The following is a 72,089-nucleotide window of genomic DNA, read 5'->3' as shown; positions in this document are numbered from 1 at the left end:
AAAACGCATGTCATCTGCAATTGTATCAAAAATTTTTTTTTATTATTATACTTTAAGTTCTAGGGTACATGTGCACAACGTGCAGGTTTGTTACATATGTATACATGTGCCATGTTGGTGTGCTGCACCCATCAACTCGTCAGCACCCATCAACTCGTCATTTACATCAGGTATAACTCCCAATGCCATCCCTCCCCGCTCCCCTCTCCCCACAACAGGCCCCGGTGTGTGATGTTCCCCTTCCTGTGTCCAAGTGATCTCATTGTTCAATTCCCACCCATGAGTGAGAACATGCGGTGTTTGGTTTTCTGTTCTTGCAATAGTTTGCTGAGAATGATGGTTTCCAGCTGCATCCATGTCCCTACAAAGGACATGAACTCATCCTTTTTTATGGCTGCATAGTATTCCATGGTGTATATGTGCCACATTTTCTTAATCCAGTCTGTCACTGATGGACATTTGGGTTGATTCCAAGTCTTTGCTATTGTGAATAGTGCATTTTTACTCTTAGATTAATTACTTGAAAGTTCCATTTTGCATTGAACAATCCTGTCAACATTTTATGTATTTCATTTTCCTACTAATCTTTTCTGTTGTTTTTGATGGTTTGTTTTGTTTAATGTTTCATTAATGTATTCTTTCATGTTTCTTCTTTCTATTTTTCTTGGAATTAGTCAAATTTTCTAAACTATAGAAGTAACATTTTTAAGAAATACTTTTTACTTCCTAAAATAGACACTTAAGACTATACGTTTCATTTTAAGAACTTTAGCACTGCTTTTACTACAATTCATTTGAAACATGTTATCAATTCTCATATGATTTCTGTACTGACCCATGAATTACTTTAAAATATTTTAAAATAATACAAATACACAGAGTGAAGGTGAGAATGTAGTTGTCTACCTTTATTGGATTTGTTAGCTTTATTGTCTTATGATCTGAAAAAAATCTAAGCTTAAGGTTAAACATATTTTGTTGCATAGTTTTCTTAAATCTTATCAATTATTTGGTTGATTTAATCTGTCAATTACCAGTATAATTTTTTTCACTGTCTTCTTACCTCCCTTCTTTCTGATGAGAAGTTAATAGTTATTTGATCATCATTTTCTTCTTGTATGCAATGTGTTGTTTTTCTCTGACTGCTTTCAAAATATTGGTTTGTAGCACTTTGTGTGTGATATGTTGAGGTATGATCATCTTCATGTTTAGCTCCTTTGGGTGGCTGAATTTCTTCATTCTTTAAATTTCTGAATTGCTTCAAATTTGTAAACTTCAGTTGTTAATTCTTTGAAAACTATTTTTTTGCCATTCTGTATCCTCATTGTCTGAGATTTCAAATAATCATATTTTAGAACATTTAATATTGTCCCACAGGTCTCCGATACTTCCCCCGCTATTCTTTTCCTCTGGGTTCTTCAGATTGGATACTTTCTATTGATTCATCTTGATGTTCTTACGTTATTTTCATTACTTAGTTCAAACCACCTCATAATTTTTTAGAATTTTTGGTATTGTATTTTTTATTTTTATAAATTTAAGGGGTACAAATGTAATTTTGTTCCATAGGTTTGTTGCGAAGTGATGAACTCAGACCTTTTTTTTTTTTTTTGAGACGAAGTCTTGCCCTGTCTCCCAGGCTGGAGTGCAGTGGCACCATCTCAGCTCACTGCAAGCTCCGCCTCCTGGGTTTACGCCATTCTCCTGCCTTACCCCCCCGAGTAGCTGGGACTACAGGCGCCCGCCACCACGCCTGGCTAATGTTTTGTATTTTTAGTAGAGATGGGGTTTCACCATGTTAGCCAGGATGGTCTTGATCTCCTGACCTCGTGATCCGCCCGCCTCGGCCTCCCACAGTGCTGGGATTACAGGCTTGAGCCACCGCACCCAGCCTGGAACTTTTAATGTATCTATCACCCAACTAACATACATTGTACCCATTAATTAATTTCTTTCATCCACCCTCCTCCAACCCCTCCACCTTTCCTAGCGTCTGTTGTCTGTTATTGCACATTCTGTTCATGTGTACACATTAGTTAGCTCCCACTTACAAGTGAAAACATGCAGTATTTGTCTTTCTGTTTCTAGTTGTTTTACTTAAGATAATGGCCTCTTGTTCCATCCATATTGCCACAAAAGACATAGTTTCATTCTTTTTTATGGCTAAATAGTAGTCCGCTGTGTATATGTATCACATTTTCTTTACCCAATTATCCATTGATGGACACTTAGGTTGATTCCATATCTTGGCTATTGTGAATGGTGCTGTAAGAAACATGCCTAGTGATGATGATACAAGTATTTCTTTTCCTTCGGGTAGATACCCAGTAGTGGGATTGCTGGATTGAAGGGTAGTCCTATTTTTAGATATTTGAGAAATGTCCACAGTGTTTTCCATAGAGGTTGAAACAATTTACATATCCACCAATAGTTACACATGCTCCCTTTTCTCTGCATCTTTGCCAACATCTGTTATTTTTGTCTCTTTAATAACAATCATTCTGAGTTAGGATGATATCTCATTGTGGTTTTGATTTGCATTTTGCTGATGATTAGCAATGTTGAACATTTTTCATATATCTGTTGGACATTTGTATGTCTTCTTTTTAAAAATATCTATTCGTGTCCTTTGCCCACTTTTTAATAAAATTGTTTCTGGTTTTTGTTTGTTTCTTTTTGAGTTGTTTGAGTTCCTTGTAAATTCTGGATATTAGTCCCCGGTCAGATGCATAGTTTACAAATAGTTTATTTTATTGTGTAGGTTGCCTATTCACCTTGCTAATTATTACTTTTGCTATGCAGAAGCTTTTTAGTTAATTAAGCCCTATTTGTTTATTTTTGTTTCTGTTACTTGTGTGTTTGAAGTCCTAGTCATGAATTCTTTGCCGAGACCAAACTTGTTCAACCTGTAGCCCATGAGCCACATGCAGCCCAGGTCGGCTTTGAATGTGACCCAATACAAATTCTTAAACTTTCTTAAAACATTATGTTTCATTAGTATCTTTTATGAGGTCATCAGCTATTGTTAGTGTTATTATATTTTATGTGTGGCCCAAGACAATTCTTCTTTTCCCAGTGTGACCCAGGAAAGCCAAACGATTGTACACCCCTGGCCTACAACAATGTCTAGAACATTTTTTTCTAGGCTTTCTTTTAGTATTATTGTAGTTTCAGGTCTTACATTTAAGTATGTCATCCATCTTGAATTGATTATTGTATATAGTGAGAGATAGGGGTCCAGTTTCATTCTTCTGTATATAGATATCCAATTTTCCAATTTTCCCAGAATTATTTGTTGAGAAGTGTATCCTCTCCCCAGTGTATGTTCTTGTCTACTTTGTCAAAGATCAGTTGGCTATAGAGATATGGCTTAATTTCTGGTTTCTCTGTTTGGTTTCATTGATTTATGTGTCCAGTTTTACACCAGTACCATACTGTTTTGGTTACCATAGCCTTGTATTATAATTTGAAGTCAGGTAATGTGACACCTTCAGCTTTGTTCTTTTGCTTAGGATTTTATTGGCTATTTAGGCTCTTTTTTGGTTTCATATGAGTTTTAGGATGTTTTTCTAATTCTGTAAAAAAGTAACGTTGATAGTTTGATAAGGATTGCATTGAATCTATAGATTGCTTTGAGCAGTATGGTCATTTGAATGATTTATGAACATGGAATGCTTTCTATTTTCTGTGCCATGTACAATTTCTTTCATCACTGTTTTGTAGTTTTGCTTGTAACGGTCTTTCACTTCCTTAATTAAATACGTTCCTAGGTATTTAATTTTATTTTGTTTTATTTTTATAGCTATTGTAAATGATATTGCCTTCTAGATTTCCTTCTCAGCTTGATCATTTTTGGTGTGCAGAAACGCTACTAATTTTTGTCAGTTTATTTTGTATCCTGTGAATTCAATACATTCATTTATCGAATCTAAGAGGTGTGTGTGTGTGTGTGTGTGTGTGTGTGAAGTCTTTCCAGGGAAGAGCAAGTACAAAAGCTCTCAGGTGGGAACACAGGTGGAAGACCAGAGGAACAGCGAGGAGTCAAGAGCAGCTGAAGCAATCACAAAGAGAAGAGTAGGACAGGAGGCACTGAGCAAGTTTTGGGGCCAGTCCTCTGGGGAGGCAGGAAGCATGAGGGATTTGAACAGAGACAGTTTAATATATAGAAATAGGGGATTAACAGGAGACTGGAGTGACAAGGGATGGACTAGTACAGGGAAAAGAGGGGCTAAAGAACACAGAAATAGTAGCTCCAGGGAGAAGTTACTGCCTGTAGGACTGAGACAGTGTACCTGTATTCGTTCATTTTCACATTGCTGATAAAGACATACGCAAGACTGGGCAATTTACAAAAGAAAGAGGTTTAATAGACTTGCCCCAAGTGGTTGGGGAGGCCTCACAATCATGGCAGAAGGTGACAGGCACATCACATGCGGCAGCAGATAAGAGAAGAGGGCTTGTGTGGGGAAACTCCTCTTTAAAAATCCATCGGATCTTGTGAAACTTATTCACTATCATGAGAACAGCATGGTAAAGTCCTGCCCGCATGATTCAGTTAATTCCTACCGGGTACCTCCCACAAGTGGGAATTATGGGAGCTACAATTCAAGATGAGATTTGGGTGGGGACACAGTCAAACCATAGCAATACCCAAGGGAGGAGCAAACCTGGAGATGGGCCTTCGTCCTAGGGCTGAGAGCTAGACTTCGTGGGTTTGCAGGATTTCCAGTGTTTCATGATGCTCCTCTGTCTAATACATTTCTATGGTCAAGGTAAAAATGCAGTGTTCTACAGCAGGGTCTAAATAGCAGGCCCTGACCTGATGTGCCTGCATTCCAAATTGCAGCTTCATAGTTTACTCCTCTCATTTCTTAAGTGTCTTGCACAAGACAGTTAACCTCTCTGTACTTCGGTTACCTTATCTGTAAATAGGGATAATAATATTAAATCACATAGAATAACTGCTGTGAGAATTTATAAATTAATCTCTACAAAGCACTCAGAAGGATGTCGGGTGCCTAATCAGCATTCGTTCAGTGTAACTCTTATTAACATTATTGGACAGATTTCACATAATTTCTATGCCTCACAAAAATGAACAGATTTTTATGGTCATGATGATTAATTAGTTACGATAAATCTTTTGAGAAAAAATATCCTCCCCATTATGTTTTGATGCAGGGACAAGTTCAAGTTAATACAGAGTTGATTGAAAACAGTCACTCCCTCCTCCAACCAATTAGTGGGAGTGAGTACAAGAGAGTCACATGTGACTATTCACCCACATGTGAATATTCCCCTAAATTTTTTGTGGGCATGGGCTGCTGGTTTCTGCTTGTACCCACTGGGTTAAAAAGAGGGGAAATGGAGTGAGATGGTATGGCTTGGTATCACTGGAGAAAAACTGGGGAATAATATCTATTTTAGAAAGAAGATAACTGCACAGTCATGAACCCTGGATACAGCCCCTTAGAAGGAGTAAACACTGAACCCAAGTGCATTAGCCCTTCTCCATGCACTCCCAATCAGTGCTGCAAAAATAAACAGTTTATACATTCAACGTAACCCTAGAAGACCCCCCTCACCAATTATTTTATAAGTATTCCTCAGAAGATAAACACATTTCTCTTGCATTTCTGTCCCTGGCAGGCATTCTTCTGCTTTCAGCTATGGAAGTGGGATGGTAGCCTGCTTACCCCGGCACCCCAAGGCCCAGAGCTATTTTGGGAAATAGGGTATCTATATATTTGCCACCCACTGGTGAAGCGTTTTATCTTCTTAAATTTCCATCTCTCTAAAGCTCTCCTACCTCTCCGCCTGACTGAGTTTTTCCATCCTGGAGTATTTGAGCATGTTTGGTTGTCCATGGAGAGCACTGAGGTGGGGCCTAATGAAGCAGTGTCTGAAGTAATACTGGAACTTCTCTTCTGTTCTGCCCCATGGAAGTGATAAAATATCCGCCCTCTGTTGAATACATACTATGAGCCAGAGACTGGTGTCATTTGATTCAATTTGTATTAATGTCATGCCTGGTGAGTATTATTAACCCCTCTTTAAAAAGAGACAACTGAGTCCAAGATTACACAGCAGGTCAATGAATAGCATGTCTCCGAAACTCCACCCACCTAATTCCAGTGCTGTCCTCTTTCTACTGTGACATGTTGATTTCCTATGAGGACAGGTAGCATGCATTTCATAATTCTCATGTGCTGGGTATGGTTCACAGAGATTAATGAGACCGATTGCCAACCATTGCAAGGAGCCAAACAGGTGGCATGGAATCAACAGGGAAGCTAAAGTTCATTTTATTAGGCAAATGACTCGAGGTCACATAGTTAGTAAAAGATAGATCTGAGGTTTGAACTCAGGTCTCTTTTCCAAAACACACTTGTTACATTGCTGCTTTGCTTTTTGAGTCAACGATCTTTTAACCCTGTCTGATCTCATCTTCTTCAAACTTACCATGATCAATAGCTGTAGATCTGAGCACATTACTTTTTCCCCTATGAACCTAATTTTCCTACCTCACTGGGCAAATTTAATATGGTCTTGTTTCCCAACGTTTTTTCCTTTCATTATCTGGGAGGCTTTATTTTTTATTTTTTAACTTTGCTTCTTCTTAATTAAAAAAAGAGATTATATGGAAGTTTTTTCCTTTGAAGAACTCATTAAGCAACTATTTCTTCAAGGACATTTTGTCCTTTGTTAAGAGATTCTTTTAAAATATATGGAGTTTCAAAGTTCTTTAGACTTTGTGGTGAAGAACTAGATTCATTTTTATTAAGTCTTGGTTAAATATGAGTTCTGGGATAAGATACCAGAAGCTAAAACAGGTCCTGGGACTGAAAAAATATTTTGTTTTTCATCTGTACACCTTTGTACCCTTTACCCTCTGGATCATTTATAGGTTAAAGTGAGCAGGGTCTAAGAAGGGGATTGAGATTATTAATAGGTGAAATTATATCAGAAATTATACCTGAGCTAGCTGGGAAATTGAGTGAATGAAAATAAAATGATATTATTTATAGAAACCTGACATAAGCTTTTTATTAGAGAGAAAGAGGCTTTCTTGAATTCAACTGAAGTTCCAACTGAAGGCTGAATTAAGGTTGTGAGGAGTCTCCTGAATAAAATATTGAGGCTTCAAATTTAATACCAACCTAAAATTAGGTTAAAACCTTTAGAGTTGACACTATGTAAAATTCTTTTTGTAGCAGCTTTACATGTAGGGTTTGTTGTGGAAGTAGTAAATCTAGTGGGTGATACTTTAAATGCCCAAATCCTTCTTCTCTCAAAACCTACTAACTTTGGGTGAGAATCAAGCCAATTACATTCTAGATCGATGTAAAACCAAATAAAAAATAGAGAAAGTTGATAATAATATTGGTTCTTGATGTCAACTCAGGGGGTGACTCTACTTCTCAGTAAATAGGAACCCTTTCTTGAACTCTCTTGTAAAAGAGTCTGGGGCTGGAAAGAAAGCTCCTCATCTCCTTCCTCCATGAGTGGCACCTACTACTTGACCACTTGTTTCACTTTCTTCACCCCCATTTTAGTGCTTGTCTCCCTCCCTCACTAGACCATAACTCTAGCATTGCCCAGATGGAGCACATAACTTTTAATGTTGATCAAACTCTAACCACATGCTAGAGTTCTCTAAAGAATTTTTGGGGGATTAACTTATTAAAATCTCTTACGACCCCTTTTGGGTAGCTAATATCATTATGTCTATTTCACACATGAGGAAATCATGACCCAGCTAGGTGAAGTAACTTGCCAAGGTCACACAATAATTAAGTGGATTTGAACAAGATTTGAACTTGAAAAATCAGATACCAGAGCCCAAATTCTAAACTACCAAGCTACAGTGCCTTAAATCGCTGTTGAATGAATGTCAGTAGTCTATATGAATCTATTACATATTGATTATTCTATACATTCTAGAATATAATTTTACATTAATTTTATATGCATCATTTTAACATGTTTGCATATATTTACATCATTCATACAATATCTACATACTATATATAGTTTATTATACATTAGGGTTACTAATATATACTGTCTCAATATTTATTGAATAAATGTGTATACATACATATATAACCTATAAGACATATGAATGTATAATTATTCCACAAATATTTGTCAGGGTGGAATATTACATATTGTTATATATAAGGTACATAATAAATGAAAGTTGCATTATTGATGTGGAATATATGAATATTAAATTAACATGAATACTTTTTGAGTGAATAATTTTCTCCTACTTGTACCTGTGACTCGTGTGTTCATCAAAAGATTCAGGGGCATACAACATTCAGGTTTTTTTTGGAGAAGGGATGAAATAAAAGCATTTATATTCTCCATAATGACAAATAAACAACCTTTAGTTCCCCAGTTCCTGAAAGAACAAATTCTTTTTATTATAGTAACTTCCTATCACTAGGGCTTTTTTTTTATGATGACACAGCTTGTTTTTCCAGGATCTTCTGGACTCTGAAGCTTTTTAAATTAATTCTTTCCACAACTTAGCAGTGACCTGTAAGATATAGGTAATGGCTTCATAACTATGATCAAATAGACTTCTCTCAAGAAGAAGCAGGATATTTAGCTGAGGATGTACCATTGCCTCTCTGTAGAAGGTCATCTGTATGCTCTGCTTGAAGGCTGAGCATACCACTAGTCTTCTCTACTAAAAGAAACCCACTGTGTATTATTCATCTTTTATTCTGACAATAAACTGAGAGACAAATAATGAAAATAAAATCCCCTACATTATTTTTCCAATAAGAAAAAAAAAATCTACTGTTATGATTAGACAATAAGCTGAAGCCAAAGACAGGAGTCTGGGAACGTCTACTCTGTTAATTCAGATTGTGGATGGAATTCAGGCAACATTCCCACATTGGAAATTGGGCAAGAGATGACCATCGGAACCAAGAATTAAGGAATTTAGAGTCCATAATTATATATTACCTCACTCAGGAACCAGTGTAGACAGAGAGATCCTCCATGAAAAGGCTCCAGCTTGCATATGGAAGGAGATATATATATATGTGTGTGTGTGTGTTCCTTTGTTTGTCCAATGAAGTTGTTTGCATTCATGCTGTTGCTTTAAGACCCTAGCCTTTAGTGAGAGCCTCCATTTTCCCAGAACAGTTCAAATGAACATGGAATTGAAAACAGATGTGGGCTCCAGCATGTTATTGCACAAGGGCAAATGGGGCATAGGGAGGGAAAGGAGGGGGAGGTGGCAGGGACTGCGTGAAGGGACCTTCAGCAGCCCCAGGACTCTCATCACTCGAGGGGGTCTGAACTCTGAATTCCACCAGCCTGCACTCTGAAAATGAACTCTTAACAGAAAACAGATGGGAGTGGACCTGGAGTTGGGGGAGGGGAAATGGAGGGAGGCCTGAGGAGAAGAGTGTGGTGAGGAAGGCTACAGAGCAAGCAGAGTGGAGCAGTGTAGAGTGTGGGCTTGTTAACATTCTTGGTGTAAGGACTCTAAAGTGCTTGAGGAGGTGATGCGCATTGGGGGCCACACATGCCTGGGACACCTACAGTCTCCTGCAGATAAAAATGCCTCTTGTTTTTGCTCTGCTGAAAAGCATCAATGACATTCAGAAGTTCCAAGAGCAGTGAGAATCCAGCCAGATTTTTTTCTTCGTTTTGCCTGGGAAACATCTCATCCAAACAGACCACTTGCTTTTGCAAATGCCAGTAGTCCTGATAAATCAAACTCACTGGAGTCAGCACAATCCTCATGTTACTTTCCATAAGGGCTCTGTCTGAGCCAAGGCATGCCAAGGTCCTCGGCAGCGGGGGAGGGAGGAGGGAGCAGGGCTGGAGCATCGTCTAGACAATAATACCTCCTAGGGCTTCCCATCCTGGGAGCAAGAGCTAATTCACTTCTGTCTCTTTGGACTGGCTTATCAGAGGTTTGACAGTTCCCAGACTTGAATGAACCTTTCCACTTTTTTTTTTTTTTTAAACAGCTTGAATCTCCCTGCTCAGTAAGTGAGAAGAAAAGGCAGATTGCTATAGGGCTGCGGTGAACCTAAGAAGAATGTCATTTTGGGGTTCTGCTATGTTAGAGTTTGAGAGTGCTGCTTGCGAGTGGGGGTGGTATTTGGCCCTTGATGTACTTGTTTGGCAAGACAGCTTAAATGTTCTTGGACAGATGCACACTATGTAATGACAAAGCAGTGGTTCTCAATGGGAAAGTGGGATTGGAGAGGAGGATTTTGCCCCCTGGAGTTTGGCAATGTCCAAAGACATTTTTCGTTGTCATAACTGGAGAGAGGGTACTACTATCTTTTCATGGATAGAGGTCAGACGTGCTGCCAAATATTTTATAATCTACAAGATAACACCCCACAACAATGAACTAATTATCTGGCCAGAAATGTCAATCATGCTAATGTAGAGAAACTATATTATAAAATAATTTTTAAACCTTGTGATAGTTTGAGGACAAGGATGGTATAGATATATAAAATTCAAGGATTATTCTTGAATACTGTTTTAAGGACACAACTCTAAGATCATACCCCACTAAAAAAATTCTTTATGATGATGATCATACAATAACAATAATAGCTATTAATTGTATTGTGCCAGGCACTATTTCGAGCACTTTATACATTAGTAAACTTGCTTTCACAACAAACTTATAAGATAGGATAGGTAAGATCATTTTCCTTTTCCTAAATTACAGAAGAAGAAACTGAGATACAGAGAGGTTTATAAATATACCTGAGCTCCCACAATTAGTAAGCGCAGGGCCGACTTTATGGGTGTTTAGCCCGTCCAATCACACGAGGCCCCATTCTCAGAAGGATTGCATGTTTGGTCTAATGCTCCGCTGTTACTGTCTTGGAAGTTGTAATAATTTTATCTTTGAATTTGTGTTTTGTAATTGAAGCTCAATGTGACAGGAATGTGCGTGTGAGCAGAGGAAGTACGTGCAATATAGATGTCCACTGTTTTTTATGGCTCCAACCACACGTAGTGTTGATGATTTCCTTGAACACAGAACTCCAGTGGATCCCTAATGCATGTGAGTGCAGAGAGACTCAAAGCAAGTACAAAGTAAGCATGGTGGATCTGGGACTAAGCATGGGCACTGCAGCCCTATGAGGCCGCACTTTCTGTTCAAACCAGAACTTGCGCTGAACACAAAAAGAAGGCAGTGGCGTGTCTCTAAGGAATGCCCACACATTTTATCACACCCCTGCTTACTCACGTTATTTCCCTGTATTAGCCAACTACTTATGCTTGTAATGATGACATAGAAGGAAAGGGAAAGATAGGACGAGCCATAATTCCTTTTTCTTTCCGTCCTTCCTTACTTATCAGTAAGCCAAAGGTAGAGAGTGTTGGTAGAATGTGCACATATCGAGAAGTACAGTTGAGTTAGTTAAGTGCAGTTTCCACTGTTCTGAAAAGAAACAAAACACATGAATATCTGAATTGTGGAAGACAAATTGTGTAATTTAAGTAATTCTGCGCACAAGTTAAATGGTCTTAGATTTGCATTTAAACTGGTATGCACAATGTAAAGATGAATGGTAGCATTTGTGCTAATAATTTACAATTTTAATTTTTTCTCGTAATGACACTTTACCCCTGATTTTTGGACAAGAGACCCTGCATTTTCATTTGGAATTGGGCCCTATAAATTATATAGCTGGATCTGAGGAAGGGAGCCATGATTTGAATTTTGGCAGTGCAGACCTAGAATCAATGCTCTTATCCACAAGAATATCCATTTCCATTCTGGGATCCAATGTGATAAAAATGAGCTAGACTTTAAGAGAAATTTCTCCGTCTGTGACCAGACACCTTCCAGAGTACAACCATCACCCTTCTGTTGGAGGGCTGAGAGTAGGGTCAATTTTCTCCCAATTGGAATTGTTGGTTTTTATGTGTGATGATTCTGCTGCAAGGACAACCTCCTGAGCAGCATGCTAAAAACTGTCGAAAGCAGCAGCTGAACTGTTATGCGCTACCCTCCAATTTGTATGTTTCAGTATCACACTTTCTATTGGTCTAGAACTCTAGTTGGTCATAGTAGTACATTTAATTTACACATCCGTGTGATCCATGTGCCAGGCATTTTACATATCTTATCTCAATTTAATCTTCTATACATTCTTAAAAGTTGACTTCAGAGTCGATAATGAGCAGAGGTCTCATAGAAGGCGATTGTGCAGCCATGATTGGAACCCACATTTGAATGATTTTCATGGCTCATTTAGTCCTGACTAGCCCTGCCTCATCTCCCCTCTGCTGTAAAGCTGTCCATGCTTAGCTATTTTCCATCAGGTTTTAGTTGAACATCTTTTGCAAGTTGAAATATTATTTAGAACATTTCCTTTGATTTTTAACATACCCAGTAAAATGTGACATCTTTAGAAAGTTGAATTTTTAAAAGGCTTCTTAATTTACAGCATCTTTATTTAAAATCAAATCTACTGAAACAACTTAAAGAGCCCATCAGTTTTACTCAGTCACGTTTGCTGAAATAAGTATAAACAAAATGTTTTCCTCTGAAATACATGAGGGTTAAAAGTTTCTGGTAAAAGAATTCTCAAAGGGAACATTGCTTGGGGCCATTTTGATTGTGTTGGTGATACTACTGGTCTTATCTTAGATGAGAACTCATCTAAAATTGTTTAACTTTTGCTTTGAACTCTTTTTAAACTCCAAGCATAGATTTTAAACGAGAAAGAGCTAAAGAAAGACAACTCTAAGCAAATTTGATCTTCGTCCACATTCGTACATGTCAGCATTGCTAAGATGATCACATTCATCTCATCAACGTTTACAGCCTTTGATCTAGCATGTAAAAGAATGGATACGTTGGCGCACAGCCTCCCTAGGATCTATGATATGAATGTGTGTTTTACCTACAGACTCTGCTACTCAGAGGTCTGGTTCAGCATACTTGCCTCAAAACACAAGACACTAGAGCAATGGGAGGGAGGAGAATGGTAAAGATTGGTGGCACATTATACCCTTCAAAGGATACATTTCCGTCAACTCTTCAGGAAAAATCCCTGGAAACATATGAACATATGGCCTTTTAGTGTATGATGATTCCTTAAGCATAGATGTCTATGTGCACATCTTGTGTGCATGAGATCTCTTGGTTTTAGTTTTGCTCCTTGCATTGGTTTATTTTTTTGCCAGCTTGTGCAAGTGAGACTAGCAGAGATGTTAGCATAGTCTAAGGAGTCATATGCTGCTGGGTTTAATTCTCAGCACCTCTACTTACTGTACTTACTACCTTTTTTCTTCTTTTTAAACTTGCGTACGGTTACCTTACCTCTCTAAAACGCACTTTCATCTATAAATGTAAATAAAAGCAATCTGTCTACACCATAAGGATGTTAAAAGACTACGTGGCAGCAGTGTCAATCGACTGGCACACAGTAAGTGCTCAATAAGAGAATTCATGGTACTTATTATACTGAGGCCTTTCCATGCTGATAGCAAGAAAAATGGCATTTTCAGTTAATTTTTTCTTAAATGTGATGAACTATAATAAAATGTAACTTAACGTGCTGAAATCTACCCAATCTCTTCTGATACCAACACATTACAATACTGAAACACAATTGCCAAGATAGTATAACTTTTTTTTTCAACACTGTATTTTATTTTAAAATGACAAACATGCTTGGCCAGCTAAAACACATAATTGTGAGTTACTGGATTTATTTTTTCAGTGTAGGATTTCAGTTTATTGGGAAACTAGAAGTTGTTACATTAAAAGTAAATTCTACACAAACATATATGCAGTAATGTAGTTCTGTGATTTTTTTTCTTTTTCTTTTTTTGTGAGGGGGAAGGGGACAGGGTCTTGCCCTGTTACATGTGCTGGAGTGCAGTGGCATATTCACGGCTTGCTATAACTTCCACCTTCTGGACTCAAGCCATCCTCCCAGCCTCCTGAGTAGCTGGGACTACAGGCATAGGCCATCACGCCTGGCTAATTTTCGTAGTTTTTTGTAGAGATGGGGGGTTTCACCATGTTGCCCAGGCTAACTCCAGAGCTCAAGTGATCCACCTGCCTTGGCCTTCCATAGTGCTGGGATTACAGGCATGAGCCACCACACTCAGCCAGTTTGCGGTATCTTGAACTCCTGAATTAGAGCTTGATTCATGAATATAAAGCATCCCAAATCTCTGCTTAGGGATCTTTGTAACTGACATTAACACGTAAATACTGACATTCACATTGAGGAGAGTTTTGCAGATAATCATTACTAATGTATATTTTGCCCTTTGATTTGAAATCAATAAGTTGGAAAAGCATTTGTATGTCTCACAGGGTAGTATCTATAACAGCATGGATTAACTCTTTGGTGTAAAAAAAAGTATGGAACAGTTTTTATGAGTCCTTTTTTGCATTAAGTAATATTTACATCAGTGAAAACATCTGAATTCTCATCAATCTGTTTAAATTTTATTATAATTAAGCACAACACATTTTCCCTTTTTTAACTGACGTATAATAATTATACACATTCACAAGGTACATAGTGATGTTTTCTAACGTATCATGTATAGTGATCAGATCAGGGTAATTAGCATATTTATCATCTCAAACCTTTATTTTTCTTTGTGTCGAGAACGTTTTCTTACAAACAGTTTTTCATGAGTTGACTGGTTTTCTAGGAGAGACACTGAATTTAGGCAGATCCGAGGAAAGTAAAATGAAAACATCAGTAGTAGTATCTCTTGATGATGCTGAAATACAAGCACAGTGAAAATTTAAACATAAGGCATTTTCTTTCTGTTGATGATATTATAAAAAGAAAATCATGAATGAGTGATTCATAGATGAATAAACATTATTGTATTCACTTTTTTTTCTGTACAAAGTCCTGATTCCTGATTTTCCTTTGACCTTATGTTCTTCAGCAGCACTTGTTTTTACAATTAAGAGATAATTACTATCCTGGACCCCTGGAAACTTGTGAACTTTCCAGAGGTCATTATAACTTAGTATCTGCTAGGTGCAGCTCGAGAAGGCCCAAATGAAACAAAACTTAGCAACTGTGTTCTTAACCTTGTTTATCATTAATCCGGAGACAAATGGCCTGTATCTAGCTTATATTAAAACTCAGGCATTGGAGTCTGTGCACACACACACGCATGCACACTCTTGGTCAAATGTTTTGCTGAATCAGCTGAATTAAATGATTCGTGGGAGGCAAACTTCTCTGTCAGCTCCACATCAGATAATTGATGCTATTTATAATAGAAATGAAATAGGAGGCTAAAAACTAACAAAGAAAAGAATTCCTTGGAATTGCCGTTGTTTTCTTTGGAAGAAGGGAAGGAACCAGTGACTCAGTTTGGCCATACATTGATCGCATTAGAGAGAACAATGCCAACGAGTGGAGTAAAGCTGAATATCTTGCAAATAAATGTAACATTGAGACATGTTTCACAACGGACTCTTTCCTAGCAATCAGATTCATTATAGGGAAAGGGCTGTGACAAGTTCAAACAGGTGAGAAAAGAGACCAAACACAGAATGAATCTCCTTAGTGTTTTGGGGGCGGGGCGGGGCGGGGGCGGAGTCTCGCTCTGTGGCCCAGGCTGGAGTGCACGACCTCGGCTCACTGCAGGCTCCGCCTCCCGGGCTCACGTGGTTCTCCTGCCTCAGCCTCCCGAGTAGCTGGGACTACAGGCGCCCGCTGCCACGCCCGGCTAATTTTTTGTATTTTTAGTACAGACGGGGAGAATGAATCTCTTCTAATCCCTTTTAACCAAACCCAAGAATCACGCCAATATTAAGAAAATGACAGAATGCTTTCCTGGTTATTAGAAGTGTATTGTGAAGATGGCATTTTTGTATGACTACACAATCCAGATTATACAATATTGACTACACAATGTAGTCATAAGAGTAAAAGAAAAGTTAACTATGATAATAGCTTTTATATATTAAGCAGCTTTTATTGTTTTAGATATCTTATGTAATATAAGTAAATTTATCCTCACAACAAAGTTGAGAGTTTGCAGTATCACTTCCTTTTCAATTGTTGTATAGGAGGTTTGGAGATGATAAAGATAAAAGGAAAATAATATAATCTTTAATCTACAACACACCTGAAATGCAAGGGACGTGGTATTCCTTATAAATACCCAGATGACCATAATGAAGACATATGTATCTGAAATGACTTTGGTAGAGGAAAAAACTGTTTCTTTGTAGATGAAAGATGTTTTACAGAGACTTAAATTTTCATCCTGGGCTCATTCATTTCCAAACTTGCTTTTCCATAAGGTCTGTGAAGTAAGAGACCTAGGAAGCCTCACATCCACCATTCAATGTGCCTTTTGACCCTTAGTTCCTAATCCAGTGCTGGATGGGTGGGGTGTCTGTATCAGAACCACCCACAGGAGCTTTTTCAAAACACACAATCTCCCCATTGGTAGGACAGATTCCATGCTCTGAGAGGCAGACAGAACCAGCTGAGTTATTGTATCAAAGGGGCTTCAGAGGAATACGAGTGTGCACAGCAAGGACAGTGCTATTCACCTCTTGTTCTTCATAACTAGAAAGCCTGATAGGACAGAGTGCTGATTCACTTCTTAGTGCCCCTTCTGACATCAGAAGGTGGGCTTTGTTTGGGCCCAGGGTGAGTCTCTCAACACTAAAGTATTTCCTTAGTGATCTCATCACTCAGGGCCACCAGAAGACCCCATTAGAAAAGCTGAGTGGCATATTCTCACTGAACAAGCCACAGGGAACTGCAGGTGGGGGACTCGGAAACATTCAGGGAGAGATGACAGACAACCTGTGACTATATAGAAGGGCTAGAATTCTAATTTGATACATACATCACCAGGAATTAAGTGTCTTGTTAATAGAAGACACATGGAAGTTTCAGAGAGAGAGAGAGAGAGGGAGAAAGAGAAAGAGATAGAGAGAAAGCAAGCAACTGCATGTAGATGGCAATTATAATCTTGGTTTCAAATACATCTTTCTTGTTTTATGACTGCTCCTTATTCACGGCTTCCTGTTCCTGTTATGAGTGAAATACGTATACTCGAATTTTGAAGATCTCGATTTGAATGATCTTAAATCCCTTTCCTATTCTTGAATTAACTCTTTTTTTTCTATGTATATTGGGTACCTGTATGTGTATATGTATGCTTGTACAGAGATTATTTCATTAGTCAGAAAACTTGATCTAATTAAAAACCTAAATTGCCTCTTTATAAATGCAAGAACCAGTGATACTGATAGTGCCTCTGTCACAACTGGCTTCTCGTTTTTCACATGATCTTTGTCCCTGGTGTTAGCTGGCTGTGCAAGGTCTCTTCAGCCCACTGTTTCTTGGTGAGCTCTTTATATAATGTGCCTGGTGAAACCTCTTCTGGATGTAAATAACTAGGATGTCGCTGAAACATGCAAGGACCCTTCCCTCTGGGTACTATTAACAAGGTAACAGTCTGATATTAACATTTCTTAGTATTTGTGGTATTACTTTTATCCTGTCCTGGTAAATCTGGGCATCATTTATATATATATTGATAGCTACTGTGGGATCAAATGATCACACAGTTCATGATCACTTTTTTCAGTTACTGAGCTTACCTTTCATGAAAGATATTTAAGAACACATTCTATTTAATTTAGTGATCTTTTTTTTTTTTTTTTTTTTTTTTTTTTTTTTTTTTTTGAGACTGAGTCTGGCTCTGTTGCCCAGGCTGGAGTGCAGTGGCCGGATCTCAGCTCACTGCAAGCTCCGCCTCCCGGGTTTATACCATTCTCCTGTCTCAGCCTCCCGAGTAGCTGGGACCACAGGCGCCCGCCACTTCGCCCGGCTAGTTTTTTTGTATTTTTTTAGTAGAGATGGGGTTTCACCGTGTTAGCCAGGATGGTCTCGATCTCCTGACCTCGTGATCCGCCCGTCTCGGCTTCCCAAAGTGCTGGGATTACAGGCTTGAGCCACCGCGCCCGGCCTAATTTAGTGATCTTTAAAGTCATATAAGGTAACTGTTCAAGCCCAATTTTATAGAAAAATGAGCTAAGGTTTGGATATATTGAGGAACTTTCCTAAGACAGCAGAGCTAGTAAGTGACAGAACATTGAGTCAAATTGTGATCAAATGAACCGAAAAATTCATTCTGCTCAGCCTTAGAAAATGCAGGTCATAAATTTTATTAATTTTTCATTCAACAAGTATTTATGGAGCACAATGCCACACAATAGGCATTGTTCTAGGCACTAGATTACAGCAACAAACAGGAAGAAGCAGCAATGAGTATTCTACTCCCTACCTGAATTGCCTGATCAAAACTCTCTACCACTTTGCCTCTGCTCTCCCTGGGATGTTGCTAAGCAGTGTTCAGCTTCTACTCAAAATCCATTATTAAGGATCAACAGTCATCTTTGATTTAAATTCAGTAGCTGTGATTTCCTATCAGCCCCTTCAGAGGAGGATACTATCATTCCCACAGGGTTCCTAGAATTTCCCATTTTTATATGCCCTGTGATTGCAACTTTCAGTTCTGCACAACCAGAAAAGTTATGAATGGTACATTTTCTCCATTCTTTTCACTCTTTCCACCTCTCCCTCTCAACAGGGACAGCTGTTTTCTATTACAAAACAGGCTGACAAGGTGCTGGTCTGGAGCAGAGTCTCTTTGGCAGGTAATTTTGATGAGGCCCAGAGGTAAGGGGGTGGGTGTCTCTGATGGGTTTCCGGTCCTGTTATCAGCCACGTCCAGCAACCCCAGACACGGCTGCTGTCTGTACATAGGGCTGATTTCTGGCTTGGAGCCCATGCCTGCTGAGAGCATCAGTCTTTCATCAGGGCTAATCCTTTAACTTTTTCTACTTAGGCTGAGGAAGCCTGGGAATGAGGCAAACATTCAGTCTCCCTCTAGCAGAGAACTTGGTCATTGAACACTCAGTGGTAACCCTACCGGTTCTGACTGGGCACTCATACTTTGATTTTTTGGTGGTGGTGGTTCTCGTTTTAGAAGAGTAGCAATTCTAAGCAGTAATAAATAGACTTAGTACAGAGAGAAAGTAAACACCATGTGAGAAAAGACTCCCCTCGACAGCCAGCTATCTGCAGAAGAGAGGATCCAGTGATGCTTTTTTTGCACAGGGAAGTTTTCTCTATGGCTTCAAACCAGACTTTACATTGCCTTTGGTTTTCGGGAAAATACAGGTATCTTAGCAACAAGGTTCAACTAAAACCTACTGAGCTTTGTAACCTGAGTCCTATTCTACTTACTGCCCTTCTAATGGGTGCTTCCAGAAACTAGCTTTCCCCTGCACTCAACTTTACTGTTTAGATGGAAAAAACACAGCTGCAAAAGACCTAGTAAGATTTGTCATTAAGAAAAAAATTGTTCTTAGTCTTAATTGGCTTTGCTAGATTAGAACGCCGTCTTTTTCTGAAGAACACCAGATGTCAGGAGACTTGGTATGTAGTCCAACTCTGTGATTAACAATAACATTAATAATAACAAAACATAACAGAAGCATTTAGCATTCAGTGACATTTAACACTAACAATATCAAGCTATTACTCTGTGTTAATATGGACTAATGTATGCACGTAACATACATTGTGTGATTTAAACTTCACAGCTCTGACAAAGTAGGTGTTATCAGCATTGTCTCTCTTTTACAAATGAAGAAACAAAGTCTTAGACAGGTGAAATAACTTGTTCTAGGATAATACTTATTAAAATATGAAGGTAGAATTTATACCCAGATTTCCCAGCTTTATCTGTTTTTTCATGTGGAAAGTAGGGATGGGGGCAGGGATTAGAGCATGTTTATAAGTTTCCTCAAAATGCCATCATCCTTAAGGAAAAGAAAATTACAGGATATTGTATCAGGCTCTAACATATTATATGAAGCTCACATTAATAATGGTGGTGGTAATGATACCAAGTGGATTTACAGAGTTCTAAATAACTTTAAAAAACTTTCATTTTATTACTGATATGAACTGAATGTGACCCCCTCAAATTCATATGTTGAAGTCCTAATTTTCATCATAATGGTATTGGGGGGTTAGGCCCTTCAGACACGAATTCAGTTTAGGTAAGGTCCCAAGAGGAGACCCATGATGGGATTAGCACCCTTATAAGAAGAGGAAGAGACAAGAAGGAGCTCCATCTGTCTGCCATGTGAGACTGCAGCAAGACAATGGTCGTCTGCAATCTAGGAAGACAGCCCTCACCAGAAACCGTGTTGCTGGCACCTTGATTTGGACTTTCAGCCTCCAGAACTGTGAAAAATGGATAAATGTCTTTGTCTAAGTCACCCAGTCTATGGCATTTAGTTGTAGCAGTCTGGGGAGAACAATGAAATTACCTTATTTGATTGCCACAATTAATCACCTTTCCAAGATGGTTAGAGTAATTACGACTCTTTCATTGTTACAGACAAGAAAATTGAAGCTCAGAGGTTTGCTTGCTCCAGACACATGCCTGCAAGTGTCTTTGCGTGTGGCTCCTAGCCTTGGTATTCGCCCATCACTGTCTGAGTTTACAGCCTGTGTGTACAATGTATTCTATACAGGAGCTATTCTAATGGGACTTTAACCACAAGTATGCACCCGGTCTCAGAACTCTCCTTATGTATGCAAATCTCATGATGCCGGTTTCAGATGGAGCTTACCGAGGCCCTCAATTCATAGATGGGTTGTAACAAAAAATTACATAGGACTTCGTACTTTTCTTTTTCCAAGGGAAGTTTTCTCTGGAATGAATAATGACATAGAGCTTTGTACCTTTATTTTACTTTACTTTTTTTATTTTTTGAGACAGAGCCTCACTCTGTCACCCAGGCTGGAGCGCAGTGGTGCGATCTCAGCTCATTGCAACCTCCGCCTCCTGGGTTCAAGCGATTTTCCTGCCTCAGCCTCCTAAGCAGGTGGGATTACAGGTGCATACCCACGCCTGGCTAATTTTTGCATTTTTAGTAGAGATGGGATTTCACCATGTTGGCCAGGCTGGTCTCAAACTCCTGACCTCAGGTGATCCACACACCTCAGCCTCCCAAAATGCTGGGATTACAGGCATGAGCCACCATGCCCAGCCTGGACTTTGTACTTAAAATTATGTAATTTTCAGAAATTTGAGTAGAATCCTTTTCCAGAATCAGAAATTTAAGCTCCTGCCAAGAACGTTTTTCTCTCAGTCGCTCTTGCTCAGATGCATAAAATCTCCTCAGTGCCCAGTCCTGACTGCTCTTTGGGCTTAGGAGAAATCCCTCTGAAGAGCCACTTCGACCATGAGGGCTTGAGAGTTGTCCTGGACAGAGAAGCCCAAAGGTCCAGAGTGCCCTGGACATTCTGCACAGCTACCTCTCTGGGCTCTGACCAACTGGCTTCTTTCGGTGGCTGTCTGGAGATGTACTCCTTGGAGACCAAAACTTCGGGATCCAGTAGCTACCCTGATTATATTTCCATGCACGTATTTGGGGGAACTTAAGTCTTCATTAGCAAAGTCATTTGAATGACCTCTAACATACTGAGCATCCTAATCACCGTGGAGGTGAGAGAGATAAAAGGAAGGCAGGCAAGAGAATCAGTGTTAAGGGAGCTTCTTGAGCTGGAGAGGTTGTTTTTGCTCCCATTTGTCCTCCTTCAGGCTGTCCCAGAACACTAGTGATGAGCTTTTCACTGGATGTGGCTGAGACACAGCAGCACCCACATCACCACTGTGCCACCCACCCCTTCCCACCATTTTTTCTCTTACTTCACAAAACACCTTTAGTTGTGGGTCTGACCCTTGACCCCAAACTCTGAACCAGAACTCACTGAGTCCTTCAGGTTCTCTTTGAGGAATCTGCATGGCCATGAGGGTTCAATGACAGGTACTTTTTGGTCTGGGCTTAATTTTCTTGTAATTTGTTTCCCCTACCTGGACATAGTATCCTTGGGGAAGTGCCCTTCTTAACCAACATAGGCACGAGGCTAAGTGGACAAATTCCATGTCATCCCCAGAGGGTCCCCCCGCCTAGGGGAGTAAGCGAAACTTGGCGTTGCAAACACCTACACTTCCTTCACACTATAGGTTACAATTCTGGCATATTTGACTCATCTACCTCTCTCTTATTCAGATATAGATAAAATGAATGCCAGGCAGTTAGCTGTGTGGGAAGGGTTTGGTTGAGGCTATGAGAATATAGAATATTTCACAGATTTTTCAAGTGATAAGGATTGAGCATATGACAGGAGTAGAGTAAGGGGTACATTGAAAATGTGGACTGTGTAGGGTCATGGGATCACTAAATGGTGAAACATCCACACCCACAGATACCGAATGTCTCCAGAACTGGGCTTTGTACTTATTTCTTCTTTTGTACAAATCCCTCTATCATTTTGTCAGGTTTTATTTGTTTATTTTTTTTGCAACTTTATATGATGTTGTAGAGTCAGTAACATTCATAGCATTAAAACTAGACTTTACGAGACCAAATAGTACCCTTTAAAGTTCACTTTTAAGTGGTTTGCCTTCAGGGACTCTGAATTGGCCCTAACATCTTCAAGACATGTATCCTTGGTGAACCTTAAATTTCACAACTAGAAATCTAGTTCTTTGGTTTCATAAATCTTGACATTCTAATGGTCGTAAGGAACTTAATGACGTGTTCAGGTCTTAGAGTCAGAACAATCTGAATTCAAATCTCTACCAAGCATGTGATATTCACCTTCATTTGTAAAATGAGAATAATGAAGTATTACCAACCTCTAGTGTTATTTTAAGAATTAAGTAAGGGAGTTTTTGAAATGCTCAGCAAAATGCCTTATTATTGGAGTCAACGGTGTTATCATGCTTGCCATTCTCCCCATAGCCAAACCTCAAACTATGCCAACCAAGCATTACTCAAGTCCAAAAGCTGTATTCACACCAGGTTGTATTCACGTTAGATTTGACTAACTTCAGTGATAGCATCTTACTGCCTCCTGAGATTGCCAAGTAATTTTTCAAAATTGTAATTGCTATAGAATTCTTTCTTAATTTGAGGCTAATCTTCTAATACCCATATATGGATTTTCATTAGGGACCTTGGAGCAAAAGAATGCAAGTCAGTGACAGTTGTTCTAGCATCTGAGAGAATTCGTGTTGATGGACTCCTTTCTTCCTTCTTGTTCTCTCACTTGTTCCAAATATGATGTGCTTGGGTGCCCTTACCGCAGTAGCTGTTCGGCTTATGAATATGCTACTTCTTGTTGTTTGTTGTTGTTGTTGTTTGAGACAGATTCTCGCTCTTGTCGCCCAGGCCTGGAGTGCAGTGTCACGATCTCAGGTCACTACAACCTCTGCCTCCTGGGTTTGGTCTCCCACATAGCTGGGATTACAGGCACCTGCCACCACTCCCAGCTAATTTTTGTATTTTCAGTAGAGACGGGGTTTCACCATGTTGGCTAGGCTGGTCTCGAACTCCTGACCTCAGGTGATCCAGCCGCCTTGGCCTCCCGAAAGGCTGGGATTATAAGCATGAGCCACCGCACCCGGCTATATACTACTTCTTTAAGCTCCTTTTTAAATTCTCTAGGTTTGGAAACCCTGTAGTCCTCACTAAGCTCCTGAATTTAGGTATTTTCCCTTAATAAAAGAAAAAAACAGTTAATTAATAAATACTCATCCATTACCAGAATGGAACAACTGTTAATACTTTTCCAATTTTCTTTACACTTTTTTGGAGGCAAAGAAAATAATAGGTAAAATTGAGACCCCTGTGATGTCCTTCCTAATTTGTATTCCCTTCCCTTCCAGAGCTAGCGATTAAGAAGTATTTGATGTGCATCCAGTTCTATATATGTACCCTTTAACTATAATATATGCACATATATAAAAAAATATAAGTTTATACATATTTGCAAAGCTGTATCATTCATTTGCATTATTTAAATTAAATACAGTACATGTAAAGTTTTCTAACTTGCTTTTTCATTCAATATTATATTTTCAAGGCAGATTCATGACAATACATATGTAGGTTATTCTTTTTAACTGCAGTATATTTTATTATATGAACACATGTGATTTATCCTTGTATCTAACTATGTGTCTTTATTCACTACCACCTGACCTTTGCATTACTTCCCCTTTTTGCTACAACATTGTTGTATGGGACATCCTGGTATATAGTTATCTCTACTCTGTAAGAGTTCATAGATTTTATATAGGCCAAACACACACACAGGGAAGCATTCTCACCTTGGATGGCTGGGCTACAGAGTATAAATGTTTTGGGGCGATGCCACTGCTCTTTGTGATGGTTCTATTAGCACACTCTCATCAGTATTAAATGAGAGTTCCGATTTGCTCTCATTCTTGGCTAAATATTGATATTTTTGACTATCTGGTGGATTTTAAAGTGTGTCTAACTTTTTAAAAATGTTCCTGATCATTTTTATAGGTGAGCATGTTTTCACTTGCATTTTACATATGCAGTTTTCCATTTCATTTGTCATTTTCCATGAATGACACATGAAAATACTTTGCCCATTTTTCTATTACATTCTTTTATATTTTTCTATTGAATATATTTATTTTCATATTCTGAGTGTAGACTTATATGTGCTGAACATATTTCCTTTCAGTGGCCTTCAATTTTGTTTTATATACCATTATTTATGCATAACTTTTAAGTCTAAATTGGTCAGGTTTATCAGAGTTTTCCTTTATGATTTTGTCTTCTTGTGTTTGCTTTAATAAATCTTTCCCTGCTCTGAAATCTTAAATATGTGCACCTATATTTTCTCCTAATAGATTTCAAGTGTTTTTAACATTTATATTTTAATTTATTAATAATATGAAATAAGGAAAATCATTTATGCCTACTATATATGAAAAATACATTTTATGTATATGGATAGACAGCTCTCCTAGTGTCATTTACTAAATACTTCATTCTTTTACTTTGCTAATTATATCTTTACCCGTATCCAATTTAGATTTTGTTTCCTCTGTCAAGTTTTTATTTTAATGACTGTATTTTTCACTTTATGATTTGGGATTGGTTGGTTTTATCATCCACCTGTGTTCAGTATCTATGTCTTTTGTTCCATGACACCATTTTTGTTTTATGAATTTTCACCTCCAGTTTTTAAGGATCTTGAAGATTTTAATGTCATTATTTTCAATATTGTCAGGAGTGAATTTTTGTCTGAAATGTTTTATTTTGTAGGCAATCTCTTCTGCGTCTTTTTCTTCATGGCCTTTGTAATTTCTATTTGCAAACTAGTCTTGTGTAAGGAGATGTTTTTCCTCTGCCTCTCTGTATTTTCACTTCCCTGCTTTCCCCTGGGGCCCCTTTCCCATCCTCAGCAGGGCAGAACCATTCTTTCCATCATTGCCCATTCTGCCCTGTGACTGGGCTGGCAGGAGCCAGGCCATGGGCCAGCAGACCAGCACTTGAGTGACACAGCTTTATGTAAACTCTGGGCTCGGCCTCCTCTTTTTACCACTACGCCCTGTGCCAATGAACTTGGTTTTTGTCCTATGCAGCATGTGGGTTGTTTTGAACACTATGGTCCCTAAGAGTCAAATTTATTGCTTATGTATTTTAGTTATTTTCTGGCCAACGATGAGGTTTCTTTCATTTTGTAAAACTAGTGTGTTTTCTCTTTTCACTTGAAATATGATTTTGCAGCATTACATATTCGGAGGATATGCACTGACCGGAAATTTGTGTATGGTGTATTTTTCACTTTCTTTGACCACTGCCAAAAAAACTGTCTTGCAAGAAGTAGAAACTACTCTGATTAATCAATCACAGTGAATGAAGGGATGAGTAGAGCAAAAGCATCGCATTACCAATTCTCGTACAGTGGTCTGGAATAGACTGGAGCAGTGTGTCCTCAGCTTGTTGTACAGAATGACCTAGAGATTCAAGTTTTTTTTTTTTTTTTTTTTTTTTTTTTTTGAGACAGAGTCTCACTGTGTTGCCCAGACTGGAGTACAGTGGCATGATCTCGACTCACTGCAACCTCTGCCTCCTGGGTTCAAGCGATTCTCTTGTCTCTTGTCTCAGCCTCCCAAGTAGCTGGGATTACATGTGTGCACCACCACACCCGGCTAATTTTTGTATTCTTAGTAGAGATGGGGTTTCACCATGTTGGCCAGGCTGGTCTCAAACTCCTGACCTCAGGTGATCCACCCGCCTCGGCCTCTCAAAGTACTGGGATTGCAGGCATGAGCCATTGTGCCCGGCCAATTTAGTTTTTTTTTTTTTTAAGGGTTTCAAAGTTGATTCTTATGCTCAGGAAGGCTTGGGAAGTGCAGATCTAAAGGAATGTGCTCTGGGTGAGGAAGTCAGAAAGCATGATGTTCAGCTCTCTTTTTCTTAAAATCTAAATTTTATTGGGCCAAGTCCTCTGTGGGCTCTGATTCTCTCACATGTAAAATGAAAGGGCTATATTATATAGTCGCTGAGAACATTTTACATACTGAATACACTTAATTCTTATACTGGTGAACCTTTTTTTTTTTTTTAAATTAATTTTGGCATCCACAGTCTACTCGTGATTTGGATTGAGACTGTAGTCAATTAAAACCTCAGGCCTTTCTCCATGTGCTGCTCTCAAGCCTACATCTCTCCAGTCTGCAATTGGTTTTCACATGCAGGTAAGGACTTGGTATAATTTTCTGCCTACATTTACTTTCATATTTGTAAACATTTTTAATGCACTATAATATGCATAAATATAAATGAGCATATTCCGGGAATATATTTGCTAATTTTTTACCAGCTACACCTGTGCATCCAGCACCCAGCTAAAAGAACAGACTATATGCACCACCCCAGAGCCCTTCTTTGTATTCCTTTCCAGATATTACCCATCTCCCCATGAGAAACCTCTACTATGACTTATAACACATTTGTTTGCTCTTTTGGGCTGTATCTAGAATCACAAATATATACTGTCTTCTCTTGTTTAATATTGTGTTTTTGACAATTGTGCATCTTGGTACATGGATTTATAGATCATTAATTCTCATCGTTGCGTAGTATTCCATGGTGTAAAATACACCATGCTTATCCATTGTACTGATGGTGAGCATTTGGGTAATTTCCAACTTTGGCTACTATGAATAATGCTACTACGAAAGTTCTAGTAAACGTATTTTGGTGAACATAGGTTTGCACTTCTCTTGGGTATATAACTAAAAGTGATATTACTAAGCAATAGTTCACTTACATATTTAGTTTCAGTAGACACTGCTACACTGTTTTCCAATGTGGTTGACTCAATTAAAGCTCCCACGCACAGTGTATCAGTCTTCCAGTTGCCCCACCTCTTTGCCACATTTAGAATTTTTCATTGTAGTTATTGTAGGTTGTGTGTTGTGGTATCACATTGTGGTTTTAATTAGTAATTACCAATGATTAATCCAGTTGAATGATTTTTTTCACATGATTATTGGCAATCTTGATGTAATCTTTTGTGAAGTATCTACTCAAGTCTCTCATGCATTTTTTCAATTGGTTATTTGCCTTTGTCTTTTCAATTTGTTTTAGGACTTCATCTATTCTAGATATAAATCCTTTTAAAATATATTTATTGTAAATACGTTCTCCTGCTCCTGCTTTTAGCAGCCTCGTGGGAATTAGGTGAGAAATAGTTCTGAGAAACAGGATGGTGGTGAGGGTTAGCCAGCATGTGGTGCCTGGCTGGAAAGGGCTGGCCTGGGCAGGATGCTGATGCCAGGGCAATGTGCTAACTTAGGACCAGAAGTGTCAGCGAGCTCTGAGAAGTGGAATGGAAAGGCAGGAAAGAAAAATATTTCTTGCCTTTAAATTGCATGCAGGGCTGACTAAGAGTAATTAACCGTGTTGATTTGTTTTTCCATAGAAGTACTAGCAAAGAACAATGAATGTTTCCATTACCCTCGCCCCCTCAACTTGTCATGCCAGTCACCACGAGTCACCCGGCTTTCCCCAGTCTCAGTTTCTCCTCTTCATAGAGGGAGATGGGTGGATGGCTGTCTCATCACTCTCTGTGCTGGAGCCTACTGCAGTTGTAGGGTTGTAAAACTCAAATGAGACTCCATGACCAGAAATGAATTATCTTCACTGCATCTCAGAAGACTACTCTGTTACCCTCTTCAACCTCCACACCTTTATGTGTGAGGCTGAATGTGAGTGTGTGTGTGTGTGTGTCAGAATTTAAGACCAATCTACCAGAATGCAAGCTTGGCATTGAAGGATATTCTCTGGAGAGAGGATCCATGATAGTGGAATCACCCCAGCAGAGGCTGAGGTGACAAACATTGAGGGGGGACATAGAAGAAGCGTCAGGGGAGGTAGTATAGAGTGTACGAAGGGTTTTTCGACTCCTGGTTTTATACAAGAAGCTGGCTGTGTGCTCACTCCACATGGGAAGTGCATCTGGCCCTTTTTGCACATCAGTTATTAACATCTGCCTGTTCTTAGACTGAGTATATTTTAACACTATATTTACATGTACTAGTGCTGATAATTTTTTTAACTGAAAAAAATTTTCTGGAGAAAATGACATTAAGGTTACTTTTCCTTTATCAATTTAGTATCCAGAGTTAAATCACCTCAATTTTTAAAAAAAAATTTATTTTACTAAACTTGTTTTCATCTGGACAAATCCTTTTTAGTGTAAATTTTACAAAAAAATGTCTCATTTGAATTTAAATCAATTTTTACTCATATGCAATTGTAAAGTATCTTTTGTGGCCATAACTGCTACAAAGTCCAAATTTTGTGTCTAAAAATGTTAGATCTAAATTTCTGAGGATATTTTGATATTTTAACAAATATTATTGTCATCAATATTTACTGTGTATAATTTTACTTATTTTCAGTCTATCTAAAATGATTTCTATCAAGTTTATTTTTTGTCTGTTTAATCGTAAGGTGATTCTTTGCTCAATGTTTCACTTTCAACAATTCTACTGTGTGGAGTTTTAGCTATTGTTAATTTCTTTGTGTGTTGATTGCTTCTACTATGCTTGATTTTTTTTTTCTTTTTTGAAACAGAGTCTTGCTCTGTCACCCAGGCTGGAGTACAGCAGCACGATCTCGGTTCACTGTAACCTCTACCTCCCAGGTTCAAGTGACTCTCCTGCCTCAGTCTCCCAAGTAGCTGGGGTTACAGGCATGCACCACTACACTCGACTAATTCTGTATTTTTAGTAGAGACGGGGTTTCACCATGTTGTCCAGGCTGGTCTGGAACTCCTGACCTCAGTTGATCCACCTGCCTTGGCCTCCCAAAGTGCTGGGATTACAGGCATGAGCCACTGCACCTAGCTGCTGCTTGATTTTTTTTTTTTTTTTAATAATGTGTCAATTGTGTAAATGTTTACTTTACCAGCTAGTTATGATTCTTGACTTAATTTTTTATCTGTAGTGGCAGGTTCAAACTGTTCACATGAGTAAGTTTTACTTTTACTTTTCTAAATCTGCATTAAAATGGCCTTGTACTGGAAAAAAAATCTTTTTTTCTTCTTTAGAAATACATGTTCCATATTTCTCCACACAGATACAGAGGAGAGGGAGAATATATGTTCCTGTGGTAAGCAATCCCTTACACATGGAGCCAAGGTAGAAAGCAGGCAGGAATGATATGAAATCTGAAGTGAGGACTGGCTCTGAGAATAGCCGTGTCTAGTGGCGGCTGTGACAGACCTACTAACCAGAGACAAGTGATGTCTCAGCTTGTAAAGAAGTCCTGACTTTTTAATAATTGCCATACTGACTGGCATGAGATAGCATCTTACTTTGGTTTTGATTTGCATTTCTCTAATGATCAGTGATGTTGAACTCTTTTGCATATGTTTGTTGACTACATAAATGTCTTCTATTGAGAAGTGTCCATGTCCTTTGCCCACTTTTTAATGGTTTTTTTTTCTCATAAACATGTTTAATTTCCTTGTAGATTCTGGATATTAGACCTTTGTCAGATGGATAGACTGCAAAGATTTTCTCCCATTCTGTAAGTTGTCTGTCCGCTCTGCTGGTAGTTTCTTCTGCGTGCAGAAGCTCTTTAGTTTAATTAGATTCCATTTGCTAATTTTTGCTTTTGTTGCAATTGCTTTTGATGTTTTTGCCATGAAGTCCTTTCCTGTGCCTATTTCCTGAATTGTGTTACTAGATTTTGTTCTAGGACTTTTATAGTTTTGGATTGTAAATTTAAGACTTTAATCCACTTTAATTTAATTTTTGTATATGATGTAAAGAAGAGGTCCAGTTCCAATTTTCTGCACGTGGCTATCCAGTTCTCCCAGCACCATTTATTAAATAAGGAATTATTTCCCCATTGCTTGTTTTTGTCAGGTTTGTCAAAGATTAGATGGTTGTAGATGTGCGGTCTTACTTCTGAGTTCTCTATTCTGTTCCGTTGGTCTATGTGTCTGTTTTTCTATCAGTACCATGCTGTTTTGGTCACTGTAGCCTTGTAGCATAATCTTAAGTCTATTTGTGGGAATGTAAATTAGTTTAACTGTTGTGGAAGACGGTGTGGTGATTCCTGAAAGACGTTGAACCAGAAATACTATTTGACTCTGCAATTCCATTACTGGGTATATAACCCCCAAAATAGAAATCATTCTATTATAAAGATACATGCACATGTATGTTCATTGCAACATTATTCACGATAGCAAAACTATGGAATCAACCAAAATGCCCATCAGTGATAGACTGGATAAAGAAAATGTGGTGGCCGGGCCCAGTGGCTCATGCCTGTAATCCTAGCACTTTGGGAGGCCGAGGTGGGTGGATTGTGAGGTCAGGAGGTCCAGGCCAATATGATGAAACCAGGTCTGTACTAAAAATATGAAAAGTTAGCTGGGTGTGGTGGTGTGCACCTGTAATCCCAGCTATTCCGGAGGCTGAGGCAGGAGAATCACTTGAACCTGGGAGACAGAGGTTACAATGAGCCGAGATTGTGCCACTGCACTCCAGCCTGGCAACAGAGCGAGACTCTGTCTCCAAAAAAAAAAAAAAAAAAAAGAAAGAAAAGCAAGCAAAAGATGTGGTACGTGGTAGATATACACCATGGAATACTATGTAGTCATAAAAAGGAACGAGATCATGTCCTTCTTTGCAGGACACGGATGGAGCTGGAAGCCATTATCCTCAGCAAACTAACGCAGGAGCAGAAAACCAAACGTCACTTGCTCTCACTTATAAATGGGAGCTGAACAATGTGAACATATAAACACAGGAAGAGAACAACACACACTGGGGCCTGTCAGAGGGAGGGGAAAAAGCATCAGGAAATACAGCTTATGCATGCTGGACTTAATACCTACGTGAGGGGGTGACAGGTGCAGCAAATCACCATGGCACACACTTACCTACGTAACAAACCTACACATCCTGCACATGCACCCCATAACTTAAAATTTTTAAAAAAGAAAGAAATTTATCTTTGTGCTGAGGGGAATTCAGCAGGGCTGAAGCAGAAGCCAGGGCTCCCTGCTGAAGCCACAGTGCATGTGTTACATGTTTGGTGATTTCCCTAGTAATGCACTGTGTGGAGAGGCTAAAAACTCCATTCTCCTTTGAGATCCCCTTGCTGCCTTATCTTTTCAGGCTAAGTCAATCCCCCATTTCCTCCAAAATGTGTGTTATATTCTGAAGTGGAAATACTCTGAATTCCACTTGCAGCTAAGGGCTTACTTGAGCATAGAAGAGGTTAAGTCTTCCGACTTAGGTCTCCTTTGCGGTTATTTGAAAAAAATCAGAAATGAGGATCTCCTTGAGCTCAGGAGATTGGTTTCCCAGGGGGACACCCAGAACCAGATTCCTGCACTGAGCAGCCTTTGCGTGGCTTCCCATGACCTGCTGCTATCTAAAGAATTTTTAAATACTCAAAGAATGCCTTCTTGTTTCTAGTGAAAAGTAATTCAATGTTTGAGGGATTTATTACTCAAGCCTGAAGGATAAACCTCTGCATTCTTCATTTTGGACCAAGGTGCTCTCCCAAGAGCCTCTCAGCACCCTTGTGTCTTCTGGGCCGCACATTTCTTTTTTCAATAAGCTTCCGAGGCAGATAAGGAGAGGCGACCTCTGTCTCCACCCACTCTTCTGAAAGGTGGAGTCCAGAGAACAAGTCTCACATTTATATGAAATTAAAATCATACATTCATTATTTAAAAATCATTTATTGAGCATCTGCTATGTGCAAACTATTGTTCTTTATGTTGTGAAAAATACAAAAAATAAAAACCCCAAACAGAAAACAACCCATCAGAATATATTATCTCTTTCCTCAAGGAGACAATACAGGAGAGAGGAAAAAGATGAATAATGTTACATCTCAAGCCAAAAACCTGGACACTACCTTGTGAATTCCAAGGGAAACCATTCAAGGGTATGGAGAAAACCCAAACATGCAAGGGCAGAATGTATACTTTATTTATCTCGGGGGTAAACAGAGACATGGAGGTAAAGATACTTTGTAGGATAGTTCAGCCTGAGTCCACAGCACACATGTTGTGGTGTGTTGGGAAATGAGGTTGAAGGTTGAAAAGGGTAGACTGAGGCTATGCTGTGGCATGTTTTGGATACAGAATAATACTGTCCTGCCCAAAGTCAGCATTCTTTGATTGCATGAAGAAAGCGGAATTTTATGATTAATCTGGTGCAGTTAGTAGGAAATCAGAAACAGGAAACCAACGCAGCATGCCCAGTGATGATAATTTTAATACACATATTAACTGGAATCTTCCTAAGTATTTATAATATATAGGGAAGACATTATTGTCTGCACTTTACAGATGAATGCACTGAAGGTCAGAGGGGTTAAATGACTTGTTAAAAGTTACACATAAGGGCCGGGTGTGGTGGCTCACGCTTGTAATCCCAGCACTTTGGGAGGCCGAGATGGGTGGATTGCCTGAGGTCAGGAGTTTGAGACCAGCCTGGCCAACATGGTGAAACCCCGTCTCTACTAAAAATACAAAATAAATAAATAAATAAATAAATAAATAAATAAATAAATAAGTCAGGCGTGGTGGCGCATGCCTGTAATCCCAGCTACTCCGGAGGCTGAGGCAGGAGATTTGCTTGAGCCCGGGAGGCGGAGGTTGCAGTGAGCCAAGTTCGTGCCACTGCACTCCAGCCTGGCCTACAGAGGGAGACTCTGTCTCAAAAAAAAAAAAAAAAAAAAAAAAAAAACCAACAACAACAACAACAAAAGTTACACGTAAGATAAAAGGACCAGCCTTCACTTAGACCCAAGCTTCTTTACTCTCTGTGTGTCTTTGGTATACCAAGTCCATCTTGTTCCAGAAAGAACTAATCAGACCTCTTCTAAAATGTTCTGGAAAATTTAAGTTTTTGCAAACAGAAGGTGGCTCTCGATCCACAGAGGTGGGAGGTGGGCATAATTTTGCAAGATATCTTTGCAGAGGTGTTTTAAAAGTAGAGGAAATATATGCTGACTTTCTGAATTCAACCTTTTCATTTTTTTTTTTTTGAGAGAGAGTCTCGCTCTGTCGCCCAGGCTGGAGTGCAGTGGCCGGATCTCAGCTCACTGCAAGCTCCGCCTCCCGGGTTTACGCCATTCTCCCGCCTCAGCCTCCCGAGTAGCTGGGACTACAGGCGCCCGCCACCTCGCCCGGCTAGTTTTTTGTATTTTTTTTTTTTTTTTAGTAGAGACGGGGTTTCACCGTGTTAGCCAGGACGGTCTTGATCTCCTGACCTCGTGATCCACCCGTCTCGGCCTCCCAAAGTGCTGGGATTACAGGCTTGAGCCACCGCGCCCGGCCCACCTTTTCATTTTTTAGGCAGGGTCTAATTCTGTCGTGGAGACGAGTGCAATTGTATAGCTCTCTGCAGCCTTAACCTCCTGGGCTCAAGTTATCCTCCCACCTCAGCCTCCCGAGTAGCTGGGACTATAGGTTTGCACCACTACGCTGGCTAACGTTTGCATTTTTTGCAGAGATGGGGCCTTACCATGTTGCTCAGGCTGGTCTCTTATTCCTGGACTCAAATGATTCTCCTGCCTTGGCCTCCCAAAGTGCTGGGATTACAGGTGTGAGCCACTGTTCCCGTCCTAAATTCCACTTCGTGAACAGTCCTGTCCATTTCAGTGTCTTATGATGAAGAGATTTTATTTGAAGACTAGTGAAAATATAGCGGAATTCATTCAGTGCTGAGATACTTCCTGCTAGTGAGTGATTTATAAAGGCAAGTTATTTTTCTTAGACCAATAGCATGTGATTGAACAATTATCGTAACACTTCTGTGTTCATAGGTCCAAAGTTACAGCTTTCTTATTGCTAGAGGTGGAATGTCACATCATTTAACTTGGCATCTGATAAGTTTACCAAGTTCTATTCAACATAACTTTTTTTTGTTCCTGGCTTCATTTATGATGCAAGGGATGGTTGGGACTCTAAGAGGAAAAATACAAGGGATGAAGGTTTGGAGACAGGTGCATAGAAGCTGTGCTGGCTACTGCTGCACTCTCTGCTTCTTTACAATGGCAGCTACTCCAGACAGTCTCCTGCCTTAGGAATGCACCATAAAAGAAGCAGTTATTGGTTTTCATTCTAGCCTATAACCTTTAAACCCCAGTGCATGCTTGTCATACCTGGGTGAAATTTCTCAGCTCAGCAGCAGTACTGATTTAAGCATAAGTGATTCTGCAGCTCCACTTCATTAGGCTGGTGAATAAGTTGCCAATCTTCTTGAGGCACTTCAACTCCATCTCTGTGGAGACCCTCTTGGAAAATCCCTCCAGTAGGGTTGGGGGTGGTGAGGAAACCCTCCCAATGGGAAGGAGAAAGGCCAGAGCACTTTTCTCATGCTCTTCCTACTCTAACAACTCTCATTTATGAATTCCTTTTAGATTTCTGGCCTTTGGTTTGTAGAAACTGGTTGCTTCTCCAGAAGCTGCCTGGCTTGAGAGGCACAGGACTAATCCTACTATTTTTTATTAAGCCCTAGAAGGTATATGTTGTAATTCTAAGATATTATCTTTAGGAGAAAGGGGCAATTATCTATTGCCCCTTAATTTGGGGCTGAGACAAAAGGAAAATTCTATTTAATATTCTGTTTAACATTCTTTTTACTCCCAGACCCAATATAATGTATGACATATAGTAGAGGTCTAGTCAATATTTATTTAATGGAGGAATGGGTAAATGAGTGAATAAAAGAATGATCAAATAATTAAAACTGGAGAAAAAGGAAAATCATTAGCTGAATGACCTGACTCATGGTCCCTCATGAAATTGTGAGCAAGGTGTTGGCCAGAGCCGCAGGCATCTGAAACCTTGACTGAGCTGGAGAATCCATATCCAAGATGGTGCACTCACAGAGCTGATGTCTCCGCCACGTGGTCTCTCCATAGAGCTACACACAGTGTGGCAGGTGGCTTTCCTCAGAGCCAGAGTCAGAGACAGAGACTATATCAGAAGCTGCAATGTCTTTTAAGGCCCAGTGTTGGAGGAGACATAATTGCCATTTCTGACACAGTCTATATTTCACACAGGCCAACTCCAGTATAATGTGCAAGGTGACTACACAAGAGTGTGAATAGCAAGAAGCAAGAATCATTGAGGCTCATCTTGGAGGCTGGCTATACCATAGCAGACTATTCATATGTCTTAACCCTTTGAAAGCTCATAAATTCAACAACACAGAAAAAACAGACCAGTTCCTTGAAAACCACCGGCCACCCAAACTCAGCTAAGATGATTTGCCAGTCTGAATATTTCTATAACCATTCAGGAAATTCAATTTGTAATTAAGATGTCCTGAGGAAGAAATGTCCAAGTCCAGGTGGTTTCACAGGAGAGTGCTACCAAACTTTTAAGTATTGACACCAATTTTAGATAATATTTTTCATCTTATTTTTTGAGACTAGAATTACTCTGATATCAAAAACTGAAAAGAAAATACAAATTTTAAAAAACAAAGAAAACTATAGACAATTATTCCTCATAGCAAAAATCCTCCACAAAATATTAGCAAATCAACTACAGCAATGTATAAAATGAATTATACACCATGACTAAGCAGGCTTTATTCCAACTATGTGGGGCCGATCTAACATTCAAAATTGATCAGTATAATCCGCCATATCAACATGTTAAAGAAGAAAAATCACAAGATCATATAAATCAATGTAGAGCAAAGCATTTGACAAAATTCAACATCCATGGATGGTTGAAAAAAAACTCAGAAAAATAGGAATAGAAGGGAACTTCTTCAACTTACTAATGAGCATCTTCAAAAACCCTTTATCTAACATCAAACCTAAGTGTAGATGACTTTCTCACCAAATTTTCTCCTCAAGATTAGGAACAAGGTAAGGATATCTATCCACTAATCTTAATCAACATAGTACTAGAGGTTTCAGCCATTACAATAAGGCAAACGAAACAAACAAACGAAAAGGTTGGAAGTTTCTAAAGTAAGAAAATTGTCCCTATTTTCAGATGACATAATTATTTACATAGAAAATTTCAAGGTACCTGCTTCCCAAAAAGTCCTCAAGTTTTCAGAATACAAGATCAGCACACAAAAATTAGTCACATTTCTGTGTACTAACAACAAATAACTGAAAATCAAAATTAGACACATAATTCAAAACACAATCTTTTACAAAATAACTGTAAAGAAAATGAAATACTTAGCTATAAACTTAACAGAATATGTACAATCTCTTTATGCTGAAAATTATAAAACGCTATGAAACTTAAAGAAGAGCTAAATAAATGGGAATACTGTGTTTATGAATTGAAAAGACTCAAAATAATACAATTGTCAATTCTCCCCAAATTGATCTATAGGTATAATATAATTCCTATCTAAATCTCAGCAAGACATTTTGTAGACATATACAAATGTATTTGAAAATTAATATGAAAAGATATATAGCCTAGAAATGTGAAAACAATCTTGAAAGTAAAGAATAAGGTGGGAGGAAGCACTCCACCTGATATGAAGGCTTACTAAGGCTGCAGGAATCAAGACAGTGTAGAACTGGTGGAGAGACAGACATAGATCAATAGAAACAGAGCAGAATAGATAATGCAGACGCAGACCTAAAGATGCCCATATGATTATGTAAATTAAACTTTTTATTTTGAGATAATTATAGATTCACATGCAGCAGTAAGACATAATACAGAAAGCTCCCATGTAACCTTTACCTAGTCTTCCTCAATGGTAACATCTCGCAAAACCATCTTATAATATTACACCAGGATATTGACATTGATACGGCCAAGAGATAGAAGAGTTCTGTCACCACAAAGATTCTGTATTGCTCTTCTGTAGCCACAGTTTCCTACCACCTCCCTCAGTCTTTAAAAATTATCAATCCGTTATCCATTTCTCTAATTATGTCACCTAAAGAATATTGTATAAAGGAAATCAAATAGTATGTAGGCCTTCAGGGCTGGCTTTTGTTTTTTCTTTACTCAGCCTAATTCCTTGGATACAAAGTTTTGCGTGTATCGGTAGTTTGGTATTTTTTTTTTTAATCACTGAGTAGTGAGTGTTTCGTGCTGTGGATGCAGCACAGTTAGCTGAACCATTCATCTTTTGAAGGACATCTGGGTTGCTCTAGTATTTGGTCATTATGGATACAGCTGCCCTAAACATTCATATACAGGTTTTAACCACCATATTGAATTAGGTTGAACAAACACATATAAGGAAATGTTCCCATTTGTAGAAATATCTTTAGTAATTATAAAATATTACTGAGATATTTAAGAAATTACGGAGAAGGGAAGGTGTTCCAGAAGATTGTAAGCACTCTTCTCTTTAATCATCATGCTTCTCCCTTAAACTCTTTTTTTATTCAGATGTCCCTGACACCCCATCCTTACCTAACCTTCCTTGAGACACCTTATCTCTTTCCACCAGATACTGAAGTCTGCGTGTTTAGCTCCCTTCTCGTGCCTCTCAAATTCCAGTTAGGAAAAAGAAGGATGGATTCTGATTCTGTTTGGATTGATGAAGAAAAGGAAAAGAAAATGGTTATCTCCAGAAGTTCTCTGATTTTCTCCTAAATTCCTAAACTCAAACATAGTTCACCAACATTGCTATTAATTTCCTTCCAATGATGAGTATCTAGCTTGAATAAAAAAGTATTATCCATTTATTAACACGACTTTTGCCTTTTTTCTTGCGAAGGAATAACCAAGATTTAGTTATTCTAAAAGCATAGATACCCATATCTTGGCCTTAAATTCATTTTAAGGCTTTATTACATTGACTAAAAATGCCTTTGTGTGAGTTTTTTAGATAAATGGCACAATGCCAAAAATTCATCTAGCATCTGACATATAGATTCAACTCAATAAACATCTGATGAATTAATACTCTGTTTTATTTTTTTTTATTTTTAGAGCATAGTGGGGATTAGGGAGAGAGTGAAAGCAATTTATAGTGCCACCTGAGGCATGGTGAAGGAAGCAGGAAGCTGTTTACGTATATTTTAGAGATCATATGTGAAACTAGGATTGGATTTATAGAGATGATAGATTATCATACATGTCTTCACAGAGCAGAGAGATGGTCAATGGATGGAACTATCAGGTTGATAGACACAGGCCATCTTGTGAAAGATCTTTCCAATAATGAGCTATTTAAAACTTAGAATCCGCTGATTTTTGAAGTAGTAATCTACCCATCATCAGGAATATTCTACTAAAAACTTCAGCACTAAGGGAGAAGATATTGTGGCATTGAGTGAAAAGTAGAGCGACATAATCTTGAAGGCCCATGCAGTTCTAAGATTCTACATGTTTATGCCCCTTGATTTTAAAAATTCTGTAATTTTTAAAATATTCAAAAATGTGCATAAATGTGGACTTGTGAACAAGTTCCTATTAAAATATTCCTATACATAATGCCATTGGAAACAAAGTCATCTGCTCAATCACCAAGTGGTCTGGGCATCTTTAACTAAATAAAGTAAAAACTAGATGCATGAAGAAAACATCGACACTGACTGGCAGAAGTGTAAAATCTGCTACAAACTCTGACAAATTTCAGAGCATTAACTCTATTTTGCGGAATCCCTAATGTTTTATTGAAAAGGGAATAGTCTTTAACTCATCACTAGACTAGTTGTTATGGTTAGTCTTCTGAGTTAACTCAACTGAAAAGCAGGTTATTTAATCAAACGCTAGTCTAGGTGTTACTGTGAAGGTATTTTGCTGATGCAGTTGTCTTTAAGTAAAGGGTATTACCCTTGATAATGTGGATGAATGTCGTCTAATCCATTGAAAGCTGAACAGCACAGTAAGTTGAACCATTGATCTGTTGAAGAATAGCCTAAGGGCTATCCTGGAGGAGGAATTCTGTCTCAGGGCCCTAGCATCAAATCTGTGGCATCAAATCCTACCTGAGTTTCCACACTGTGAGCCTTACATATGCGTTTCAGACGTGACAGTCCTCAGGACAGTCCTCACAACTGTGGGATGAGGCAACTACTCAAACAATCAATCAAACAAACAAAGGTGAATTTACATATTCTCTTTGTTCTTTTTCTATGGAGGAGCCTGACTGATACACTAGTTCTCTTATGTCCACTACTGAATTGCCTGCCTTAGGGAGAAGATATTGTGATTTGATTGGTAGATTCCAGAATGTACTGAAGTCAAAATCATGATTGCATTAAAATGGTATAGCTCTCTTTCCCTCCTTTATATTTCTTTTGTGCCGTACCTTCATTTATGCAAGCATTTTTGCATTAATTCATCTTTATGTGGTGGCCTAATTCAAGAATTTGGTAAGATTACTCACTGTCAGACATAGAAAAGATCTTAGAAATCAACCAAGCCAAACTCTCACTTAATAGACATGGAAGAGAGAGAGCAAAATGATTGCGATTGCTAGTACTGGGCTAAGCAGCCATGTTTCACACACATGGTTTTATCATTCTACTCTGCCTTCCTCTTCCTCCTGCCAGTAGTCTCCTCTCTTCCTGAGAAAATGAAAACTGACTGATTTTGCTACCATAGGGTAAACCAAACTAGCATCTGGAATTAGGACAGATGATTATGGATGGAGTATATGAAATCATGAGGAACAGAAGTTGCTACATTCTGTTCTGGATTCCTACTATGAACAAAGGCATTCAAGTCTCCAAAATTAGGGTGACCAGCCACATCCTTTGATTTTTGGAGCCCTCTAGGAACTCTGGCACAATCAAAGCTAATACATTATATTGAATTCACATATGGTTCAAATATGTACCTTTCTCTGTCCATATCTAAAGCATCCAAGAAAGAAAAAGATCTTTTGCATCCAACAGCAGCTGTAGAATTTGTTTCCTCTCTAAATATAGTTTCATTTTTGAAATAAAACCAAGAGATTAACCAACAAATTATGATATTGGTACAGAGAAAGCGAAATGCAGTGTCTTAGATTTGATGCTGAAGTGGGACATTGGCTTTCTTCTTGGAAGTGTGACTCTTCGTTGTATATGGTTGTGAATACTCTTTCAGCTGGCATTTTATACCCTAATGTTAGATACTCAGTTTTTATTGGGGAGCATGAATTTGGGTTATGAGACAAATAAATAGTTGTTCTTAATGCCTGGAAACAGGTTGAAATGCAGTGTTACAGATCTTACAACATTTTCCTACAGAGGTTAAAAATATTCAGAGATTCCTGGGTTTTAGTCACATGAAGTTTTGTGCTAATGCCTTTTTCTCAATTTTGCACATTAAGCCAAAGAATAAATGAATGACTCTAAATTAATGACTAAAAGGTTTCTAGACATAGTACCTCATTGGATCTTGATGTTAACCCTATGATGCACATTAGGCTGAAAAAACTAAGCTAAAGTAGAGAGTTTTGTGATTTTCCAACATCAGTTAACTAGTGATCAGCAGCGTAGGGTCTTAAATCTGTTTTTTGTCTCTAAATGTCATGTCTTTTGATTAAGATTTTTGGCCATATAGATTATGAAAAAGAAATGTTAAGTTAAACAATGGAACCACTCTATTTCTTATTTATGGTTTGAGAAAGATTGACTCTCCTGGAATTTAATTCTCAATGTCTAAATTTAAGATCAAGATTTCTAATGAAGTTTTATTTTTATATCTGTGGAATGCATGTCTGCCATAAATGTTGAGCAATTTCCACACTGTTGTAAGCAATGAATGTGAAATTCAAGTGCTTCCGTGATTTATGCCAGGTTGTTGGCATTCAAACATGACTCACAACTCCAAGCCAGCAGTTCTAAATCTCAACAGTCCCACCTTTCAGTTGGGGAGTTCCCAGGGTTAATGGTCTTTGGAGCCAGTATGCTCCCTGAGTTTGAAGGTGATTCATTGCTCTGGTACGAAGTTTGAGGACTAGCCAGTTGAGGTGGATTCCATTCAGCACCCAGTTCAACAGAGAACACAAGACTGATTCAAACCCTGGCTCTCCCACCTACATAAACGTTACAAAATCAACAAACATTCACTTTACAATAATTTGATTTGTATTTTTAATTCAGTCACCAGTTATCTACATTGGACAACGTGGAAAAGAAAAGTTGACTTGCTTATTACTGTTGGCCTATGCTGGCAGGAGGGTTAATCTTTGCCCAGAAAGTGTACACCTCACAGCTGAGTCACTCTATCTGTCTAGAACACTCCTCAACACTTATGCTGTTACTTGTCTGAAGAAGTCTGTTTTTCATCCTCTGTTGTGATGAATGCCCGTATTTTTACTCAAACTTGAGCCTTTTTTCAACCAGTAAAAATAAACCTTCTTGTCCTAAATAAAAAAGACCACCTCAAAAGATGGCTCAAAAGGAGTCCTGGAAATCAAGTAGCACTTATGCAGCATGATTTGCTTGTATTACTATAAGTGACAATGACTCAAAATCATATGGATTAAATTTTCTTGCAAATAAATACAGGCTCACTAATATGGAGTTCGGTTTGTATTTTGCCAAAAATCCAGCAACATAATAAGGATTTGTAGCCTTTCTTGAACCAGAAGGATCTGCTGTTCAACAGTAGAAAGTAAAATGGATCACAAATATGAAACGTTCCAATAGATATCAATAAGGCATTCTGAATTCTTTTTAAAAGTTAGGCTAGCTGTTGATTTTGATTATAGTTAAAATTTTGCAAATGCTGTAATTTTTAAATTAACATAAACAAATACTGTTGTGGGTAATTAAAACATTTCTTTTCTCATTAAAAGGCATTGCCAGTAAAGAAACTAGGGACAAATATTTAAGATGAAAAGGGACCAAGAGCAAGTCACTGACAAAGCAAAACAAGAATTGAAAATTTCTTCTTCCAAGTCCCTTACTCAATCTTTCTTTGCCTTCTAACTTCATGCTAGTGATTATTTTAAAGATAACATGATATTAACAGTAACACATATGATGAAAATAGTACTAAATGCAATAATGCAACCTTAACTAAATGTAATTTAACATCCATGCTTAGAAATGGATTACTTAATGATTCAATAGTTGGACTAGTCCAGCTAAAATATATGCAAAATATGGTTCTAAACTGGAGAAATCATGATTTGAAGATAATTGATAAGATCCTGCTTTTTTCAGCCATATCACCAGTTATATGCAAATAACTATAGGTTATAGTGAATAATTCAACTTCATCTGGATAATGCTGAACAAAACTCTAGAGAGGAACTGTAAAAAACAAATGTTTTTATTTTTATAATTTTGACTAGAAGCCAAGTCTTATAGGATTTTGCTTGGAATTATATGCTGTTATTTGCAAGCAAAGAGTTCCCTAGGCTTTTAGATTGGCAGAGCTAGTAAAATACTGTTCATCTGAGGCTATTGAATCTTAGCATTCTAAAAAGTTCCAGTCTATTACTGCTGCTAAACTTAACCTCAGGTGAGCCACACCACTGAGGCATGAGGTTCAGTACTCTTTCCAGTATACGAAGTGAAAGTTCCTTCTGCCTGTGGTTTGACGAACACACTCAGACAGGATCAACCTGAGGAAGGCCAGTCCTTTAGTTTTTCATTGCTTTACCAATTATTATTTTAGTGCTTACTAGGTATGCAGGTACATGTGAGGTCCAAGCAATGTTTTTAGTTCCAGGGAACTCAAAGTCTGGTAGTGGAGAGACATGCTGAAATAAATAATTATGGTCAAATATGAATCTTATAATAGAAGTAGACACAGAGTGCTGTGATCTTTCAGAATTCAGAATGACCAGTTATTTGAGATTGGAGTTGGGGTGAGGCTATATCAATTGTCTAGTGCTGTGTAACAAATCATTCCAAAACAAAGAACCTTCAAACAAAAGGTATTGTTCATGATTTTGTTCTGGGATCTGGGCTCAGCCACACAGTTCTTCTGTTGGCATCTCTTGGGATTACTCATGGTGTTTTGGCTGCAGCCAGCGGATCCAAGAAAGTTTCCTTCACATACTTGGCAGTAACATGGAATTTGCAGCTGAGTGTCTTGGCTCTCCTCCATGTGGCTTTTCCAGCATATTGACCCAGGTTTTTAATATAGGGGCAGCAGCTTTCCAAGAGAGTGAGAACAAAAACTGCAAGGTCTCTTGAGGGAAACTGGGCAGTCACACAGTGCCACTGCTACTGCATTCAACTGGTGAGAACAATTAAATGGGACATTCCAGAATCAAGAATGGGGAAAACTGTCTCTACCTCCTAATGGGAGGAGCTGAAAAGAAGTGGCCATTCTAAATCACAAAGGTTTGTTAGGGAATATGTCAAAGCAAGCACTCTTGAACTGGGTCTTAAAAGATTTGTAGGTGTTTTCTGTGCTTAAACGTGTGTGTGTGTGTGTGTGTGTGTATGTGTGTGTGTGTGTTGGGACAAGGGATATTCCAGGAATGGCAGAGGAAACATTCCAAACTCAGTGATTAGCAGGAACAATGGGTGGTGCAATATTTGTGAAACTGCAAGTAAATGTACATGGATGAATATAGAATGCATCATATCCTCTGGGGTAGGGGTAACCTGAAGAAGAATGATGGTGAAAGGAGTAAGAAAAAAATGGGTCTAGAGAGGCAGACTGGGCAAATATTGTGAAAGAGTTTATGTGAGCGATTCAGTGATTTGGAATTTATCCTGTCGGCACTGGGCAACCAGGAATCATTTACACAAGTTTCAGGACTTTCTGGGAAGTCACTGAATAAATATTTGACAAACAAATAAAACCAAGTTAGTGACAGAATTTAATTTGCCATCCTTGAAAAACATTTGATAAGATTAAGAAGACCTTATAATTCTCCAACTGACCTCTGTGTCTTGTTTAGTCTGGGTCCCTGAACTACCAGTAGTAGACAGATCCTCAATCTCATGGTGGCTTCCAACGTCTTTCAAGTGGCAATCTAACTAGGGAAGGATGGCAACTAGGAAAAGATCTTGAACAGGATACTTGGTTTTACACAACTGGTGTGCTTATTTGGAGTAGGTCTAGAGGTCTGCTCAAGATTAACAGTGGGGGTGCCAAGAAACAACATGTTGACACCATGACTGAGGAGCCCCTGTGGTAATGTAGGTCAACAGTTGAAAGTTAATGTTGATGTTGATAATTGAATAATAGAAACTTTTCCTTAGCTTAAAAAAACTTTCTAAGTAATTATAGACTCAGAGTGTTGTGCAAAAGAGTACCTAGGAACCCGTGCACCATTCACCCAGCTTCTCCCAAGCATGACATCTTATTATAATGATAGTACAACATCAAACAAGGAAATTGACATTGGTACATTGCTGTTAACTGGACTATAGATCTTAGTTTTCAGTACTTTTACATGTATTCATGCAGGTGTGTATGTATGTGGTTCTGTGCAATTTTGTCCCATATACAGATTCATATAATCATTATCACAATCAAAATACAGAATTCTTCTATCACTACAAAATAACTCCTTCATGCTACCCCTTTATGTTTGTACCTCCTGTATTTATTTATTTGTGTTTCTATAAAGGAATGTCTCAGGCTTGGTAATTCAAAGAGAAAAGAGGTTTATTTAGCTCATAGTTCTGCAGGTTGGACAAGAAGCATGGTGCCAGCATCTGCTTCTTGTGAGGGGCTCAGGCTGCTTCCACTCATGGCGGAAGGGCAAGGGGAGCTGGCATGTGCAGATTATATGGCAAGAGAAAAATCAAAAGAGAGGGAGAATGTGCCAGGCTCTTCTTAACACCCAGCTCTTGAGCAAACTCTTTCAGGAAATAAGAGAGAGAACTCACTCATTACTGCAAGGATGGCATCAATCCTTTCAAGACTGATTCATCCCAAAGAACAAACACCTCCAATTAGGCCCTACCTCCAACACTGGGGATCAGATTTCAACATGAGACCTGGTGGGGCCAAGAAAACCATATCTAAACCCTAGTACCCCTATTCCTCTGCGTTTGATTTCATAAATGTGATGGTGTCGGAATGATTGTATTGGAGAAGCATGCCTTAAGACACTAAAATCTGTTTTCTGGGAGCTTTATGGATTACATTTTATGAGTTACACAAAGTTTTGTTTTATTTTCAATCCTGACACCACCTAGCTTAATGTGTGTGGGCAAAGAATTGGATAATTTAAATTGGTTCTAAGTTTAAAGACTTGTTTTGCTTGCATGTTATTCTGTTGCTTAATGAGATTACCCCATGATCCTCTCTGCCCTTCCATCTCCCCTAGTCCACCAAAAAGATCAATCTCAAAATTTACTCTATCTTCCTTTGCAGAGGTCATTGCTTTAGGTATCACTACTCTCTTCTGAAAGCCCAATTAAATACACACATATGACGTGGTTTGGATCTGTGTACCTACCCAAATCTCACACTGAATTATAATACCCAATGTCGGAGGTGGGGTCTGGTGGGAGATGATTGGATCATGGGGGTGGTTTCTCATGAATAGGTTAGCACCATCCTCTTGGTGCTCCTTTCATGGTAGTGAGTGAGTGCTCACGAGATCTGATTGTTTAAAAGTGTATAGCGCCTCCTTCCTCTCTCTCTTGTTCCTCCTCCAGTCATGTAAGTCACCTGCTCAAGCTTTGCCTTCTGCCATGATTGTAAGTTTCTTAAGTTTCTTGAGGCCTCCCCAGAAGCAGAAGCTGCTATGCTTCCCGTACAGCCTGAAGAAGTGTGAGCCAATTAAACCGCTTTTCCATATACATTGCCCAGTCTCAGGTATTTCTTTATAACAGTGTGAGGACAGACTAATAGAATATATATTTATACAATATGTAGTGTATTTGAGATACAATTATCATGACTTTAGAGGTTCTAATCTATTAATTAAAAGCTAGTGGAAATAGAATGATTAAGTGATTAAGGACAGGAGAGAAAGTGATGACAGATACAGTGATGGTAGTGATTAAGGATGATACAGATCAAAGTCTAATTTAGTATCATCCGGACACAAAATAATCCTAGACAAAGTTATTTGATATGGATTTTGGCTATTGTGAAAAATATTTCATTGTGAATTAAAAATATGAAGGGCCTACCTTTCATTATTTTTGTCAGCATCTCTCTTGTCTCTCCATTAATCTGTGGGTTTATTGACTGTTAATGGAAGAATATATCCCAAGAGGAAAGTAGCACACTTTTTTTTTAAAGAGTATCTTAGATAATTGAGACTTGACTATTCCTATTGTACGACAGAATACTATGTGAATTAGGATGCTGTAAGGGAAAGAAGAAACACTTAAATGGTCTAGTATAACATCTTTATTTCACAGTCTACGGAGATAATGTGACTGTGCTGGTTACAAATATTTTAGCCAATTTCAATATACAATTCCTGTTTCAAAACCCTATGAATCAGTTATAGTCTGATTTATACACTCACACAAGATATACTACAACTCTATTTATTTTATTTATTTCCAATCAATTCCTCAAGAAGCCACCAGGAGACTTTTCATTTGAAAATGTTGAAGTTGGCATCTTCTTCAGGACAGAAGTAAATGAGAAGGCTCCTATTGGAATCAGCCCTAGGCCTGGACATTTCACTGGCTGGGGATTAAAACTCACTCACAATGCCATCGTCAGGACACAGATTCTTCCTCGTATGTAAATAATCCTCACTTACCATAAAACTCTCCCCCAAATAACTGTTTTGGCAAAAACTTATTTAATTCAGAGATCAGTAATTAAGAAGAACAAGTACAACATCTATAAAATAGCATTATAAAACAAACAAAATATAGAGAAACTGGTGAATTTATAATGTTCAACAGAAATATGTGGCTATAGATCAAAATCATCTTAAATATTTCTCGTGATTTTTTAAAAAACAAATACTGTAACAAAGCAATTGAATCTATAAAATAAGAATACAAAGTAATGACACAAGAGTCAGATGACTATACACTAGAAAGACGTGAAATGTGAGTATCAAAAATTTTTAAAAAAAATATTTAAAAATGTAAACATAACAGAAATGAGTGTGAAAAAATAAGGCACACAAAGGGAGAAAAGACACTTCCAATAAGACAGAAGACAGGAATGGTAGATGTAAATACAGTAAAATGAAACTAACATAATCTTAGTATGAATGATAAAAAACAACATGTAGAGAAGGCAGAGAAAGCAGATTCAACATACACATAATTGGGAGTCCAAGAAAATGTTCAAATAATCAGCTTCAGGAAAAAGTTCAAAATGAAGTCTAACATATTTTAAAAACTAAACAAAGGTTTAAAAAGCACAGATTTTTTCAGGACTGACAACATTGACACAAGTATCATTAAACTTGATTTGGAAGAGATTTTTTTTTTTCTTTTTGGACATAGCCTTGCTCTGTCACCCAGGCTGGAGTGCAGTGGCATGATCGTGGTTCACTGCAACCTCTGACTCCGGGGTTCAAGTGATTCTCCTACCTCGGCCTCCCCAGTAGCTGAGATTACAGGCACCCACCACCATACCTGGCTAATTTTTGTATTTTTAGTAGAGATGGTGTTTCAACATGTTGATCAGGCTGATCTCGAACTCCTGACCTCAGGTGATCTGCCCGCCTTGGCCTCCCAGAATGCTGGGATTACAAGTGTGAGCCACCGCACCCGGCCTGGAAGAGAAATTTTTTTGTACAACTATATAAAAAGACTTGTGTATTCATATGGGAAAAATAAAGTTAGAACATTACCTCATGAATTATAGCCAAAGTAAATATATAACTGGATTAAATATTTAAATGTAAGATACTAAATTATTAGATGAACCATGGAAATGCATTGTAATATTGTGGTTCCAAAGGCCTTTTTAGGGAATTAAAACTAAAAAGACTAACACATTTAAATACATTTTAAAAATCACTGCATGACAAAAATCACCAAAATAAATAAGTTAATAAAGTTACTAATCAAGTGAAAAAATGAGAGAAACAAATTTTGATCTCCTAACTCAGAGAAAAATAACATCTCTTAATCAAGAAGTAACATAATGGGAAAATGAGAGGCAATTTAAATAGATAAGTCACAGTAGAAAAAAAATACAAATGGATATTCAACCTAACCAAAAATATGAAGTGTTACTTTGAATAAATTAAGTAAAAATTCAAACCTAGGGATTCAATCTTTCATCTATTAGACTAGCAAAAGTTTAATAAGGTGTGAGGAGATAGGACACTATGGCTTATACTTTGTTGGTTAAAGTATAACTTGAAAATTTTAAAAAAACCAAAGCTCAAAGCACAGAACAGTGTGTAGAATGCTATTTGTGTGGAAACAGAATAAGATTTCATATATTTGTATATAATATATATATTATATATAGAATATATGTGTGTGTGTGTGTGTGTAGTTATAATGCATACCGTATCTTTGGAAGCACTAACAAAACTCTAATAATCCAATAGTTTCTTGAGAGTGAAACTGGATGGATTGGAGAAGGGGTTGAATTAAGACCTATTATAGTATGTTCTTTTGAAATACTTTAGTTTTTCTCTCTGTAAATTTATTTCTTATTAAAAATATTATTTCTTATTAAAAATATAAAAAATGTGTTGTATTTATTTAAAAACTTGCACTACTTCCTTCTTCTGTCTCAAGAACCCTAGAGGCTTACTCTTCCCTGAGGTGGAGTCGGGGTTCGTGCCTGTTGGGATGAGGGTAGGTACCTACTTCCAGTGGCAGATGTAGACAGAACGGTCAAGCCAGCTCCGTCCTCTACACTCAATGCATAGTGTATACATTGAAGATATGGCACCTTCCCCAGGGTGCACTTACTGACTCACACATATTGCAGGGCATTCATGGGGCTCAAACTTGTGCTCAGGGTTATAGCTCTCTGTAGCTCACAGTCACCATGCTCAGCCTTTATTCTTCAAGATGAATTTATTGATGTTGAGGCAGGGACTGGAAACGTTTCCAGTATCAGCCACACACTGAAGAAACTTGAAAGCCGCTCAAACACATAGATGTCTAGACCGGGCCTGATGCGAAGACTTGACACCCACCTTTATCAACATAAATTTAATCCCTAAACTTCAATGTTCTGCCTGCCCCTGGGCTTTGGTCACAGCCCCTCAGGTGTGACCTGGTCTATTGTGACGGGTCTGCCTGGACTGTAATGATGAGAAATGATACTATGCTTTCCTGTCCGGAAAACCTCAGCCTCTTTTTGCTAGCTGCTTCATTTTATCCTCTAGATCTAAGCAGTGTGTATGGAGGGGCCAGGGAGGATTTTCCAACTCGCCCAAAATAAGCAAACAACAGGCAAGTAAACAAACCAAAAACTCCAACAATGACAGTAGTCAGATGATTGTTTCTCAACAGTCATCAGATCCACCTTCATTGACAGCTTGTGATGCTGGAGCTGGGTTGTGTCCATGTTTCTACTTCTCCACTGGAGAGTGTTGCAGGAGCGTCTGTTCTCAGCCTTCTCCATGGCCAGCCGTGTGGGGCACGTTCAGGTTGCCAGACCCAGACCAGTGATTCCCTGCCCACAAGCACCAGCCAGCTGCCAACCCAGTAGATTATTTCCTGCTTGTTGTTTTCTACCCACTACCCTTGGCCTGGCAACTGGCATCACCTCTGGCCTGGAACAGCCCAGCAAATGTTCCCCCCATCCAGCAGGCTCTCGTCACACCCTCAACAACATGCTCTGAAACCCAGCCTCAGAGATGGGAGTCCCCTTCCTAGTTTGTTCCTTTCTGGGGGGCTCTACCTCAGCCTTAGAATATTCTCCAGAATTTTTCTTCTTTCTTTCTTTTTCTTTTTTTTTTTTTTTTTTTTTTTTTTTTTTGAGACAGAGTCTTGCTGTGTCGCCCAGGCTGGAGTGCAGTGGCCGGATCTCAGCTCACTGCAAGCTCCGCCTCCCGGGTTCCTTCTTTCTTTCTTAGTAGCTAATCTTCTACTAACAGTTAATACTTTGCTAAAATTCACAGTGCAAATTGCTATAGGATTTCTGTCTTCATCCAAGGTAATATGCAAACTAACTAGGTGGAAGGCCTTTGTGCATTGTTATTCCAGGACACTGAGCATCAATTTGCTTTACATTTACTTAATTCAGTGGGGCCTTCAAGCTTTATTCCAGGTTGTCGTAACTATATGGTGCAAAGAACGTGGTTAGGTACTTGCACTAAAGAAGAAAGAAAGAAAAATACATTATGAGGAATTTAATTACTGTATTATAGGGAATTTAACTATATTAAGTTGCTGAGATCTGGCAATATGTAGGAGCTTGGGGATCGGTGTGTGGTGGGTGAGGGTCAGAATTTTCTGCTGACTCTTACCAGCAGCAGTATGCTGTTTTGTACACAGGACTATCTGCTTTCCATTCATTTAATATGACTACTAGGTAAACTTTATCTCTGCAACTTTTCATATGAATTGAATTAGGAAAGTAACGTGTCACTTTTCAAAACCTCACAACAGTGGTGACGGGTGCCTGAGATGTTTGATTCATCCTGTGAGATTCATCTGTGAGATAAAACACAGAACCGTGGCAGTCCCTCATGGTGCTGTTAGGAGCAAGGCGGAATGAGACCACAGATTTGAAAACAGTTGAAAAACGAGTACTTTACCTGCTGTGCCTAGTGGTTTCTAACATAGCTGGAAAAAAACATAAATGCTTTCTGTTTGTTTCTTCGTTGCATTTTCAAGATGGTCCCTGAATAGAGACTTTAATGAGACATTGAAAGAAATGCCATAATGAACACTGGGGCCTTCCATTTGTCAATCTTCCAAATCTAACGTAACGTTTTCATGAGCTTATTGAGCTATCTTGCACTGATTAGAGCTATATTCTCACAGAAAACCTTGCTATTGATGATCTTAGTTTGGAATCTTGCCCAGCCTTGACACCTATGTTTTTTCTTTTTTAACAAGACCCTTGTCCATGGATCAACCAACCATGGGTTAGAGAGGAGGCTCTGAGACATATTGTACTTTCAGCCAGTGGATAATTAAGATCACATGTCTATCTGTGGGGTGAGCTGTGGGTTTGTTGGCCAAATATATGCCAACCACATGTGAAACAGGATCTCCCTGCCAAACACCAACCACAGGAGGCTGTCGTTAATAATTTCATGAGTAGACAATACGGTGAGATGAGTCCCAGCTCTGCATGCGCTGGGTTTCAGGAGCAGCTCTGGACAATGGGAGCTGTATTAGAAAGTCTCCCCTGCTCATAGATGTTGTCATAAACTGTACGCAATGGATCAACAGCAGCTGTGAGGAGGATTGAGTCCCTCGTCAGCTGTTGACAGGGAGATCTCTGGCTACTTTTCAAGCCTGCGAGCATGACATTGCCCAAAGGCTAAAAGGCAGGTTTTGATCTCACTGAATGTCCCAAGTCCTCCAGTGATTCAGGAGGTGTTGCAGAAATGAGAGTGGCTCAGGCAGGTCTCCTAGGCTTTCCTAAGCATGTCAATCCATCCCAACCTTCCACCCTCATGCACTGTTGTTGCTGTGTTTGGCTGATTCCATTTTGATGGCGTCTCGGCTCACTGCATGCATCCAAGTGTGCAGCAAAATGGCCTAAATTTTATCTACTTCATTTAAAAGAGAATGATATGAGAATGGGTATTGATGGCGAGAGAGCAAAAAAATCACCCTGCAAAATGTCATCATCCCCATTCCATTCAACTCACTTTTAAAAGGTAAGAACATAGAAGTCTACACTGAGAAATTTCCCCAATGTCCATCATGAGTTTCTCTTCAGTGGGATCATTTGAAGCTACGTGATAGAGACCAGATTCTCGGCACAGATCAGCGTATTTCACATAGAGACCAATTCTTCACCAGATTGTGTCTTCCAGTTTCAAGCAAAATTAGTATGGTTTAGTGGAGTTTTCCTAGCAACTTGCCTGTCTGACTACTTCTGTTCTCTTAATGACTAAATAATAGGGCATTCCTTGTTTAAGCTTTGTCATATTATTTTCTGAACACTTATATCAATATCCTGAGCTCCTAGTTGGCACTTAGTAAATGCTCAGCAATGTCTACTGGCCTAGTGAATGTTAATACTGACCCTGAGCAATGTAAGGACCTGCCATTCTGCTCTTCCAACTTTCTGATTGTTTGCAATATCTCTTGAACATAACCTAATAAAATGTAAGGAACAAAGGACTTAATATTGCAAAGTGGTTAAGAGCACAGAGGTTTCAGGATCACACCTGAGCGTGAATCTCTGGTACGGTCTTGACTATACAACCTCTGGTAAGTTATTTAAAATTTAAGTGTCCCCAGTGTCCTTATCTGTAAAATGAGTTTAGTATAACAATAGATCATAGAACTTTGTGAAAATTAGATAACATAAAGTGCCTGACATATAATAAACACTGAGTATATATGAGCTATTAGAGTTGCTAACATTACATCACTCATCTAGTGTAGGATACCATATTCCAGTCATTTTCAGATTGGTATCATGGAAGTCTGCCATGTCATGTTACCCACGATGCCTGGACATGAGAAAAGATGTGGAATACGCTTTCCCCAATGGCATTTACTTATTTATTTATTTATTTATTTATTTATTTATTTATTTCTGAGATGGAGTCTTGCTCTGTTGCCCAGGCAGGTGTGCAGTGGCCCTATCTCGGCTCACTGCAACCTCTGCCTCCTGGGTTCAGGCAATTCTCCTGTCTCAGCCTCCCAAATAGCTGGGACTACAGGCACGTGCCTCCCTGCCTGGCTAACTTTTTTTTTTTTTTGTATTTTTAGTAGAGACGGGGTTTCACCATATTGGTCAGGCTGGTCTCGAACTCCTGACCTCAGGTGATCCACCCCCGCCTTGGCCTCCCCAAGTGTTGAGATTACAGGCGTGAGCCACTGCACCTGCCCCCCAATGGCTTTTATTGGTAAGGACCTTTGAACTCTTTAAGGAAAGCACATTATAACAACTGAGGCATTCCCATCATTTGTGGCACCAGCAATAGCAGCAAAAGTCAAAATAACTAACAGGGTTCCCATCACATTTTAACAACCTTTAGAAGGCAGTATTTCTAGACAGTTGTCACGTCACCAGGTTTTTTTTTTTTTTCTTTTTTTTTTTTTTGCAACAGAGTATGGTAATGTACTTAGCTGTAAGGCTCTTATTTTCAAACAATTTGCATCATATTCATCTGTGTTAGAAAAATGGAAATAAAAAAATTTGAGTCAGCTAAAACTGATTGTCTCCTTTCATTGGCTTATGGGATTCCACTCCACACAAACAACTACAATGCCAGCTGGTATTTCAGCTGGAAACATCTGCAGGACCATAAATCTTTTATTGCATAATTTTTTTCCTGTTAAATTAAGTCCCCTCTGTTAGTAATTTTACTCATTGAAAAAAAAATGTGCTATGGAGAGTGACAGTCATGAACATAGATGGAACAGAATATTAAATTACAGAATAAAATATTGAAATAAGACAATTATTGGATAATTAGGGCAAAAACTAAATGTATTTGTAACTTTCAGGTAATCAGAGCTAAAAAAGCATAATACAATCAAATCAGTTTTTAACATGTAGATACTACTTCTTATTTTTGTTATAGTTTCCAATAAAATCTCCCAGTAGCACAAATTATCGGTAGTAAAATCATTGATTAGTGATAGTAGATAGATAACTCATAATTTTCATCTGACAGCTATTTGACACAACCATGCAGGAATATAATTTTATCATAAGAATATAGAATTATTTGATATATTAATAGTAATTTAACATGATAGTCATATAATAATATAATAGGATTGATTTATCACAATACACTTATGGATTATAATACATAATGCCAAATGACTTTATGGTAGTAAGGCATCCATTTCACTGACGACTCTCACTCTCCATCTAATTTACGTCTTAGAACAAAAAGAATGCTGATCATCCTTGGGTAGAGTAATTGATTAAGTATTGATTGAGTTTCACTGAAGGCTAACTTATTTTTTAAGGCCCCTAAATATGATGGTACTATAGGGAGTACTATTGAAGTGACCTACTGTCCAACAATCAAGAATAAGCATAATTACTGAACCCCCTCCCTCCAATAGCTTTATGATTTTGGAGAAGAGAGAAGATGAAGTAGGGAAATATCTCTAGAACAGCATTTATTAAAAGTGAGCTTTAGAGATCATTTGCATCTGGATTATCCATAGGGTGTTTGATAAACTCACAGAATCTCAGACTGAGATGTAGACTCCATCTTTGGGCATGGCTTGGATCTGTACCTTTCACAAGCTACTTAGGAGACTCTTTGGTACATTAATGTTTGAGAATTCCTGACCTAGAAAGTCATGAAATTGGGGAAAACAGGTTTATCAGGCCTGTAATTCGTTAATCCTGTGAAATGCTTCCTGGAACCACTAGCATTGGTTAGTAAACACAAACACCTTGGGGTTGCCAGTATCTAACTGAAGATCTAATAGGAAGGTTAAGAATGGTACCATTGCTATTAGCACTATCACACCCTCTACCAGTCCCATTTGGTACATGCTGTCCAGAAAACTCAAATCCCGAGGAAAGCAGCCATTATTACATTTAATCTCACTTCTTAAAATCACTGGGCAAAGTAATTTGGGATTATACTCTGGAGCGCAAAGCTCTTTATTTGGTTCTTATGTTTTTGAAGTCCAATATTCAGATAGATTCCTTTTTCCACCCTCTCCCTATAAAGAATTCAAATCCTAAAGAAATGTGGAACATATTTCTTCCCAGCCTAATGAAAAACAGAATATTTTACAAATTGTGAATCCACATGTGGGAACTCAGGAGTTTATATACCGATGTGTGTGAATGTATGATTGTGCAAAGAATTAGACTCCGTCGCAAACACCATCTCAATAGTTCTGCTCACCAAGATCCCTAAAGCCTTACTTAACATTGCATTTTTAATTTACATTACCATTAAAACCTTTTATTGTGTTATTTAATTCAAGAAGGTAGCTGAATCCATCAAAGTTTCTCATAGATTGACACATGTTCTGGCAATCCATGGAATTGTCCTTCATGAAGGTTTTCGTTACCTTGTGTTTCTATTATTATCTGCAGACATCTTTCTGTAGTCTGTGATACATTAGGAGTTCAAAAAGAGAAGGTGACTGCAAATGTGCTTTACAGTTTGACCAGATGTGTAGCCAGTGTCATGAAATACATCCAATTATACTATAAATAGAGGGCAGAGGCTTACTATTTACCACTTGGTGATTAATAAAATGTGCAGAATGCTGAGACATATCTCACTCCCTATTACTCAATTACTATAACCACTCTTCTTCCAGAAAAAGACAAGTCTTGCAGATGTTAGAGAATGGATTTCATAGTGGAAGTCTCTTTAAAATAGCCTGAGAAAATGGAGCTTAGATTGCAAACCAGAAGAGGCTGGATTTTTCTTCTTTTTTTCCAAAAGTAATAAAACTGCAGACAATAAAGATATTCAAATAAATAAAACAAATCTCTGATTTCATTAAAAATTCTCTAAATCTGAAGGTAGAAAGCTGCACATATATTGTGAAAAATTTGCTCTTGCAATTGGGCTACTGTATTTCCTATCAAATTTACAGCAAAAAATATATTAATCTGTAGTTGTTAAGAAAATTATCTGTCTCATGTGAAAAGTTTTCTACCTTCTTTCTCCCTGTGGTTTCAGGTTTAGACAGTAAGGACATTTCTCTATTTCAATTTCTTGTAGGCTCACATCCAGTAGAATGTGAATCATGTCTCGTATCATGTGGGGAAGCTACTAAGTTAATTAAAGTAGCTAAGAAATAGGAGAGGGCAAGAAAAAGAATATATATATATATATATTATTTTATAAACAATATATTTCTTTTAAATATATAAATATATAAATGTAAATATATATATTTATCTGATGCATACTAGAAATTAAAAATCCAGAGAAATATATAAGTTGCATTTTTGGGTGGCTGAATGAATGTATACACTTTGTTGATGAAGTGCTTTCCACCGTAAACTTTAAGCCAGGCACTAACCATTTGCCTGCTCCCACACTGAGACCCAGGGCAGGCATGTAAACAGAAGTGCAAATTTCCCAGAACAAAATTCCTGCTGAGGATGCGGAGATTATTTATCTAAATTCAAAATAAGTCCACAGTCTATGTTTCTCTAACAGCCTGGGCAGACATTCTCCCATTCTCTGCTCTCCCACCACCTCAGTTTTTTTTTTTTTTCCTGATAGAATTAAATATTGTCATTTTCTGAACATGATGATTGATGCTTGGGTATTTCTTTCCTGTGGCTGGCCTTGGCTGTACTGATCTCTCATTTCCCCAGCTGTTTCCTATGTAACTGTTACATAAGATTACTTTTGCCTCTGCTCACTCCTTTACGGGGGAACCGTTGTGGTTCAGTTGCTTCCAAATGCATTTCAGGGCAAGGCAGTATAATAGAAGCAGGAAGAGATGGCTTTTTGAATTGGTATACAGCAAAGCCAAGTGGAAAGTAAAGAAATTACATAATAGATTTGAAATATGTTGAGCAATATTTTGGAAAATTCTGAACTGGGGAAGACTTTTTGCTTATCTTCATTGGATTTCTACCATCATTGACTTCAAGTGTTGTTTAAGACATCTCTGATATTTAAAGATGATATATCTGAGTGCGAAGACTACTGTGATAAATTCATTGATTTACAGCCACTTTCTGTTAGCTATTTAATTATATCTTCCCACTTCTTTTGTGTGTTTCTTTATCATATAGGACATTTCCAAGCACTTGGATATAGTCACTTGTGGCTGAAACTCTAAGACCTGACATGCTTTAAGAGTTGATGATGGATGAGGGAAAAGATATTTGTTCAACCCTTCATATGCTTCTGGAAATAAACAACAAAATAGATGGACAAGAAGAGAAGAGACAGAGAGAAGAAGAAGAAAAGAAGAGGAAGGAAGGCAGGAAGGCAGGAAGGCAGGAAGGCAGGAAGGCAGGAAGGAAGGAAGGAAGGAGGAAGGAAGGAAGGAAGGAAGGAAGGAAGGAAGGGAGTGGGGAGAGGAAGAAAGGAACTGTGTCAATATGCTTATGGTGAAAGTTTCCAGAAATAACCACCATATGTGGCTACATGAACCACCCCTGGGACTATTGCCATTTGGTTAAAAAATGAATATGTTACTTGAGTAAGGAACACAGTCTCAAGTTCTGATTCAATAAATTGGCATTAGGGTGAAAAATACCCATTAACTTACGTTGCTGCCTTCTCGTTAAAAACAAAACAAAACAAAACAAATGATCCCATAGTATTGACCTCTGGGACTCAGTATAAACAGATTTCAAAATATCTTAGGCTTGAAGGCTCCCACCATTTCCCTCAGAGACTATTTCATCATCCAACTGATCTAAAACATAAGGAAGTTTTTCCCAGTTATTATTCCCCAAGTTCCTTTTTTACTAAATGTCATCCTATTATTTACACTATTCCATTGTGCTTTATTTTTATACCTTGTATTTTATAGCCACCAAGGACTGGATGATGGCTGGTCATCTAACCCTCTTTATGCAACCTGTTGCCAAGAGAACACAAAAGAGTTATTAAGTTGTGCATTTTGGAGGTTTGTAAACCCTACTCATAAATCAAGAATCCTTCAGGACAGGGATATGATAAAAGGAAAAACTGCCTTTTATATTCACTTTTCTTTTTTAGTTTCAAACCCTTCTACCAACTGAGGTGTCTGCCAATGTTCTGATAGATAGAAACCCTAGGGTGTGAATGAAAGAGCCATAGCCTGTCAGGGTAGGAAGGAACCCTCCCTAAACATGATCTAGACCAATCCCTTCATTGCTAGGAGCTTCTCACATATTCCTGTCAAGTCATCATTCATACTTCACTAACAAGGGATACGAATGGAGAAAGATAACTCCATAAAATAAGCAAATTTCCAGATACAAAGGCACAGTTCTCATCTTCTATGCGATGGAGCCACATCCCCTGGCTTAAAGGAACAACAGAAACCACAAAACTCAGATTCCATGCGTGCCCTTTCACAGATGAGGAGTTCTAGAAATTAAATGTCAACCTCATTTAACTCTCAAATCCTCATAAGGTAGATTTATCTCCATTTCAAAATGAGAAAATAGGATTAGAGAGTGAATTAACGTGCCCATGTTCTCACAGGCTTTAACTGTTGGAGTCACAGTTTGTGATTAGTAAGGAGCTCCATGACACGTTTCACGGGATCACAACTTGAAGATTACACCTCAGGTTGCAGAACAAATGCCTAATTATCCATCAGACCAGCCACAGAGATAGTCGTATTTGTTTCTGTGATGAACAGCTAATTCTTACTTCAATATTTACTGAAGACCTACTATGTGCTTGGCAATTTTTGATTACTGGAGGTACAGTTGTAAATGAGAAGATAAGCATTCTGTTCTCACGGAACTCACTCTAAATAAAATGAATATATAGGATGCATAGTTTATCGGACAGTTACAAGTACTGTACAGAAAAAATAGAGTGAGAAAGGGAGGTGGAAAAATAACTAAAGAAATAAACAAATATATGTTTATCAAGCCATTTTATGTGTGGAGGAGAAAAATGGAGGAAAGAAGAGATCTAGGTGGGGCTGGAGTGGTGATGGAAGCCTTCTCTCTGGAGATAGTGTTTAGACCAAGACTTAGAGAAGATAAAGGAGAAGGCAAATATCTGTGGGATGAGCCTTGAAGGCTGAGGAAAAACCGAGTGCAAAGCCTCTGAGGTGGGGAATGTCCAGCCTGTCCAAGGAAACCCAAGAATTTGTCCCTCTGAGCGAAGTGAACTATGGAGGCTGCAGTGGAGAGTGTATCAGAAAGGACTGTGTTTATCCTGTTGCTCTTTGTAGGCTCTGGTAAGAACGCTGATTTTAATTCCGTGCGAGATGAAAAGGCATTGGTTAGTTTTGAGTAGAATGACATTATCTGGCTTACATTTTGAAAGGATCAGTCTGGCTGCCGTTTTGAAAATGACCTGCAGGAGGTCAGGGGTCAAAGAAGGCCAATTAATATTTAATTGCTAATTATTATTTCAACAATAACAATAGACATTTATTGGATAGTTTGATATTTACTTTATACCCATTATCTCATTAATTTTCACAGTCTGAGGGGTGGCTATCGTCCTTATCTCCTTTGTGTAATTTCTAGTTGAAGTTTCATGGGATTTTTGTGACAGTTGATTCAACACACATGAGAGTGTGTGTGTGTGTGTGTGTGTGTGTGTGATATTTGACTTGAATATATTTAGTTTTGAAATAATTTTTAATTAACAGTATCAATGTATTCGAGATTGTCATGCCAATTCATATAGTATTTGGAGATGCTTAGAACAACAGTGATTGTCAACCCTGGGTATACGTAAAAATCACTAAGGGCTTTTAAATTGTCTTGTCTCAGAGATTCCGACTTAAGGAGCTGCTGGTGGCCCAGGCATCTGTGCTTTTGAAAGCTTTTTAATGTCCATTCAGAATGGAAAAACACCTTTAAGCGGACCTCCAATACCTGAAAGGACAAAGCATCAAAAATATCCCCAAATAGTCTGATTTTGAATGACATTATTTTCAAGAAGTAAATGCATTGCAGTCAAATTTGTGGACTACCTCTCACATGTTCATCAGGGCATACTGTGTGTATTTTGCAGGTGAGCTTTCTTCTGCCTTCTTCTTTTGCCTCCATTTCTTTACCCTCTTCAAGTAAAATTGTGTCTGTTCTTATAAAGTCCATAATTTTTAAAATACATTAAAAATATAGTACCTGAACACTCAGCAGATAATTCTTAATACATATTTACCTAGCTGCATGAACTAACTCAAATTTTTATGAAAGAGAAGGAAATTAAACAATAATTCCACAAATCATCAGGTTTCTATGGAGAAATGTACAGAACTTTCAGACTAGAAAATATGGCACTTAAAACCGGGGGTGTAAGGGGAGGGAAGGGATGGTTATGGGAGGAGGATTTTCTACTTTCCCACAGGTTTTCTTTCAGCCCAGGCTATTTATATAACGATATTGCAGATAGCTACTTCTTGTCAAAACTGGGGCTCAGGCAACAGCTCAGTGAGGCTGGGGAAGGTCAAGACCACAAAGCCACAAAGAAATAGCCTTAGGGACAAGAGAACTTGTGAGGCTTGTGCAGGGGATCAGAGTCAGGGCAAGGATTTCTAGAAATGGGCTAGGATTCTTCAATAAAGGCCCACTGCTGTAGCAAATCATGCCAACATTTCAGAAGCTTAATGGAGCAAGATCTACTTCTTGTTCATATGTGTGTGCAACCTCAGTCCATAATGGTGGAGAAGTGATACTTTGTCCATTGTATCACATTTGTTGAAGTGGGGACTCAGAAGTCCCCCATCTGCTGACTCAATGGACTCCAGGGAGTTGTAATTATCCAGATTCTCTTCAATCTGCTAAACCATGAACAAGCAGAGAGAAGATCATGGGATTCTGGGGGCCAGGCCAGAAACTCTTATATATAAGCTTCACCCTTGTTCCATTGGTCAAATCTAGGTCACATAGTGCCACCTCATAGCAAAAGGAAGAAAATGAAAAATGGTAGAATTGTCTGCCACAGGAGCTCGGGGATGTGCAACTGAATGGTAATCTTTTTTGAAAGCTATTTCAAATGTGTTATCATTTCAGAAATTTCAAACGTTAATATGTCTATTTCAGGAAATCACAGATAACTGATCTTTCAACATGACATAATCAATGATCACATTTGAACTGAGAAACAGGGTCCACATTTTAAAAACATTTTGTAAAAGTATAAAGGTAAAATAAATGTACTCTGTGCAAAATTAGGTGACGGCATTGGCTGCCTGATAGGGGAGACGTGGGCATCTGGGGGAAGCAGCATCAGCTATCTAGGATGGAGTCAAGTGGAGAGTGGGGTCCAGGGTCAGGAACTGAAATGTGGGGAAAGTGGGACATAAGGGAGTCCTAATGACACCCCTCACTCTTACTCCAAGCCAAGAGGTGAGCATTGGCTCACCAAGAGCCAAGAGACTGAATCAGGAGATGGGTGTTTCACTTTGCCCGGGCTTCAGTGATTGGACGGAGTTGAAGTGAGCAAAGATTCAAGTGGGTCTTTACTGTGCCATCACGTCTTTAGGTGGCCACACTCTCCCTGCCGCTCTGTGGCCTAGATACTGGTTCTCCTGAGTGCCTGAAGCCCTCTCATCCAGGACTAGTCGTGAGCACTGCATATGCCCTTTGATGAGGGCGGGTGGTGGGAGGGAGGGGTTCTGAGGCTGTGTTCTCACCTGCTCTGTGCTACTGAGAAAACCACAGCTCGCCTGTTCTCAGAAGCTCACATGGACAAACCCTGTACTGGAAGGGACTTTAATATGGTCATGATCCCTTGATATTGTAAGACAGAGAAAATCTTTCAGGGTGTGGTTTCCTGACATTCCCCATAACGAAGAGTCTACGAGCTCTGTGTGCGTGTGTGTGTGTGTGTGTGTGTGCATGCACGTGTGTGAGAGAATTGTAGGAAACAAACTTTAAACAAAACCATTTCTTGAGAAACATCTCGTGTAGACCCAAACATGCATTATGATATTTTGCTTTAAGCCCCATATAGAGCTGAAACATTGTCCTGAACCTTGACTCCCCTTGGCCCACTCCCCTCATTAAGAAGTGCCCTTTCTCCCCTCATTGAGAAGTCCCCGTTTCAAAAGGGAAGTAAGAGCTGTGAGTAGCACCTATGTTGTCAGAGAGGCACAGGATCAAGTTCTACTTTGGTCTGTTTTATTGATATCCCCAGCCAGTCATACAAACACCTTCTGGTCTCTAGGTTTGGAGCCATATAAATAAATAAGAAAACACTTTTTTTTTTTAATAAAGAGATTTCTGGCCTAAAAAGGTATTACTGTTTTCTTTCTTTCTTGTCTCTTTAATTTCATTTATGTTCCAGATATTTTTCTTGTTGTTTGGAATAGAAATTTGGGTGAATTTACTTTAACATTTTGTTATAGACTTTTGGCCTTGTGATAGGAAGACAAGTTACTTCTTGCCCACCAGCTAGACAGTTAGCTAGTCAATCAACCAACAGATGCTTAAGAAGATCCTACTATGTGCAAAAGCATTCTGGTAGCTACAGTAAAGTTTAAAGCAGAAAAAAGTCAGTTCTGCCTTTATTTTATATATATCTATATAATGTCTATATATACATATATCCATATTTTATATTAACATATATGAATGTATTAATTATGCATATTTTATATATGTATACATACATACATATATGTATACATATATGCATGTGTGTTTATATATTTATATATGTGTTTATATATGTATATATACACATATGCATACTATATATGTATATGTAATTATATATAAACATGCATAAATACATACATATATGTGTATATAATTTATATCATATATAATTAATAACTACTATATACTAGGTACTTTGCAGTGTCTCAACTGGAGATACATTTGTCATTTGGAAACATGGGCAGAGACAATGGAAATTGTAGAAGTCAAGCAAAATATCTCAGCCAAATATGTTTTCCATATTTCCTTGCAAATCTGTTCCCAGGCCTTCGCTTTCTATGTGTGCCAAAGTGACCCTGCTGGGAAGATGGACCATGCAGACAACTGGAATGACTTTCACAGTGGGAATCGGGTTTTACCCTTGTCCTTCATAACATATAAAAGCCTAGCCTGAGTTCAAAGGCAGGGAACATCAATCCTAGATAACACACATTTTTTAGGGTAGTGTGAGGAGTCAGGAATGTGTGACATGACGTTCAGGGCTGGGATGTGAGGTGGCTGCTGCTGGAGACGTGCCTCACGTTACATAAGAAGCACTTGCTTTCTCCGGAGCTGGACATCGAACCAGCCTTACGAACGCTGGATGAAGCTGTAGCCCACGCTTCTGAGGGAAGGGGGAGGTTTTAGAACACTTCAGGACATCCTGGCTGGTGGAACTCAGGGATTTATGAAAGCCTCATATCACAGAGCACAGTCAACAGCGCAGCTGAGTTTTGAAGCCAGGCATTCCAACTTAGATTTCTTTCATCCACATTCCTAGAGACACAGCCAGTCCTCCCTCTGTCAGGAAGAGCTGCCTCCTTGTCCTCCTCCTGCAATCCTGCCTGACTTGTCTGTATGCCCTTGACACCTCAGAGGTTACAGGTTACCTTCTCTAGAATGTGTGTTTGTTTGTTTTCCCCTGACCCAAAGCTTAGCTAGATGCATATCCTGTGAACTCAGTGGCCTGCCCCTTTACTGTGTAACAGCATTTTTACCTGATCATTTTTGCTTGTCTGCCTCAGCCTCTGAATTTATTCTTTGGGTTGTGTCTCTAGTGCCTAGCATGGTGTCTGGCAATAGCAGATGTGAAAAAATGCTCATTCGCTCTCAGATGAATCAATGCCTGCAGTCTCCCAGAGCACCAGTCTATGCTACAGTATGTGGCCTTCTGGGAGCCTTTGCCTTCAGTTCCTATGGAAACTGGGTGCTGCATTTCACTTAATGTAGAACATCTGAAAACAGGCCTGGTGGGAGGAGTCCTGGAGTGCAGGACAATGAATGGCTCATTAGTGTCAGTGAAACTTCCCTCCATGTGCAAATGTGTACACCATTAGCATCTGGCCTTGAATAAGTGGGGGACTCCAACAGATGTTCCAAAGGCTTCATGGCTAGCTTTCTCCTCATTCACAAAATTGTGTTCCTTGCTACTCCCCTATTGGCCTGGAGAACAAGGAAGTGATCTTCTGAATAACCCTAACTCTGTGTCCCTTGAAATAAACCAGGCTCCTCTCCTCATTGCAGCTTCTGGAAGGAAAGAGACGAGAGAAAAGATAGGCAGATAAGCATAAGTAACAGAGATAGATATCTATGTTGGGCACAGAGCTGCTGCTGCTGCTGCTGCTATAGCTGTGTGTGTGCGTGTGTGTGTGTGTGTGTGTGTGTGTGTGTGTATTTCACATTATATTAGTTCGTTAGGACTGTTGTAGCAAAGTTCCATAAATACCTCGTGGTTTAAATACCAGGTGGCTTAAACAATAGAATTTTGGCTTCTCTGTTCTAGAGGCTGGAAGTCTGACATCAAGGTATCAGCAGGGTTGGTTGCCGGTTCCTTCTGAGGGCTGCGAGGCAGAATCTGCTCCATACCTCTCTCCTAGCTTCTGGTAGCTTCATGTGTTCCTTGGCTTGTAGATGGGCATCTTCTCTCTGTGTCTTCACTTCATTTTTGCTCTATACATACCAGTCTCTGTATCTCCCGGTTGATACGGGGTCATTCTAGTGAGTTGTAATCCAATATTATTGGCTCCCCTTGAAAGGACCCCATATTAACTTAATCATCTGCAAAAGTCCTATTTCAAATAAGGTCACATTCACAGATAAGGGGCTTAGGATTTCGACGTCTTTTTGAGGGACACGATTTAATCCATAACACATGTTAAATTATTGCAGGCCATTTTAAAGTAAAAGAAAACTGGGGCACAGAGAAGACAACAATTTTTTTTTCTTTTTTAAAATTTATTATACTTTAAGTTCTGGGATACATGTGCAGAATGTGCAGGTTTGTTACATAGGTATACATGTGCCATGGTGGTTTGCTGCACCCATCAACCCATCATCTACATTAGGTATTTCTCCTAATGCTACCCCTCCCCTTGTCCTCCAGCCCTCAACAGGCCCCAGTGTGTGATGTTCCTCTCCCTTGTTCATGTGTTCTCATTGTTCATCTCCTACTTATGAGTGAGAACACGTGGTCTTTGGTTTTCTGTTCCTGTGTTAGTTTGCTGAGAATGATGGTTTCCAGCTTCATGCATGTCCCTGAAAAGGACATGAACTCATCCTTTTTTATGGCTGCATAGTATTCCATGGTGTATATGTGCCCCATTTTCTTTATCCGGTCTATCATTGATGGGCATTTGGGTTGACTCCAAGTCTTTGCTATTGTGAATAGTGCTGCAATAAACACACGTGTGCATGTATCTTTATAGTAGAATGATTTATAATCGTTTGGGTGTATACCCAGTAATGGGATGGCTGGGTCAAATGATATTTCTAGTTCTAGATCCTTGAGGAATCACCACACTGCCTTCCATAATGGTTGAACTAATTTACACTCCAACAAACAGTGTAAAAGTGTTCCCATTTCTCTACATTCTCTCCAGCATCTGTTGTTTTCTGACTTTTCAATGATCGCCATTCTAACTGGCATGAGACGGTATCTCATTGTGGTTTTGATTTGCATTTCTCTAATGACCAATGATGATAAGCTTTTTCTCATGTTTGTTGGCCGCATGAATGTCTTCTTTGGAAAAGTATCTGTTCATACCCTTTGCCCACTTTTTGATGGGGTTGTTTGTTTTTTTCTTGTAAATTTGTTTAAGTTCATTTTAGATTCTGGATATTAGCCCTTTGTCAGGTGGATAGATTGATAAATTGATGATAGTTTATTTTGCTGTGCAGAGGCTCTTTAGTTTAATTGGATCCCATTTGTCAATTTTGGCTTTCATTGCAATTGCTTTTGGTGTTTTAGTCATGAAGTCTTTGCCCATGCCTATATCCTGAATGGTATTGCCTAGGTTTTTTCTAGGGTTTTTATGGTTAATTTTATAATATTATATTGAACTGAAACTGGGCCTACTTGATTTTGATCTTCTGACTTTTACATTATTTTATGCTATCAGGAGGAGAGAGTGAGAGGAAGGTTATGTCATAAAAAAGTTTGTCCATTCAATAAAATGGCAAAGCCTAAGCAACATCACATAAAAGCAGGAAAAGCCATCGTCTGTTAAACTTTTGTGTTCTTATTGGTTTATTTTTACCTCATGTTTTATTTTGAACCAAGATTAACACTACTGACTCTAGTCAAAACTTTTTTCACTCATTCATCCTACAAATCTTAATTGAGCATCTACCATTGGCTTAGGAGAATTCTAGGAGGTAAAAGTACTGCAGTGAGCAACACATATCCCTGTTGTCATGGAACTTGCATTCTGTTCTGTAGGGATGGTCAAGAAAAGGGATATCATTCATTTATACTTCTATTGTTGATATTTATATTTATTTCCTCATGGTAAAATGTCAGGTCATGAATAAGCTAAAGCCAGATAGAGGGATAGATAGCTACTGGGAATAATATAGGCTGTTAAGGCAAGGGGTCTCTGAGAGAGGCTTGAGAAAACATGGGTAGGAGCCTGTATTAGTCTGTTCTCATGCTGCTAATAAAGACATACCCAAGACTAGCTAATTTATAAAGGAAAGAGGTTTAATGGACTCACAGTACCACATGGCTGGAGAGGCCTCACAATCATGGTGGGAGGCAAAGAGGAGCAAAGGCACATCTTACATGGCAACAGATGAGAGAGACAGCATGCACAGGGAAATTCCCCTTTATAAAAACCATCAGATCTTGTGAGACTTATATCACTATCAGGAGAACAGTATGGGGGAAACACCTGCTCTCATGATTCAGTTACTTTCCACTGGGTCCCTCCCATGACATGTGGGAATTATGAGAGCTACAATTTGAGATCTGGGTGGGGACACAGCCAAACCATATCAGGGCCAGAGGTGACCATGAAAATAACATTTCAATATGGAGCAAAGAATCAATGCAAACCACCGAGGCAGAAGCATGCTTGGCAGGTCTGAGGATTCCAGAAACAAAGCACAATGAGCCCTGGCACCATGATTTAATTTGGTAGTAAGGGCTACTGAGAAAGAAGGAATCTATTTAGCCAAGGAGTAGGCTCAGGAAAATGCAAGGTAAGTTGAACGGAAGAAGAGGAATCACACAGAGCATAGCGCAGCAGTTATGAAATAAGAGAAAATATCAATCACAATGATGACCTTCTTTGGTCATCAGAACCAGAACACTGAAGTTAATCATTGCATTTTCTCGGTCCTTGATTCCATAAACTAAACTGGCTACCAACTTTTGCCAGTTGTACTCTAAGATTTTCCTACTAACTATCCTTTCTTTCTGGTCACCCATCCCTGCATTTGTTAGTATTCTTCAGGTCATTGTTCATTTCCCAAGTTTATCCTTCACAATCACTAGTCATCTTCCATGTGTTTCCACTTCAGAAATGCCACTCTCTGCCCTTAAAATATAAACTTATGGCCCTTTCCCCACAATTCTGAACTTGTTACCACTACTCTGGCCAGCACATTCAAAGGCCCAAGAGCAGAGGAAGCAATTTAGGATAGAGGAGTACTGGAGGACACTGGGAATATATATCCATTAGATTGTTTCTCTTGCCACTCTGGAAGATGTTCTTGCCCATTCTTAGTCCCCATATGACCCCCGCGTGACTCCTATTCCCCATTATGACCATGCTCCTCTGGCCACCATTATTTGGTCCAGTAGACGGTGCTTGGTCAAATTGGGCCAAGTGGTATCTTTTAGATGGACAAATTAAATTAAGCATAGAGAGAGTCTGTTGTTTTTCTAAGAGTGTGGATCTGTAGTATGTACATTTTGGAAGAGATCAACCCTTTGGTCTGAAGAATTAGAGAAAACTAGCAACAAGAAGAGGGTAAGGTGGCGGGGGGGCATGGCTGGGAAGGAGAAAGAGAGAGATAATGCATACAATTGTACAAAACGGAGTAAAATTGAGGAATAGAAATAGACTACTGACAACACGTAAGTCAGTAGTTTAAATTCATTCCTAAACTTCATCTGCTTTGTACCCCTAGATCTTGTGGGATATCCTTTTCTTCGGTTGAACTTGAATGGTTTCCATTTTGTATGCCATCAAGGGTTTCATGAAGTCCATCCTTCTTTCAGTTTTGCCCCACCCTAATGTCTGCTACTGGGCATCCTTATGTGATAGGTTGGTAAGTTGGATGGCATCGGTTCTATACTTGACAGTTGCGTCTAAAATATACATGATTTGTTTGCTGAAGTTAAATGTGTGTTCTTAAAGTGTCTGCCATTTGCTGCACTGGAAGGAAAGAGCAAACAAAGTCTATTTTTACAGGGTGCAGTTGTGTTTTACTATTTTATAAAAATGAATGATCAAATTACAAAAGAATCATTTACAACTGTTACTGAGGGCATTCGATATTTGAACAAAAAGATAAGACCTAGGCATGATTAAAACCTTTGTGTTTACTTTCAGTTGAAAAACCAATACAATGAAAGTAAGGCACAACTGAAAAGGCAGTCTGTCAATAGAAGAGTAGAATCCCATCTGTAAATGTGCACATAAATTTTCCCAAATACACAGACACTGCATGAAGCAATATGGGGCTGGGAGATTTAGGAAGGGTCATAGAGATGAAAGGCAAGGAGCTAGCATTTGTTTGGTGCATACTGGGCACCAAGCACTCAGTACATGTGTGTTTAACAAGTTATAAAATCTTCTATAAGAACCCTATTACATATGTACTAATCATCCCTTTTTGCAGGGAAAGAAATTGAGACTCAGATAATTTAAACCATTTATCCAAGACCATGTGCCTATTGGAACTAGTATTAAAACACAGATAGCTCTAATTTCAGAGTCCATGATCCTTCCCTGTCACTCTTCTGCCTTCCAGTTTCAAGCTGTATGCCCTGACCTCATGTGGAGTAGGAGCTTACAGATCACAATCAGTGGATTCTTAGAATTCACTGTGGTGTCACAGTTGAATCTACAGGTTTATCTCTACTTGGTCTCAACCAGATATCTTCCACCTACATATGCTTGACTCAGTGTGCTGGGCTTCGTGTGTAAGATTTCTTCTGGAAAAAATACTTCATTGCTTTAAGAAGTTTGAAAGCCATCCTCACAATCCACATGAGGTCGTGTTTGTCCAAGTTTAATCCCATTTTGTCCAAGTTTAATCCATTGCATCTAGGACTTTGAAAAGAAACAGATTATGACTTTCATTTAAAAATAAATAAATAAATACATAAATACATAAATAAAAGCTTAGTTTGGCCGAGTGTGGTGGCTCACACCTGTAATTCCAGCACTTTGGGAGGCCGAGGCGGGTGTATCACGAGGTCAGGAGATCAAGACCATCCTGGCTAACACGGTGAAACCTCGTCTCTACTAAAAATACAAAAAAAACAAAAACAAAAACAAAAGCTGGGCGTGGTGGTGGGCACCCGTAGTCCCAGCTACTCAGGAGGCTGAGGCAGGAGAATGGCATGAACTCGGGAGACAAAGCTTGCTGTGAGTCGAGATCACGCCACTGCACTCCAGCCTGGGCGACAGAGCGAGACTCTATCTCAAAACAAAACAAAACAAAACAAAACAAAACAAAAAAAAACAGCTTAGTTTTTTAAAACTGAAGTGTAAATAAAGAAGATTGTCTACAGTATATGCATCAGAAAACCCCTCCTGAAACAGGGAAATCAACTTATATACAATCAGAGTGGTAAGGAGAGCAAGGAGATAATCATTACATGACAATTACCAAATAACAACTTTTAAACTATAGGTACAATTCCTTTATGAAGTAAGTGTGCAAAATTACAATGGCTCTAGCTTCAAAACACTCTAAGAGTATCTAAGAATAACTACTTTCTAATTTTGAAAGGCATGCATATCCCCAAATTTAGCATCGGCAAGCAAGCAAACAAGATCTGGGTTTCTGCAAGCCACATGGTACAAACATGGTTTGGACCCGACCCACTTTCGTGGTTCTGATTTTCCCTGTGGGTAGCTGTTTTCATTGCAAAATTGCGTTGCTGATTGGGCTTGGGTCACCTTAGGCATTGGACTGAGAAGCCAGGGGACGCTGTTGCAAAGCCTGTTGTTTATGACAGGGGTTAACACTGAAGCACCACAGAACGGTATTCAGTATGGTGGAAGCAGTCTCAGGCCTCAGGCCAGAAGGGTGGAAAGCAGCTAACCTGGGGAGGTTTCGTGGTATTGATTACGGAGTAACAGGAGAGGAGGAACTAAAGGCGGAATATGCATGTTAAAGTCCTGACCACCTAACCTCTCAGATCCTCCATATGAAGTGGCATTCATAAATTAAGTTTATAATGAGGTTAATCATCAAAATGTTGTGTTTAAAAAATAGGCCGGGTGTGGTGGCTCATGCCTGTAATCCCAGCACTTTGGGAGGCTGAGGCGGGCGGATTAGCTGAGGTCAGGAGTTTGAGACCAGCCTGGCCAACATGGTGAAATCGCATCTCTACTAAAAACACAAAAATTAGCCAGGCGTGGTAGTGGGTGCCTGTAATCCTAGCTACTCTGGAGGCTGAGGCAGGAGAACTGCTTGAGCCTGGGAGGTGGAGGTTGCAGTGAGATGAGATCATGCCACTGTACTGCAGCCTGGCTGACAGCAAGACTCTGTCTCAAATAAAAATAACAATAAATGACATAATGCATGCTCTTGTTTCTTTCCTCCTACTATATTCTTCACACTGTACTTTTTGTTCAATGCCTCTGTGTCCCACTGGACTGTAGTTCCTCGGGTCGAGTATGGTGTTGTTCTTGCAGGCTGCTCTGTATCTAATCATCAGCCCAATGCCTTGTACAGAGATGTACCTAGACACACTTCTGCTGAATGAATGAATGAGTTTAACAGTATTTTGTTAAGTATAAAGAATTGTTACTTGAGCTTTTGGCATTTCTTGACTGCTAACTGGTTAATTTCTTATCCAGAGAAAACCCTCCTACTCAAAAGTTGTTTACAGGGAATGACGCCCTTGAGTCACATCACAGTGATAAAATATGTACTCGGCAATCCCTCCTCACCCCCAAACTGGCCTCTTGCAATCTCCACCGCATGATAATCTTGTGACGTCTAGGAAACAGCCCATTCTGTAGAGAATAAAAAGCTCTGTCCATCTCTCATTGTTCCTCCTTATAACCTTCCTCTCCTGCCCTGGCTTCTCACCCCCATCCTTTTCTATTTTCTGCTCCCTGATCCATCTTGTCCCCAGGCCACTACTTGAAGTATGAGCAGTCTCCCTGCCTTAGGTGATTTATGGGTCCAGGGACACCAAGGTCAGAGCACAGATTGTTTTGCAAGCGTCCCTGAAGCCCCTGTACGGTGCTGGGGAGTCAAGCCCAAAGAGACAGTTCACAGGAAATGGGACTGAATTTGCAACAAGCGGCACAAAGTGGCACCGGATATCACCAGACAACCAAAACACTCATTGTTTCCTCCCCACCCTGTGACCCAGGCCTGGATTTATAAAGAGACAGCAGCTGCAGTCCTGGAAACCCCAGGTGAACACTCAACAGAGGGCACTGTTAGAAGGAAGCCAGGTGCTAGGCTTTGAGTGAGGGATGTTGACTGAGATTTCTGGGGTTCCATTTTTGTCTAGAATTATGTTTGCCTAAGCAATGTACAGGCGATAACAAGATTCTTGTGGAATTTGAGCATGGGAATGGTCCAATTGTGAGTCATTTCCTCAGTTACTTAGTCAGCAACCTGGTACTTACTGAAGGTCTTCTACGTGCTGGGCACCAAGCTAGGGGTGGAGACAGACAAGGGAAGATGCTGAGCACATGAGTCTTCAGGCCAAAGTGAGCTTGTGTTCTAGTTCTCATTCTGCTTCTTACTCTCTGAGCAACCTCAAGCAGCTGTATGACCTCATGGAGACAAATTGTAAATATTAAACTGAGATAATATATATCAACACCTAGGGGCTCAATGGGATAATTTATGTACGTATTGAAGTTCCTGATTTCAAGAGCTTGGTTATAGTTCTCTGCTCTTAACACTACTGCATAAGAGAATGATCTGGAGAACTTTTAAAGAATGCCAATGCCTAGGTCCCACCTCCAAAGATCCTAGGAA

At 38.9% G+C, this 72,089-nt stretch overlaps 1 long non-coding RNA gene across 1 annotated transcript; it reads right to left on the bottom strand.

Moving 5' to 3' along the window:
• Positions 1 to 14,603: 14,603 nt before the first annotated feature.
• LOC126935707 (uncharacterized) lies at positions 14,604 to 43,191 on the bottom strand. Its single transcript, XR_007719283.1, has 4 exons — positions 43,015 to 43,191; positions 40,231 to 40,311; positions 37,854 to 37,968; positions 14,604 to 14,766 (listed from the first exon to the last, which is right to left on the bottom strand). It is a non-coding gene; the product is annotated as an uncharacterized LOC126935707 (long non-coding RNA).
• Between the last annotated feature and the right edge of the window lie 28,898 nt (positions 43,192 to 72,089).

Source organism: Macaca thibetana, chromosome 14 (assembly GCF_024542745.1).
Source record: "Macaca thibetana thibetana isolate TM-01 chromosome 14, ASM2454274v1, whole genome shotgun sequence".
NCBI classification, from domain to species: Eukaryota; Metazoa; Chordata; class Mammalia; order Primates; family Cercopithecidae; genus Macaca; species Macaca thibetana.
This window is presented reverse-complemented; position numbering and strand designations above follow the sequence as displayed.